We start from the raw sequence: 71187 nt of genomic DNA, 5'->3' as shown, positions 1-71187 counted from the left end.
ATAACTAATAAACTAAAATCTTGGCTCGGCTCGGCTTGTTATGATAACGTGATGAGCCGACCATGAGCCGAGCCAACCACTAGCCAAGCGAGCTAACGAGCTTCGAATATTTCATCCATGTTACACAGGAAGCAATCAATGTCATGTTAGCATTTAGAAGTGTATAATACATGACAAGGTGTAATCCTGTGGATACTCCAATGGAGCAGAGAGTGAAGCTTGCTACTGCAAAACCTGGTACTGAACTTGATGCTACCAGATACAGAAGTATCATTGAGAGTTTGAGGTACTTGATGATTACAGGACCTGACAAGCTTATGCAGTTGGTATTGCTAGCAGATTCATGGAAGCACCAGCCAAGGAACATTGGGCTGTAGTCAAAAGAATTGCAGGTACATTGCTGGCACACTTAGACTATGGTTGCAAGTTTTAGAGAGAAGGAATAGGTCTCAACCTGTTGGGGTTGGGGGTATACTGACAGTGATTGCTCAGATGACTTGGTTCACAGAAAGAGCACTTCTGGGATAATCTTCTATCTTGGTTCTAATCTGGTGACATGGGCTTCACAGAAACAACGGGTGGTTGCATTATCATCTTGTGAAGTTGAGTATATTGCTGCAGCTTTGGGAGCATGTCGATCAGAGGGTGTGGCTAAGTCGGCTGATAGTAGAGCTTGTTGGAGGTGAAGTTCAGAAATTCAGACTTATAGTTGATAACCAGTCGGCTATTGAGTTGGCCAAAAATCCTGTGTTTCATGAGATCTCTAGTGTGTGGCCCTGTCGCGACATTGCCCAGTGCATGTCCCATGGTGTTCCGGAAAATAAGGACTATCGTGGAGGCGGGGTGGAACACTTAAAGCTTATGTAAACCGAACAATAATCCCAGAAAAGTTGCGCCAAGTTGGGCAGGAAACCTCACGTGTTTGTTGCGTTCTTTCTTTCTGGTTCGTTGGGCGTGGTCACCACTCTAGGGCTGTGCTGCCGCCGGTGATTCGATCGGGGACGCCGAGCGATCCTAAGCTCGGTTTCCAACAGTTCAGAGCTGTTGTTGCCGCAGCTGCTAGAGCCGAGGTGGAGGTGCAGGGAAAGTTATTTTTGCCCTCAAGGGGCATATGCTCCCACTCTCTCTACCACTGGATTTGCATTGAGAAGTGTGTAAACACACATCTTAATGCGAATCCGCATGGTGCAGCCACCGCCGAGGCAGCCGAGGCTGCGTGGGGACGGGTGGTGGTAGATGGAGATGGGGGTGGGTGAATGGTGATGTGTGCGGCGACGAACGGGAAGAGGGAGAGAAGGTGGTGGTGAGCTTCGAGGTGCTGGGGTGGTACCCGAAGCGCGGCCTCATCTCATCGAGGCCATCGAGTTCAAGCCTCTTCGCTACTAGATATTCTGATCCGTTCCTATATATGCAGAAGCATGCATGTTTTTGGTGTGCTGCTTCATCAATCGGTTCTTCTTGTTCATAGATAGGTATCGTCTTAGACGCCATCCTTAATGACCATGGCCTTGCTCGGTTGCCATCCGTTTCTGCTTTGTTTCCCAAGCTTCTTCTCCAAAAAGTCTAGGCATATATAATCACTGGCATGGACGGCACGAGGTTTTTGGGAGCACCCAACCAGATGGGTGCTCGCAAAAATATCTATGAGATTGTTACTATTCACTGATTTATTGTGAGAGAAAAATAGTGTTAAATGACTGATAGATTTGGTATATAAGCTCAAGCGAACGGACCATTAATTAACGTGCTGCACTCGACGTTGGCATTGCTGGCCATATACTGTCATCTCATATATATATGCTCTGAGCATGAACGGCTGCCATTTCTCGAGCAAAATCATCTGCACCGCACTAGGGAGCAACCCAAGAAGGCGGCTGAGAAGGCACATACGCATGAGTCAATCAAAATGAAAAATTTACTGATCCATGTGTGGTCGGATCAGAGGATGAGATCCAAAGCAATTGGTGGGCTTGGTCTGGGTCAGGGTAGGATTTAGCTAGATAATACCTAGCTCGAAATTAATTAAACTAATATATTGGATGCTTTAAGATTTGTGCAGTTTTCATGTATAGGACCATCGGAGCAAAATTCCATAGTTTTTTTTTAGAGAAACCATCTGGATCTGGCACACTTTATTGATTTGAGGATAGTGTTACATCGTTCACCAGGGCTTCAAGAATAATACCATTAGATAACAGAGCACTTATTAGTCCGAATTCCCAACAAAGTGCTTGCTGCAATACGCTGCGCAGTCCTGATATTTCCTGAACTGCATTTTTCCGCACAACCACCATCCATTATGTGTCTCAACGCATGTACCTCTCAATGGATGTTCGCCACTACCAATTATGGAGCTTGCTGACCTTGTCATCATCGTCACACTCCTGGTGTTGATGTCCTCTTTGGTTTGCCCTAAAAAATCGAGAGTTACATATAATTTTGTCAGAATCATCACTGTACGTAGATGTATTTGTGTCAAAAAAAGGAATGGGTACAATTCATTAGTAACCATTTATTGTGCGTGCATAAACAACTGAGGATGCCAGAAGAACCATGGAAAGAAGCCAAAGTGCTTGGATGCTCACGTGCTTCTGACACTTCGCCATGGGTGATAGGTTTTAGAGCTAATGCCAACAATATGATTGTTTGAGTGCCGTGTGTCTCGTATCAACCAATGAATCGTATGGACAATATATATATACTCCACAGTAAAAAAATAAATATGTATATCTATCTATCTATCTATCTATCTATCTATCTACTCCCTCCGTTCATGAAAAAAACAATTCCTATAATCAATGTCAGACAAACTTTTTTAACTTTGACTAACTTTATAGAAAAGAATAATAATATTTATAACATAAAATACACATCTTATAAAATATTTTATGATAAATTTAATGATACTAATTTTAGAATCTTTTTCTAGAAATTTAATTAAAGTTAAAAGTTTAATTTATGATAACTCTAAGAATTGATTCTTTCATAGACGTAGTGAGTATCTATCTATCTATCTATCTATCTATCTATCTATTTATCTTATCTATTCTATCTACCTATCTAACTATCTATATTTGTCTATCTATCTACCTACCTATCTATCTGGCTATCTATCACAAAGTCTCGAGAATGCCAACATTATTTAAAGAAAAAATAAATTATTAAAACCATCAATTCAATGTAACACCATGTGCTAGGATTAAAAAAAATACTCCAGCCAAGAATATACTCCCTCGTTCCAAATTATAAGACATTTTAGCTTTTCTAAATTTATAGTTTTTATTTGCTATGTGCTTAGATATAAACATAATGTCTAGGTATATAGCAAAAACAATGTATCTACAAAAGCAAAAATGACTTATAATTTGGAATGGAGGCAGTAGCAATTTATATCTTTTATTTAGAAAATTTTGCCTAAATATAGTCTTTTTAAGTTCTGATGGTATATATGGGTCGTCTCTAAAAAATGCCTCTTGCTGTAAAAAAATATCCCCTATACAAACAAAAATATATAACCGCCAAACAAATATATTGCTTTTCTTTTTAGATTGGCGCCGCAAACAAATAATATGGCAAGGAGTGTTGTTCATCTGATGGTCTCATGTAGATGGGCACCAAACAGTAGAATTATGTATTAAAAATTGAATTTTTTTAAACTATCTTATATGAAGAAATGACCAAAACAAAAGTTATGGATCTCAAAAAGTTATACGACTTTCTAATTGATAACTTTTTTATTTGAAATCATCTATACATGGAAAATACATTTGTACTTTTCACATTTGAAATTTGAATTTGGCAAACGGCCTCAGATGGATAAATGACCAAAACAGAAGTTGTAGATCTCAAATATGCAACTTTGTAATTGACAATATTTTTATTTGAAATCACCTATTCATGGAAAATTGCATTTAAAGTTCTCACATTTGAAATTCAAATTTTGCAAACAACCTTGGATGGACAAATGACTAAAATGGAAGTTGTAGTTCTCAAAATATTATGCATTGTTGTAGTTGATAACTTTTTTATTTGAAATCATCTATCCATAAAAAATTATGTTTGAAGTTCTTACATTTGAAATTCAAAATTCTCAAATGATCTCAAAAGAAGAAACAATCGAAATAAAAGTTGTACATCTCAAAAGTTGATAACTTTTTTGTTTGAATTTATTTAGGGTTCTAAATACTTAGTTTAAAATTAGATCAAGATAAAATGAGGCAAATGAATATCCCAAATGGACAAAAGTCTTTTATGGGTGGAGTAATTAGGAGAGGAGTGCTCTATTTATGGGTGGTGTGGTTAGGAAAGGAATGCCTGAGGGGCGAGGTTGTGGGGTTCGAGTCCCCTGATGCTTGTGCAATGCGTGCTTTGGCATCCTTTGGCAGGGCTTCTTCAGCGGCTTCAGGAGCCATTTTCTGCCAAACAGGGTAAAATAAAATGGCTTCACCAATGAAGCCCCTAAAAACGTACTCTCACAGAGCTTTAGGTTGCGAAGGAGCAAAAAATAGTGGCTTCTCCCGGCATCACCTCATCCTACGTGGCAATCTGTGAGAGCACATTCTAAGGAAGGAGCTATTTTGCCAAATGATTTACCAAAATGGCTCCAGCTCCTCTGATAGAGGTGTTCATGGAGCTGAAGCCTAAAAAACAGCTTCACTGGTGAAGTGGAGCCGTGCCAAACAGGGCCTTTGACTAGAAAATCACGCGACGGGAGGCCTGGTGTGATGCATGTCTGACTGGCTAGTGGGGTTTGTTCAGGTTAAGATTCTTTTTTTTGCAATTTTTTGGTCCAAATCTATAACTTCTGAAAATGGTTTATTGGGACGGCATATTTTTTAGCCGCCCCTATAAATACCTAACCCCTCTAAAAAATCATTTTTTGGGGGCGACTCCTAACGACGAATGAGTAGGAGGAGCTAGCCCAACTGCCCATAGAGCAACTCCAATGGGTTGGATAAAATTAGTTGTCAAATTTCATTGTTTAGTCATTTTATAAAATAAAAACTTCTTAAAAAGAAGAGATCTACAGTAGTCTTATTATTTTACAAAGTCATATAGCCAGCACCTGTGGTTGGTTATATATAGCCACCGAAAATCAAGGAAAAGCCAATTTTCTACTTTACAAAATTAGATAGCATATATGTTGGAGTCTAATTTTTGTTATACATATTCTAAAATAACCTCCACAAAAAGAATAGCCAAGCTATTGGAGTTACTCTTACAAACGGTAAGGAGCCGACCTAAAAAGGCTCTCTCGCATAGTGCTCATTAATCTATCTAAAAAATCTAAAGCTAACTATATTATAGAACAGAGCAACCTTAATCTATGACAAAAAAAAGTCTAACACTAACTATATTCTAGCTCTAGGACGTACTACGGGGGAGTATGGGCTTGTATGGTAAAGCTCTAGCTTTGAAAAATAGCTCTGGAGTCGATGCTCCACCATGGAGCAACTCTGGAGCTGACTTCTCATAAAAATGTTTGGTAAAGCTTCAACTCTAACATAGACTCATACATGATTATTGAAACATAAGCAAGGGCTAAACTGAAAAACAATCATTCTTCTTCCTTCTATTGTTTCCTCCTGCGTGGCACAAGCTGGGCATCCTAGGTAGATACATGCAGCGCAAGTGGCCCACGGCCGATGCCTAGGATGGGGCAAGCGGGGTGGGGCCAGGTGGACGATGCTTGCATTGGGACGGATGGGCGGGATAGGGCCGGGTGGCCAGTGCCGAGGACGAGGCTGGGTTATGCGGCCTGGTCATGAACCAGTGAGGTCGGACGACAGCGGGGTTAGGTGAACTCTCCCTCACTAGAGCTACCTCTGGGGAGGAGCTCCCGTGGACGGGGAAGGCTCGCCATGGCCCGGGAAGGCTCGTCGTGGCCTTGGGAGGGGCTGTCGTGGCTGGGGAGGAGCTCGACGCGGCACGGCCATGGCTTGGGGAGGAGCTTGCCATAGCCGGGGAAGGCATGCCACTACCTGACATGGCTTGTGTGCCAGTTGGGGCGGTACGGCCATGGCCGTGGTAGGACAGCACCGGAAGGAACACTCGGCGGCAGAAAGAGTCGTGAGGAAGAAGGAAAGAAATGAAATGAACCATTCATGTTCCACTAATTAATGGCATGGTGGATAATTTTTATCCATTCCATGAAATTAGATTTGTTAGAGCACCCCTTGAGGTGCTGCATGGATTTGGTGGATCTGGGAGCTAGATCTATGTTTTTTTTGTAGATCTAGAGTTCACTGAGCTAGAGCATTTGGCTGAAAAAATTAGGAATAGAGTTGTTTTTTAGAGATTCGTGGAGCTCTGCCAAAGAGGCTTTTTAGAGATGCGTGGAGATCTACCAAACAGACCCTATATATTAGTTTGGAGTTTGGACCAATAAAAGACACTTTGAGTACAATAATTCAAGACATGTATGACTACTCCCTCCGATCCTAGTCATATATCTCTCTCTATTATCATCTCTATGTATACATTTACCTTCACCTTTATATCTCTATCTTGGTTTTTGTATCTCTATCTAATATTAAAAAGACTAATGATTCTTTTGTATGCCATCCCATCTAATGACAAGTGGGTCCAAGCCACTCGTGCCTCTCCCATATTTAGCCAAGATTTCGCCAACACTGTTAGATTTTATAATCATGTAGTAGCCTAGATTAATTCAAAGAGCATAAAAATATGACAATGCATGATTGACAACTCCTTTTGTAGATCGCTAAGTGTAACAACCTAGAATTTGAAATTCCTGAAAATAGGTTTAATTTCATTTAATTATGCTCTTTTGTGTGCATCAAAATATAAAAATATAAACGTTTATAACATTAGAATCAAAAAAGTATAAGTTTTAGACATTGTTTGATGTATTCATGTGGCTGCACATATTTTATGATGCTTGTGTTTGGTTTGAAAATCAAAACCATGCTCAGTTTTGATTTGTTTTGGCTTTGAAATAAAAAAGAAAAGCTATTTTCTGGTTTCCTCCCACTCTCTTATATCTTTTGGCCCGAGTGGTAGCCCAGCCGGCGTGCGCACTGTTCTCAATAACCCACTGCCTCTCCCTTCTCTGGCCCACACCCACAGTCATCGCCGGCCCATCGACCCAGCCATGTTCTTCTCTCCCTCGTGCACAGCCCCAGCCGGCTAGCTTCTTCCCGTGGCCTAGCTACTTTGCCTAGGTTTCGTGAAGGAAAAATTTCGCGACACTGTAGCACTTTCGTTTGTTTGTGGTAATTATTGTCCAATTATGGACTAACTAGGCTCAAAAAATTCGTCTCGTCAATTCCGACCAAACTGTGCAATTATTTTTTACTAGCTAGTATATTGCCCGTGCTAACACTACGGTGACATTTAAATATAAATATAAATCAAACAACCAATAATGCAGTAAACTAAAAGTTTATGTTCAAAAAACACCACTTTCATTGTGGCTAACTAATTTTGGCAAATCTTAATTTGAGGCTCATCTGGACTTTCATAACAATTTGGCATGTTCCACTACCTTGTATTTGGATGAGTGCCAGACGCGTGCTCAACCAAGCCTTATGCAACCCAGCATGACGTGTCTTTCTCGACAATTATGAGGTGGTGGCCATTTTCCTGCACGAAATAGTATATACTTTTCAGTGCAAATTATATTGTATATTAGCAAAGTAAACCTAATAGTGACCAAACATTTATAGAAAAATGGCCAAGAAATGCCAGGTAACATGAGTTCTTGATGAACTTGATCACTTGGAGACGGTTGCACCCTACATATCAATGTCAACTCTCTAGACAACAAAAATTAATTTGAGGCCCTTAAAGGCCTCCAATCAAAGGTTTAGTACAAACTGTCAGAAATGTAACAGTAAAATTCAGTGAACACAACTTGCTAAAAACTGGAAGGAGGGGAAACCCCTAGTCCTTCACTGATGTAGGCTATGGTACAACCAACACAGAACCTATTAGGATGAGTTTAAGAGCATTTCATCGAATGGCTTACCTATAGACTGTGTGTTGAGCAGACTAGTGCATATATAACCCATCTGTAATCAGCTCCATTCCAGCAAATACAAATTCATGTAAAATCCAACACACCTAGCTAGCTACTCGAACAATTAATCAAGAAACAAGCACCACCATCCTCTCTCGAAGCAGCAACCTGTCTGCGAGCAATTTCTTAGTGCAAGTTCCTTATTGCAGTCCCACATAAATACAAGCAACACTGCATCTCAATGGTTTGCTTACACATTTCATTAGAGCAAACATTTTGTTACACCAGCTATTCAGTTTGCTACCAAACAATAAAGTGGTAAAGCAATTATTTCTTAAGTACCAGATTTAGTATTATATATCGATGATAATATGATGCACCGGACAAGTGTTACTACTAAAGACCTCTATTTCTCATGAAAAAAACAAGTGAAGCCTACTTCTCAATCGGGGCTAGCAGCAATCAGATACATGGGACTGCAATAGAGCAGTTTTTTCTTTTGCTACCTGAAACTCATTTCATAAAAAGAAGTGAAGCCTACTTCTCTCAACAGGATAGCTGATGCATTGATATTTAAATACTACATGTTAATTGGTAACTGTATTTCAGTTCCTTCTTTGGCTACCTGAAACTCGTTTTATGAAAACCTGGAAATACATTCCAACTCACCTTGGTTGTGTCGGCAAGAAGAGAGGAGCAACAGCAGTGTGGCAACACACAGAGAGGAGCACCACGCCACTACCCTTGAGTCTCCTCTTGTTTTCATGTATGATCATATCCATGCAATTGAAACTATATCCATAAAAAATGTTTCTTCTTAACTTCAAAAACCAACAATGCATTATTAAAATAATGTGAATCCCATAAAAGGCTGGTCTGATAACAAGTATTGAACACAAAAGGTACAGTCAACTAACAGAGAACAATTGCCCAATCAAGAAAAAAAATAAGCCATGTTTCAACTAAAAAACAATGGATCGATGACCATTTCGAGTATAAGCAACATGAAAAGACTACATTCTAGTAAGCACAATTTTCTTCGCAAAATTCACATCTAGCTGTACACTTCAGGTTAAAAATTTTCTTCTCAATAAGTAAAATAGTCATGTGCCATAATCAATATTTATTAGGAAGCTAGTGTACTGGAGACATAGGTTGTAATTACCTAGATATTTTTAAGCATTGTGGTTATTTTAATTTGCAACCACTACGCATAAAATTGGACACCTAGGGATAGTTTCCCTGTTGTTCATCCGAAAGAAAAAAATAAAGCATTGCATAGGAAATTGTTTATCTGGAAATGAGATGTACACTGATCGGTATCGCTACACGGATGAACGGATTTGAACAACTCAGATCAGATCGCGCGAGCAGCAGCAGTGTAGCACGCTAGCAGCAGGGTGGGTGCTCAGCCTCGTTGAGGAAAGTGGTGGGGTGGCTCGGCGCGTCGTCGTCGGAGGGGTCGTCGTCGGCGAGGAGCGACATCGTCACGCTGGGACCGGCACAGTGCGGATGCACCGAGGGACGTGGCCGAGCCGGTTCAGGATCGCGGCATGCCCTATAAGTTGCGGCAGCAGCGACGGCAAGATCGATCAACGGGTGCTCGTGCCCTGATGGTGCGTCACCGACCATGATGCTCACAGAGGCGGGAGAGCACCTCACGGCGCTGCGGAGGCACGACGTTGGGTGCCACAGCCGGACCCTTGGTGCCGTCAACTTACCCCTCGACGGCGTCGGGCGGTTTATTTCCTTTTTTCTGTGATCGGCGGCGGCGGGTGGCGGGCGATGGTTGGGCAGCGCGCGGCGAGGACGGGCGGGTGAGCGGACTGGCGCAGCTCCGGCGGGCGGCGCAACACCGGGGCGGGCAGCGGCGGCCACGCTCGCGGCGGGCGACGGAGCCGCACGCGTGGTGGAGGTTTTCTGCGATACGGAGTTTTCACGGAGAATAGAGATGACGCGAGGCTGAGGGTGTGTAAGATCGTGATCATACTTCTAATCTGGGCCGTCTAATCTATAGGATATGTGCTGTGAGTCGTTGATCTTGTAGGTGGGATTTGCCTGGAGAAGATTTCAATTATAGTAGAGATTTTTATCTATATTTAATACTCCATACATGCGTCATACATGCGTCTAAAAATTCGATGTGACGGAGAATCTTAGAAAAATTTGGGTTTTTTGGTGAAAGTAAACAAGGCCTTGCTTGTAGTCCTGGTTTCTTGCCAAGTCCAGTTCCAGGCACACAAAAATAGTCGCCTGGCTCACATCACAGGCAACACTGCCAGATGCCAGGCTTATAATTCAAACTGAACAAAGATATTGGTGATATAGCCTGAGAAAGCAAATATATTGAGTTAACAGGCAACATCTAGGTGATCGTTTTTCCGAGGCAAATGACCCCTGGGCACCAAGCCGTGGAGACGGTTTCTATAGGTTTGTGAAGCAGGTATGTATCGTCTATGTCCAAATGGCATGAAATTTTTTTCTGCAAGCATGTACATCCAAATGTTTTTTAGATGAAAGAAAAATTATATTAGATTATAGCTGGATATACATATGATCATGTTACAAGAACTCTTGAATACATTACATATATCCAGAAACTGATTTTCATCTAAATTGTAACCACATGCATGGTACATGCATCATTAGATAACAGACCACTTATTAGTTGTCCTTTCCATCAAAGTGCTTCCTGCAATACGATGAGCAGTCCAGATATGTCCTAAAGCGGACGTTTCCGCACCACCACCCTCCATCTTCTCTCTGAACGCATACACCTGTCAATGGATGTTCACCACTACCAATTTTGTAGCTTGCTGAACTCGTCGTGGTCATCATCACACTCCTGGTGTTGATGTCCTCTTTGGTTTGCCCTAAAAAAGGTCAATTGAGTTACATGCAATTTTGTCAGAATCAACACCATATATGTATATGTATTTGCGTCAAAAGCCAATGGGTATAATTCATTAATTACCATTTATTATGCATGCACAAACAGTTGAGGATGCCAGAAGAACCATGGAAAGCAGCAAGAGTCCTTGGATGCTCACGAGCTCCTGGCACTTCGCCATCAGTGATAGGTTAGAGCCAATGCCAATAATATGATTGTTTGAGTGTAGTGTGTCTCGTATCAACCATCATATGGACAATATATATACACTCCTTAGTAAAAAAAAAAGATATATACCTATCTATCTAATCTATCTATCTATCTAAATCTATCAATTTTATTTATCTATCTATCTATCTATCTATCTGTTTGTCTGTGTGTCTACCTACCTACCTATTCTATCTATCTACATATCTATCTATTTATCTATCTATCAGTCATCTATCTGGCTGTCTATCACAAAGTCTCGAGAATTCCAAAGTTATTTAAAGAAAAATAAACTATTAACTATCAATTCAATGTAACTCTGCCAGGATTCAAAAATATATATACTCCAACCAAGAATATACTCCCTCATGCCAAACTACAAGACATTTTAGCTTTTCTAATACATAGTTTTTATTACACGCTTATAGATATACTTAACGTCTAGCTACATAGCAAAAAGAATGTATCTATAGAAAAACAAAAATATCTTTTAATTTGGAACGGAGGTCGTACCAACTTATATCTTTTATTTAGATAATTTTGCCTCAAAATATAGTCTTTTTTAAGTTCTGATGGTTTATAAGTGTCGTTACTCAAAAATGCCCCTTGCTGTAAAAAATATATCCCCTCACATACAAGCACAAATATATTGATTTTCTTTTTAGATTTGGGGCAGCAAATAAATATGGCAAGGAGTGTTGCTCAGCTGGTTGTCTCATGTACACTGCAGTTTGACCAAGGTAATAAAGGCCAACTTAGATTTTAATTGCCCTCCTTCTACTACAAAATACATTTGTAGCAAGGCCTCTTTTTCTTTGTAGGACTGTTTAAGCTAAAACCACCTCTAGAAATGCAACCACCCTACAAATGGGCACCGAAAAGAAGAATTATATATTAACAATTGATTTTTTTTTCAAACTACCTCATATTAAAAATGACCAAAATAAACATTATAGATCTCAAAAAGTTATAGATCTCAAAAATGATTAAAAATGACCAACATTGTTTTTTGTTGAAATCATCTACCCATGGAAAATTATATTAGTAGTTTTAACATTTAAAATTTGAATTTGGCAAATAACCTCGGAAGGACAACTGACCAAAATAAAAGTTGTAGATCTTGAAACGTTATGCAACTTTGTAATTGACAAAATTTTTATTTGAAATCATCTAGTGGAAGGTTACGTTCACTACTACAGAATGAGGCATTGGTTGATGCCTAAAATGGCCAAAAACCTCGGCCATTTTGCGGCCCGGGGTTAAAGACCCCTTTAACACCGGTTCGTAACACGAACCGGTGCTAAAGGGTCCTGCCCAACGAGCCCCGGGCCGAGGCAAACCCTTTAGCACCGGTTTGTGTTACAAACCGGTGCTAAAAGGTAACCCTTTAGCACCGGTTGTTGCTCTGAACCGGTGCTAAAGGTCCGGTTTATAGGCCGGCTCCCTCCTCCCCTCTGCCCATTTGAAACCGAGAGCACCATTGTTGTTCTTGGAGCTTCTTCTTGCTTGTTCTTCATTTGTTCTTCATCTCCAACGCCCATCGTTGATCTTCTTCGACTCCGTCATCGTCTCTTCGCGCTTAGAGGTGACTAACTTCAGCCTTTCTTATCTTTTTCATGTTGTTTTTGGCTTGTGATGTTCCCATCATTTTTTAGCTCAAATCCACTTTGTTATTTTGAATCATTCACATGAATTAGTATCCATATATATATATCATATTTCATGGTTGACCTAGTTTTAATATATTTTGCAAGAATGAATTATAGTATATTTTTATGATCATAGAAAGTAGGATAGTTCAAATTAATTGGTTTGTTAATATCACTTGATTTATTTTTATTACTACATATAATGTCCATTGTATCATACATGTTTACTAGTAAATGTGGAATTTATAATTGTTTTAAAATTGAGTATGGATAGTAGATGGCAACCGTGACCGGGTCTTCCGTCTCTCAACGGGTTCAAAAGCGATACCGTCCGGAACTCCCTCTCATTACTTGTGGCAAGTGTGGGCAGAAGATTTTGATGGAGTACAAAGTGTCGAAAGAGGGAGTAAACAAGGGTCGTATATTCTACAAGTGTCCAGATCGTAATGTGAGTTATTTCCAGACATTTGCTTATATATGTGCATATTTTTTTAAATGATATTAATTAAACTTTTGATTCTCTCTTTTAATTTCAGTGGGACGGTACCGGCGGATGTACAGGTTGGTACTGGGAGGAAGAATACATTGAACACATTAAGAAATCTTTTGCACAGGTGGTTGAGGCTGAAGGTGGTGAGGCAGTGAGCCGACGAAAGAAGTTCAATGAAGTTGATCAAGCGAATGATCTATCTATTATAGTTGGGATCGGACGCGAACTAATTATATTGCTTAAGTGCATTTTAGTTTTATTTTTTTTAATGCTAGTTGCGATTGTATTTGTTGTAGCCAAGCTTTTCTAAATTAATCAACTATGTATCTTAGACATGTTGTGCAATAAGATGAGAAACTATATGTGTGCATGGTTTTCATAATATATATGTTATCTTTAATGCAGATGGTAACACGTAATTGGATGTATAATGCCGATCGGCGCTCCGAAGAGTTCATTAATGGCGTGCACTATTTCTTAAGTGTGGCCGAGTCAAATAAGAGGGACGGTTTCATGTGCTGTCCATGTGCCGTGTGCAAGAATTTGACGGAATATTCTAACTCAAGAACTCTTCATTCACACTTATTAAAGTCTGGTTTCGTACCAAACTATATTTGTTGGACCAAACATGGAGAAAGCGGGATTATAATGGATGAAGGTGAAGAAGAAGAAGAATTGGACCATGCCAATATTATTGCTCAGTACGGTGGCTTCAATGATGTTGCAATGGGGGGAGATAATGAAGAAGAGGTGGCGGCAGAAGATGATCGGGGCGATGATGCTTTTGGTGATGCCATCCGTGATGCACAAAGAGAATGTGAAAGTGATAAAGAGAAAGCCAAGTTCGAGCGCATGCTAGAGGACCACAGGAAATCGCTATATCCCACCGCTGAAGAGGGGCAAAAAAAGCTGGGTACCACACTAGAATTGCTGCAATGGAAGGCAAAGAATGGTACATCTGACAAGGCATTTGGGCAGTTATTGAAGATCATAAAAAAGATGCTTCCGAAAGGCAACGAATTGCCCACCACTACGTATGAAGCAAAACAGGTTGTCTGCCCTTTGGGATTAGAAATCCAGAAGATACACGCATGTCCTAATGACTGCATCCTCTACCGTGGGGAGGAATACGAGAATTTGGATGCATGTCCAGTATGTAAGGCATCACGGTATAAGATTAGACGAGATGATCCTGGCGATGTTGAGGGTGAAGAACGTCATAGGAAGAAAATTCCAGCCAAGGTTATGTGGTATGCTCCTATAATACCACGATTAAAACGTCTGTTCAGAAATAAGGACAATGCAAAGTTGTTGCGGTGGCATAAAGAAGACCGTAAGATAGACAATATGCTGAGACACCCTGCCGATGGATCCCAGTGGAGAGCGATAGACAGAGAATTCTCAGATTTTGCAAATGATGCTAGAAACTTGCGGTTCGCCTTAAGTACAGATGGTATGAATCCTTTCGGTGAGCAGAGCAGTAGTCACAGCACTTGGCCAGTTACTCTATGTATCTACAACCTTCCTCCATGGCTATGCATGAAGCGGAAGTTTATTATGATGCCGGTGCTTATCCAAGGACCGAAGCAACCTGGCAATGACATAGATGTCTACCTTAGGCCATTAGTTGAGGAACTTCAACTTTTATGGAGCAAACCAGGAGTTCGCGTGTGGGATGAGTACAAACAAGAGCACTTTGACCTACGAGCATTGCTGTTTGTAACAATCAATGATTGGCCAGCTCTGAGTAATCTTTCAGGCCAGTCAAACAAGGGATATAATGCATGCACACATTGTTATGAAGACCTTGACTGTGTATTTTTGAAAAAATGTCGAAAGGTCGTGTACCTTGGCCACCGTCGGTTTCTTCCTGTGAACCACCCAGTACGAAAGAAAGGCAAGCATTTTAAAGGCAAGGCAGACCACCGGACCAAACCTCTCAATCGAACCGGGGATGATGTACTCGAAATGGTCAAGGATATAAAAGTGGTATTTGGAAAGGGACGAGGCAGCGAACCTATTCCCAAGGATGCTAAGGGACACGTACCCATGTGGAAGAAGAAATGCATATTTTGGGAGCTACCTTACTGGAATGTCCTAGAGGTCCGCAACGCGATCGACGTGATGCACCTGACAAAGAATCTTTGTGTGAACTTGCTCGGATTCATGGGTGTCTACGGGAAGTCTAAGGATTCACTTGAAGCACGACAAGACTTGCAGCGCATGAAAGAACGAGACAACCTGCATCCAGAAAAGACAGATGATGGACGTCATTACTTAAGCCCTGCTAGCTACACTCTGAGCAAAGAAGAGAAGGAAAGCATGTTTGAATGTCTTAGCAGCATCAAGGTCCCATCTGGATTCTCCTCCAATATCAAGGGAATAATTAATGTGCCAGAAAAGAAATTCCTGAACTTGAAGTCCCATGACTGTCACGTTCTAATGACGCAATTGTTGCCGGTCGTTTTAAGAGGAATTCTACCTCCACACGTACGTCTAGCCACCGTAAAGCTATGTGCATTCCTCAATGCAATTTCTCAGAAGGCAATCAATCCAGAGCAACTAGCTACTCTGCAGAATGATGTCGTTCAATGTCTCGTCAGCTTTGAGTTGGTGTTCCCTCCATCCTTCTTCGATATCATGACACACCTCCTAGTTCATCTGGTCAAAGAGATTCGTATTCTCGGTCCTGTGTTCCTACACAACATGTTCCCCTTCGAGAGATTCATGGGTGTCCTAAAGAAATATGTCCATAGTCGTTCCCGGCCAGAAGGAAGCATTGCCAAGGGCTACGGAACAGAGGAGGTCATAGAGTTCTGTGTTGACTTTATTCCAGACCTTGACCCAATTGGCATTCCTGAATCTCGACACGAGGGCAGACTCAGCGGAAAGGGAACACTTGGGAAGAAAACATATATTGGTACGGGAAACGATTACTTCAATAAAGCACACTACACAGTTCTCCAGAACTCCTCATTGGTGGAACCATATGTTGAGGTACACAAAGATTACCTACGGTCCCAGTGGCCCGGGAAGAATGAAGCTTGGATAATGCGTCAGCACATGGAAACTTTTGGCGATTGGTTGCGCAAAAAATGTCAAGGTGATGAAAACATTGATGAGCAGCTTTATTTGTTGGCCAGGCAACCATCATGGCATGTCCTCACATACAAAGGGTACGAGATAAATGGTAACACATTTTACACAGTTGGCCAAGATAAAAGGAGCACCAACCAAAATAGTGGTGTACGCGTGGATGCCACGGATCCAAATGGGAACAGGCAAACATATTATGGACGCATAGAAGACATATGGGAACTAGTCTATGCAGCTAATTTTAAAGTTCCTTTGTTCCGGTGCCAATGGGTGAAGATGACCGGAGGTGGGGTAACAGTCGACAAGGAGTATGGGATGACAACCGTGGACCTTAACAATAGTGGGTTCAAAGACGAACCATTCGTCCTTGCTGCAGACGTGAGTCAGGTGTTCTATGTCAAAGATATGTCTACGAAACCAAAGAGAGGAAAAAATGATGACCACTCAATCATCAATGAGCCAAAGCGCCACATTGTCCTTTCTGGGAAAAGAAACATTGTCGGAATTGAGGACAAGTCAGACATGTCAGGCGATTACGAAAGGGATGATCGAATTCCACCCTTCATAGTCAACAAAGACCCAAGCATTCTGTTAAACAATGAGGATACTCCATGGTTACGGCAGGATCATAACCAAGGGTCATACGTCAAGAAGAAGTTCACTGTTGTGTCGGCTTGACTGTTCCATTTGAGACAATCTAGGGTTCGGTCAAAGGGTGTGTTTGTAAAAACCAATGCTTTGACTTTGGTCAAACTTGGTCAAATAGCCCATTTGATGACTTGAAATGAAAAAAGTTTGAATACAAAGTTGTTAGAGATCATCAAAATCTATATTTTATATATTGTCCATTTTTCCATTTGGATAATTTTGAGCCAATTCTAGTTACATTTCTATAAAATCCAAGACGGGTTTCGGTCAAACTTGGTCAAATGACAAACTAAATTACTTCAAATGAAAATATTTTGAATACCAAGTTGTTAGATATCTTCAAGATCTAAACTTTTTATATACACAACTTTTCCATTTGAGAAAATCTAAGTTAACAATACCCACCAATTCTAAGTTCTCACACAAACTATATGAAACTATATGTGTCAATTGTGGATTTTCAACTACACCTTCCCAAAACTTTGTCAAATGCAAAAATGGTCTATATATGAAATGTAGATTTTGATGAGTGGAACAATATTGGTATTCATGACTTTTCCATTCGAGACCATCTAGGGTTCCGAAACCGCTGCGTGGCTATGAGTTCTATGAAAATTCAAAATTTAGTGGTCCAAACTTTTCCAAATGAAAAGTTGACCATTAGACAAAATGTAGAACTTGATGAGTGTAGCAAACTTTGTATTCATGACTTTTCCATTTGGGACAATCTAGGGTTCGGTCAAAGGGTGTGTTTGTAAAAACCAATGCTTTGACTTTGGTCAAACTTGGTCAAATAACCCATTTGATGACTTGAAATGAAAAAAGTTTGAATACAAAGTTGTTAGAGATCATCAAGATCTATATTTTATATATTGTCCATTTTTCCATTTGGATAATTTTGAGCCAATCCTAATTACATTTCTATAAAATCCAAGACGGGTTTTGGTCAAATTTGGTCAAATGACAAACTAAATTACTTCAAATGAAAATATTTTGAATACCAAGTTGTTAGATATCTTCAAGATCTAAACTTTTTATATACACAACTTTTCCATTTGAGAAAGTCTAAGTTAACAATACCCACCAATTCTTGAATCTCACACAAACTATATGAAACTATATGTGTCAATTGTGGATTTTCAACTACACCTTCCCAAAACTTTGTCAAATGCAAAAATGGTCTGTATATGAAATGTAGATTTTGATGAGTGGAACAATATTGGTATTCATGACTTTTCCATTCGAGACCATCTAGGGTTCCGAAACCGCTGCGTGGCTATGAGTTCTATGAAAATTCAAAATTCAGTGGTTCAAACTTTTCCAAATGAAAAGTTGACCATTAGACAAAATGTAGAACTTGATGAGTGTAGCAAACTTTGTATTCATGACTTTTCCATTTGGGACAATCTAGGGTTCGGTCAAAGGGTGTGTTCATCAAGATATATATTTTTATATTTTTTATTTGATGAAAATTATACCCAACTAGCATTCCTAGTAATAAATAACAAAAATAAAAAGTTTTACGTCAATATGATGTGAAAATAAATTTCCAGTTCATTGGATATAGTTTTTGTAAATTTATTGGAATAATATATTTTTGCATTAACAAAATACTAAATAATTCTTACAAAATCATTGCAAATTATAAAAATACAATAAGATATTTAAGTTTAAAAGTTTTCATGTGTATATTAAAACAAATTACAATATATGTCACTGTTTAAAAAACATTATGCAAAATATTTAATTTACTATACAATTTATAATATAAACTGTATATATAAAACAATTAAAAAACCCTAAACTAAAAAAATGGGCCTTTAGCACCGGCCCATAGTGGGAACCGGTGCTAAAGGGTCCTGAAAATTTCAGGAGCCCGCCCTAGCGCGCGCTGGACCCTTTAGCACCGGTCCGTGGCTGAAACCGGTGCTAAAGGGTCCGCCCCTATATAAGCAGCCGGCTCCCTGGATCCGGCAGTTCTTTCGTCTTCGTCTTCGTTCCAGCGCCGCCGCGGTCGTTTCGTTCTCGCCGCCGTCGTTTCGTTCTCGACTCCCTCGCCGCCGCGACCACCGTCTCCACCAGCGCCGCCGCGGCTCTCCACCAGCGCCGCCGCGGCCCTCCTCCAACGCCGCCGCCGCGGGCCACGGCCAGATCGAGCGCGCGGGCCACACATCATCCAGGCCACGTCGATCTTCCCTGATCTCTAGCTCCGGCTGGCCTTGCTAAGTATAGATCGAGAACGCCATTGATTAATTATGTATTTATATAGACTAGCTAGACCAGAAATATATATACAAAAAATATTACATATATATACATAAATTAATACTACAAATCAAAACACCATATACATATATATATATGTATATATGGTGTTTTGATTTGTAGTATTATTTTTTTATATATTTTTATGTATATATGGTGTTTTGATTTGTTGTATTATTTTTTGTATATATTTTTATGTATATATATATATGTAATATTTTTTGTATGTATGTATATTTTTTTTGTACATATATACACATATATATAGTTTGTATGTATGAATTATAATTGTTTGTATGTATGTATTATTTTTTTAATATATTATTCTAGTATATATATATAGTATGTATGTATGTTTTATTTTTTGTATATATGTATTATTTTTTGTATGTATGTATATTATTTTTTGTACATATATATACACACACATATATATAGTTTGTATGTATGAATTATAATTGTTTGTATGTATGTATGTATGTATGTATTATTTTTTTAATATATTATTTGTAGTATATATATAGTATGTATGTATGTTTTATTTTTTGTATATATGTATTAATTTTTGTACATATATACACACACATATATATAGTTTGTATGTATGAATGTATTATTTTTTTAATATATTATTTGTAGTAGTTTTTTTAGTATATATTTGTTGTATATTATTCTTGTATCATATTTTATTTTCTAGTATTTTGTAAATATTATTGTTTGTACTATATTATTCTAGTATTGTTTTTATTCTAGTGTATTACTTGGCTTAAAAGATTCTAGTATTATTTTTAGAGCACTCCAACACTTTAATTTGTAGTAGTACTAGTAGTAGTATATAAGTCTCTAATATATGTTCTAGTAGTGTTTAGCCACTAAATTTATTCTAGTAGGGTTTTGTATATATTTTTGTTTGTACTATATATTATTCTACTTTTTTTTATTAATGTATTACTTGGCTTAAAAGATCCTAGTATTATTTTTAGAGCACTCCAACACTTTCATTTGTAGTAGTATTAGTGTATTTCTTATCTTATATAGAATATATATATATGTATGGTTGCAGACATAGAAATGGCTGACCATCCTCATGATGATCCTGATTATATGGAAGCTGCCATTCAAAATATAATCGACGACGGTAGTCAGTACTTCGTTGATTACCACGACATCATGCAAGGCAATCGTACTGAGCAACAAGAGGGCAATGCCCCTGAGCAACAAGAGGGCAATGCCCCTGAGCAACAACTTGTCGTGCAACAAGAAGAAAATACTGGCGAGGTATGTAAATGTAAACATATATAAATAATGCATCTCTTACATTAGGTTTTAGACTTATTACTTGGTTATTAATTTAGTATTTTTGTTTCTATATGTACGTGTAGCCTTCTGGATCGACCTCTACGGGGAGAAGCGTACCTCCACGAGGACCAAAGAAGCCGTTGGAGGGCCGCTATGTAATCTCTGAGTTTGAGATAGCTACAGGCAGACCACTTGGTGAGCATGCAAATAAATATGTTAATCACTGTGGATATCTTGTGAGAGATCAAATACCGATCAGTTGTCGTGAATGGAGAGAGAAGCGAGGTGCTCCTGAGATCAGTTTTGTCTCTGATCGTGACAAGGAGTTAGTTTGGAAAGCCGTCACAGACGTTTTCACCTTCGACACCAACGATGAAGAGTTGAAGGTGCGAATTTATGACTGGACTATGAAGAAGATGGCAGTACTCTTCCAGAATTGGAAGAAGTCTTTGTACAATAAATATGTCAAGAAAAACGAGACTCCAGATTTCAACCTCAAGCAATATGTAAAGCTGAGGGCCTTCTGGGATGACTTTGTGCAGTACAAAACATCAGAAGAGGGCGAGGAACGAGCCAATAGAAACAAAGAGAATGCCAGTAAAAAGGCATACCACCATCATATGGGATCAGGTGGTTATAAGAGTGCTGCTCCCAAGTGGGACCGAATGGAACAGGAGATGCTTGCTAGGGGGGTCACACCCGAGACAATAGCAAAGAATTGGAGCGAGCGCTCCAAGCATTGGTTCTACGGTCATGGGGGAAGCGTGGACCCAGACACCGGGGCGCTAGTTTGGGGCCAAGAAATCTCAAGAGCAGCAGAGAGACTAGTCCGTGCACGTGAGGCGGTTCAGTCTGGTGAGTTCAGGCCTAACAGGGAGAAGGATGAACTCACCTATGCGCTTGAAAATCCTGAGCACGGTGGGCGTACGAGAGGCTATGGGGCAGTTCCGTGGCTGCAATCATTCCAAGCCGATCAAGATACCTACAGAAGCCGCCAGAGAAAGAAGGATGAGGAGGCAGAGCGGATCCGCCGCCTGGAAGCTTTTGTTCTGCAGTCACAAGAGCGCGAGAAAGCTCGTGAAGAATGGATGCAGGCAGAGATTCAAAGGCAAGTGCAAGCAGCACTTAGTCAAATGACGAAAGGGCAAGGTACATCACAGCCTGAGGTCAATGTTAGCCCCCCAGGCCAGTTGAAAAGCAGCTGCGCATCCACGGAAGTACCAACCATTCAGGATGACACGAAGCTACACTTCCCCGTGGATGATGTCACAGAGGCTTTTACTACCTGTGAGCTGCATGTACCAGATGGGAATGCCACCAAAAAGGTGGCTATCGCTGTTGTCAACCCTATCGACCGAACGGGCACTCCAAGAATCCATAATCGACCAGTACCTGGTGGATATGCTAGCGTCTCGGTTGATAGGGTTGAGAAAGGTTGTGGCAATGTGCCACTAGACATAGAAGGGGGAGACGGAGAGAAGACCTTAGGTGAAGCTGAGAAGACATTTATTTGTTGGCGCAAGCGCTTCATAATTATTCCTCAGCATAGGTTTGTGTGTGATTTTACTTCTTATATTATTTATTATGTATTGAAATTTAAAAAAAGTTTACTCACAAAACTTGTAATTGTTTTCTTTGCAGGGACTCCTCCAACCTAAGTCCAGTTCTCTCCCCAGCGCATCATAGTGCTGCGGGCGGTGACAATGCTGGATCTCCTCCAACACCTGCGGCGGCCACACCGACCCCGCCACCGCCTCCACCACGGTCTCCACCTCCTCCACCGAGGTCTCCAACTCCTCCACCGCGTTCTCCAACTCCTCCGCCTGCACCGCCCTCTCCAAAGAGTGCACGGTCGGTCCCCTCGCCTCCAAAGCGAGGTAGTAAGAAGCGGTCCGTCCAAGAAGGACCGAAGTCATCGGTCCCACCTCCAAAGAAGGCTGCCTCAGCAAAGAGAGCTAAGACGCCAGAAAAATTACCTTACGAAAAGAGTGAAGAGGAGGTAATTGCTACATCTAAAGCTGAGGTCCAACAATTTTTTGATAAAATAAAGGAGGAAAGGAAAAAACGGCTTAACCCAGAAAAGCCGTACTTTTATGTGAAGCCATCGGAACTGAGGCAGAAGGTGGCGGACCATCAAAAGAAGCAACGCGAAGCTCAGAAAAAGCCAGCACTTTCGGACTATGAGCGGTCTCTGGTCAAGTCTTCACAGCCTACTAAGAAGAGAGTAGGAAAGGGGGTCCCACAGCTCGGAGAAGTATCAAAACCGGTGCCCCCTTTGATTGTGCCAAATCAATACGGCTCAAATGAAGACTTGATGCCAAAGAAATCCTTAGCGTTGTCTGAGCTAGACTCGCTTGAGAGTTACTTTGGACAGAGCGGTTTAAATATAGAAGAAATTACCGCCATTCTTGGATGTCATACATTTGAAAAAGCCGAGGTAGTTGATCAATGGAGGGCAAGATATGAACCGGGCAGGAGTCTATTCGACCCTAAGCGTTTACACGAGCTCGGCACACAAATGTTTGCAATAAACAAATGGTGCATTGAGGCGTCTAAAAGGGGAGAGAATTGGATTTCTGTTCGTATTAGACAACATCACTACTTCCGTGGAGATGACCTCATATACGTGCAGTTCGAAGAATTGCACCAATTATGCCACCTCGACGCTCTTGACAAATCTCTTGTCAGCTGCTTTTGTCTGTAAGTATTTTTCCTTTTTATTATACTTCTAACTTCTTTAATTACATGTATATAATCCTTACACACATAGGATTTGTATGTATATATGCAGGCACCAAATGAGAGAGCTCAGAATGAGAAATGACAATAGTATTGGGTTCGTTGACCCTTATATTGTTTTCAAGGCTCCGCAGGCAGTGTGGACAGCAGATTATGAGACAGAAATCTGCACCAATCTTATGAGGTTCTTTGTAAACCAAAAAGAAAAACAAAAAATACTCTTCCCCTTCAACTTCGAGTGAGTTATATAGTTATTAAGTGCATGCATATTTTATTTTACATTATAGGACTGACCCTATATATGTGTGTGTAAACAGCTTTCACTGGATACTCATGGTCATTGAAATTCCCAAGAACCGATTGATAATCTTTGACTCAATGAGAAAACCACAAGAAAATTATCAACAAATGGTAAACATTATTCAAAGGTACGTAATGTCGATCTCAGCTACAAAAATATCATAATATGACTCTGTAATTATTAGTTCACGATCCACAATGGCTGTGTATAGGGTTTGGGAAAGATTCATTGACCGTGAACATCTCAGTGGATGTAAAGCGCCGCTTAACATAATACATCCACAAGTAAGTTCTACTAGCTAACAAACTTTCGCTAACTTTTAGCCTTCTTATTGTCGTGGTTATGAATATTTTTATATATATATACATCGTACAGTGGTGTTTAAGACAAGAAGGAGGGAACAATCTATGTGCATATTACGTGTGCAAATTCATGATGGCACAAGTCAATCAAACACCCACAGAGACGCTCAGAGTACGTTACATGTCTCTTTTCATTATCTCCTGAATTATATTGAATAACTTAGATAACTAATACCTTTTTTATTTATTTCAAATTAAAGACGGAATGGCTGAGGGAAAAGGTCCTACAACAAGACCGAATCAAAGCTATCCAAGAGACGATAGCAGGATTTCTCCGCGACCAAGTGATCAATCCAAACGGCGAGTTTCACTTCAACGACAACGAAACTCTTATACCAAACAACGATGATCATTTGTATCGTTTGTAGACATTGGGAGAACAAACTCTATGTATATATGTGTTACGAATTTTGTACATATAAAACTATATATATATAAAGCTTTTTACATATCTATTTAATTTTTGATGTGGTCTATTCATTTTATTATAGGCAAAGCTTAACTATTAAGCTTAGCCTATAATTTTCATTTATATATGCTTAATATGCGTGTAATATAAATATATTATTGTATCAGCAAAACATGTATTGAAAAACCTATTATTATATATTATATATAAACAATAAACAGAACCGAAGAAGTGAACTAAAAAAAAGAAAAAGAAACCCTTTAACACCGGTTGGCCGAACCGGGACTAAAGGGTGGGCCTTTAGTCCCGGAAGGGCAGCACCGGCTCGGGAACCGGGGCAACAGGCCCTTCCCGACCGGTGCTAATGCCCGATCATGCAGCAGTGGTTTGAAGTTCTCACATTTTAAATTTGAATTTTGCAAACAACCTCGGATGGAGAAACGACTAAAACAGAAGTTGTAGTTCTCGAAAAATCATGCAACTTTATAGTTGATAATTTTTTTTATTTGACTCAGCTATCTATAGAATATTTTGTTTGAAGTTCTCACATATAAAATTCAAATTTTTCAAATGACCTCGAATAGAGAAACAGCCAAAATAAAAGTTTCATATCTCAAAAAATTATACAACTTTGTCATTGATTCATTTAGGGTCCCAACGCGTAGGTCGTCCAGCAGCTGCCGTTGAGGAAGGAGACCAGCAACTAGAAGAAGGGGATGTACTCAACGCTCTTGGTCTTGATCACTGTGCCCTGCAAAATCGCTAACAGATCCACCCGTGCAAATCCTTGTTGAAGAAGAGAGGTGAGCAAGAGTGAAGAGTAAAGCGCGCATGGGAAGTGTGGTCGCTATGAACGAAGTGGGATTAGATATGGATCTTCGAAATAAGAGTCTTTCTACTTTCTATAATGGATCAAAATAAAATAAGGCGGATGAATATTTCAAATGGACATAAGTCTCTTATGGCTAGAGTGGTTAGGAGAGGAATGTTGGAATGCTTAGGAGAGGAATGCCCGATGCATGAGGTTGTGGGGTTTGAGTCCCTACGCAACGTGTACTTTTGCCTAGGAAAATCACACGATAGGAGGCCTAGCGCGATGCATGTCTGAGTGGCTAGTGGGGTTTCTTCAGGTTAAGAAATTTGTTTTGCTAGTTTCGGGTCCAAATTTATGATTTCTAGAAAACAATTTATTGGGGCGGCTTATTTTTTTTAGTCGCCCCTATAAATACCTAACCACCTCTAAAAAGTCATTTTTAGAGTGGCTTCTAGAGACGAATGAGTTGGGGTAGCTGACCCAACCGCCCTTATAAACGGTATGGAGTCACCCCTGAAAAGGCTCTCTGACGTAGGTGCTTATATATTAATCTATCAGAAAAAATCTAAAGCTAGCTATATTATAGGGCGGAGGGACCTTAACCTATCTAAAAATGTCTAACACAAACTCTATTCTAGGATGTGGGAGTATATATTGGTTTGGAGCCTTGGAGGAGTCCAAGATATGTACGACTCCCTCCGATACCTCTCTATATATTATCATTACTATGTATATCTTCACCTTCATCTTTATATCTCTATCTTGATTTTTGTATTTGTATCTAATATTAAAAAGAATAATGATTCTTTTGTACGTCATCCCATCTAATGACAAGTGGGTCCAAGTCGCTCATGTGCCTCTCTGATAGTTAGCCAAGATTCTGCCAACACTGTTAGATTTTATAATAATCTAGTAGCCTAGATTAATTCCAACAGCATAAAAAATTAAGACAACGATTGGCAATTGCTTGTGTAGATCGCTAAGTGTAACATCCTAAGATTTGAAACATCTAGAAATAGATTTAATTTGATTTAATTATGCTGTTTGGTGTGCATAAAAATATAGAAAACAATAAAATTTATAATATTAAAATCAAATATCGGGTTTCAACACTTGTAGATGCATTCATGCCACTGCACATATTTCATGAACGATGCTTGTGTTTGGTTTAGACACCTCGGTGCCATCGAGGGCTTGTTGCCTAGCTTCTTTAGGGCTTGTTTGTTTTCCCTAAAACTATTTTAGCTAGAATGATATAGGCTTATTTTTGTGAATTACACAAGTACATACATACGCAGACGTTCAACATGTATGCACACTCACACCCCTATAAACACACATACGCAAACCATAACACTATAAGCATCTTCGAAAGACTTATGTCGGTACATCTTGATATTGACAAAGTTACCATATGTGTCTCGCTATCGATGGAGACAATTATATCTTTACCCTCATCTTTATATTGGTTTGGAGTTTGGACCAGTAAAAGAAGACTGAGTATACAAAAATATGATCCAAGACATGCATGGCTCCCTCCGATCCTAGGTCCTATCTCTCTGTATTATCATCTTTATTTTATGATTTTTTTTCTGTTGAACAAGCATTGGTTAAGGCCCGCTGCAGAGCCCACCACAGAAGGCATCGAACCAGTTGTGCATGGGCCATTGAAAACAAAATGCATTCGGCCTGCCGGGCCGTGGCCCACGAAACATACAGACCTATGTCTAAGGGAAGAGAACAGCCGTCGCACGAACGGCCCATCATCTGCTCTGTAAGTTTCATTATATAGATCGAGGTTAATTGGTCAAACCCCTGTACTCTAGTAGCAGAATTACTGCATTAGCAAAGTAGTATTGTGCTTAGTTAAGTACCCTGGTCTTTACATCGAATTTCCATTGGAAACCTGATGCCGTGATCTCAATATTTGAGGTGGGCAGCGTTGCTCTTTAGAACCTTTGGAGGAACACTGCTCGCTTGCTTGTTCTCCAGAATTCATAGATACGTACGTACAGTGAATCTGAAGCTCTTGTGAAAACTCTGCAGGTAGTTACGACATTCAACATGAGGCATATTTGTGTAGCTGGTATGCAAACAAACCAGGTAGTAGTCTGCTGCATAGCAAAAACACATTATACTTGACCCTTCCATGTTGTTTTAATTTGTAGCACAATATACCATTGGAATTTGGACTTGGGCAAGTGAGGTAAGCAAAAAGGGGGGGGGGGGGGGGAAATCTTCTATATAGGAAACAAATGAGATCAGCTAAGAGCTGAAGAATGACACGTATATGTACATTTCAATTTCAAGTAAAGAAAAAAGGAGGGAAATTGAGAACTCTACATTTAGGGAACCAAAATGGTTAAAATCAATATTGTAACATGCATCTACACTTTCCAATTGACCATGAAGTCTGAAGAATTCTGATGTATTTACACTGTTCTTGTAGTATCAGCTCACTCTGAGGGTCTCGTGTTGCCTGCAGAAGAAGCATGAAGTTCCTTAGAACTATACGGCAGATAAGAGTATTGTTATGTTCAGATACAGATTTCTGAATTTTCCCTACCTTTTTTTGGTAACTACAGCTTAATTGCAACATAGGCTCCAGTTCCAGCTATAGCGCCCAGCGGCGTTGCCACCATGTAGATCCAAATCTGAGTGTATCTACAGGTAGCAATTGCTGGTCCAAGTGTGCGTGCAGGATTCATTGATGCTTCTGTTGATGGTCTGCTCACACACATCAACAAGCAAAGTTAAGAGTATATTTTTGGGGAATTTCAAGTACACAAGAAATCTCCAAATGGAAAGTACTTCTGAACAATTCCAAATGCACATACCCTGCGACAAGAGCATTCATCATTATTGTTGCCCCAACTGCCACTGCTATCAACTCTTTCACCTGAAGATTTATGAGAAGAACATTATTAGCTTCATACAATGGGAAGAAGAGAAAACAAGATTGCACGGTCAAAAGCAACATAAAACTTACTGCATGGGGATCAGTGGCCAGAGCGGTGATGATGAACAGAAGCACGAATGTCGTGATGAACTCAAGGAAGAAAGCTTCAGTAGTGCCAACCTTTGGTATGGTGGCGATCCCAGGGTTCACTGGATGGTAGATGCCCTTGACAGTGAAGGAGGCAGCAATGGAGCCCAGAATTTGTGCAGCCACGTAAGGCAGGATGTGAGCAAGTGGGAGGTGGCCAAATACAGCCATGGCGATGCTGACTGCTGGGTTCAGGTGGCAGCCAGATATGTGGATGAGGGACAGAACAAGAACAGTGACGGCTAAACCTGCAGAGGTCGCAATGCCGAGCAGGCTCTCGACGCCATCATGCTGTTCATTCATGATGATGGTGGAAGACACGGTGAAGATCAGTATGAATGTGCCAAGGAATTCTGCGCCCACCTGCAATGCAATGACCACTCTTTCAGGTCAACATTTCATTTCTACAAAACTCAATGACAAATTTCAGTCAGTTAACTTAAACTTATAACTTTACCTTCTTGATCAGAGGAACTGCATTGATCTTTGGTAAGCCTTGATTCCATCGGTGATGGTGAGTTGCATGAGCACCAGAGGATTCAGCAACATCAGCATGTGGTCGTGAGCTGACGCTGCCGGCATGGATCAGCTCAAATGGCATAATCTTGGAGGTTGCAGCCCTTGGGGAGATGATGATGGAAATCTTGTTGCTCTCGCTTGTCTGCATGGGAGGGACTGCAACTGCAGTCACATCACCCATACTGCGCTTTTGCTCTTCCATGCTATTCCCCTCGAAGCCGAGCAACTAGACCTCACTGAGACTGAGTAATGGATTAAACTGGATGGTGATGATCTGAACTCTTCGAGTTATCTTTCTAGAACCAAAGGAATTCTGTTGTCTGATGCTTGGGACTTGTGTGTGATATGGAGCATGGCAGTGAAGTGGAGGGGTATTTATAGGCGTCTGATTTCATTTGCACAATATGCCTTGCAGCTTCTGTTGTCAAAACCAGCAGCCTCCAAATTTGCAGCGGCGGAGGTGCCCAGTTCATGGAATTCAGAAAGGCGGTAGCAGAATAGGTAGGTACTAGCCCAAGTACAATGCTCGTGTGTTACATGATATTATATCCAACAGAACGCCATGGGGAAGGAAGTTGCTTTGGTAGAGCAATGTTAACTATAATAAAAATGTCAACGGCTCCCTTCTGAAGTAGTGTTCAACTACCAAATGAGAGAGCTTAACAGCTGTGTTTATTCAATTATATTTGTTGCCATCATCTCTGATCTCTGGTTTATAGTAGAATATTTAGACCGTAACTCAGTTATCCTCTTTTTAGCTGTACATATCGGCAACGTGTGCAAATTCTGTCCTGAGATTTTATTCTAGTTCGAAGTATTTCTATTGGACGAGATGACCATACATGATGTTATTTAGATACTTATCATATTCTGGATTACCAAAACAGGAGCAGAGAGGCCTTGTTTAGTTGTGGAAAAATTTTGACTTTGGCTACTATAACACTTTCGTTTGTATTTGGCAATTATTGTCCAATCATAAAGAGGCTCAAAAGATTCATCTCGCAAATTATCAGGTAAGTTGTGCAATTAGTTTTTGTTTTTATCTATATTTAATGCTCCATGCATACGTCTAAAGATTTGATGTGACGGGGAATCTTAACAATTTTTGAAAACTAAACAAGGCCAGAGATGATGATGTCGTCGTCTTCTTCCCGTACGCGTACTCTGTGTCGGAGGGAGGACGTCCCGCCATGGCCTCATCCTCCGTGGCTGACCACACGTCCCCAGGTTTGCGCCGGGTCCACAAGCCAGAGGTGGGCGCCTCCCCCACCGGTCAGAGGCGGGGTGGGTAGGAAGCTGGAGTGTGGAGATGTGGTGAAGGCGAAGGACCTAGAGAATATCCGATGTGAGGAAGTCATCGAGGAGTTCTTCGGCCAGTTGTGGGCGATTGACTCGCCGCCGCCACGAAACCCTAGGGTTCCACACTCCAATCCCACCCAATCTACTGCATCCAACCATGGCGTGGGGCTCTTCTGGATCCGGCGGGATCTGGTAGAGTCGAAGCACATCTCTGTAGAAGACTGTTTCCCTGCATCTCGCTCGGACAGGATCGTCGAGCCCGCAGTGAAGCTGAGTTTTGCGAGGGACTTCTAGGGTAAGAGGGGAGAGAAGGAAACTTTCGCGGAGATCCTCAAGCGCTCAATGGCGGAAGGTGGAAGATGGGTGTGGCAGGAGCCCCCGCATCTGCAAGGTCCGCGCCCTCCTCCCCCTCGTTCGTCGGGGCCTCAACAGAGGTTTCCACAGCCCCAGGTGCAGGGATGGAGAGATCAGGGGCGGGTTCAGCAAGAGCAACAACAGAGGCAACCCCGACTTGCTCCGCCACCATCTCGGCAGCAACCTCTTCAGCGCCAGCAACCTCTTCAGCGCCAGCAACAAGCCCCTAGGCAGCGCCAGCAACAGCCGCCGCCTAGGCGGGCAGCGGCGCAGAGTTATGACCATGCTGCCCAGCACCAGGGTGAGGCCCCGTTCATCGATCCAAGGTATCGTAAAATGACCTGCTACAACTGTGGGGAACCTGGTCACTTTGTTGGGAATTGCTTGAGACCAAAAATTTGTTTCATCTGTGGGGTAGCGGGTCATCACATGAATATTTGTCCTGCTTGGAAAGCTGACCATCCGATTGCTGCATATGTGGGGAGTTCTAGTCAGGGTTTGGGTTTTTATCATGTGGAGATCCCTACAGTGGAGTCTACTCAGTGGTTAAATCTGACAAATTGTGGTGTGGTGAGAGTAAAGTCTGGGCAAATTTCTTTGGTTGAGCTAGAGGCTGAACTTTCTGAAATTTACTGCAAAGAATGGCCATGGCAGATTAGAGAGCTTGAACCAGGCAAGTTTTTGGTGAGGTTTCCTTCTCACAAGAAAGTTTCAGACATAAAAAATTATCCATCCTTTAATCTAAGAAAAGATGGGGTTCAAGTGGAGGTTCTTGAATGGATAGGGGATTTGGAACCTTTTGCTGCTCTTCAAGAGGTGTGGGTGCAGATTTTGGGAATACCTCCTAGGTGGTGCCACTGGAAGGTTTTTGCTCAAATTGCATCTGGTTTTGGGCTGATGGTGGAGGTAGACTGGACTACTATCTTTAAGACTTTTTATGAGGTGGTGAGAGTCAAGGTGGCTTGTAGAGATATCAGTAAGATTCCTACAAACAGATTGTATGAGATGAACAAGGATTTGTTTGTGGTTTCCTTTGAGGTGGAAGGTTTGAAAGCTGTTGATCCTAGACCACCAGGCAATGATGATGGGGGTGGTAATGATGATGATAAGAAAAATGATAAGGGTACAGAGGATGAGGATGATGATTTGCTGGATGATGAGAGTGTTTTTGACAAGGATAAGGGGCTGCAAGATAAGGGGAAAACACCTACTGACAAAAATGGAAAAGGGTCTGTCTCAGGTTCAGGACAGTCAACATTGGGATTGATCAATATGATTTGTGGGGTCAAGAAAAGCAATTAATTGCTAGCATGAATGTGGTGGATGATAAGCTGTTGATGGCTAGTGGACTGAATCAGATAGATCTACAATCTACCATTGATGGTGAGATTGGGGATGATGAGGAAAAACAGAAAGGAAAAAATACCATGAGTATCATTGATGATATTCATCCAATAGATGCTATGGGTAGTCTACAGGGTGGCTTAAGCCAGGAAAGAATTACTATGGGGTCTGAGAAATTATCATCTGATATGGAAAAAGCTGAAGGGCAGTTTCTAACTCCTGAAGCATCCAAGAGCAAGGATTCAGACTGTCGAATTGTGGGCAACAAGTTTTTTCAACTCCTAAGTGAAGAGTCCCACCACTCAAAATGGGAAGAGTTTAGAAGGAGGGCCCAGGATGAAAGTATGAAAGATGACTGTGCTAATCTTTTGAGAAGAATGGAACTGGATGAATCAGATTCTGAGGAGGAAATCTGTGCATCTAAAATGGTGGTGGATGAAGGAATGTGTTCTTTGGGGGAGCTGATTAATGTTCAAGAGTTTGTTGGAGTTGAAATGAACCCAGTAAGGGAGGACATACAAAATGAGCAAGTTCAGAAAGAAGTAATGCAAGGAGATATTCAGGCTAAAAAGAGGCAGAAGAGACAATGGGGACCTTCCTTGAGAGTCGATCGCCCGAGGAGAGTTCCAGAGGATGGGAGAACAATTATGCAAAGAGCTCAAGACCTGAAGGAGGCTAAGAACACAATGAAAGGTATGACCAAAAAAACTTCCTTTGCTTTTGAAAGCAATGAAGTCCTATTAGAAAAAGCTAAAAGTGTCAATATTTCCTTTGGATCTGATGCCATAATTATGCATGAAATAGTTAATAAACTGAAAAATAAGGAACATGATGAAAGGGAATCTTTTGAGACCAATAATCCGGAGGTTAACCTCCCTAATAATTTAGATATTGTTCAGTTAGCAGATGATTTTCCTCAAATAAGTGAGGTGGGTGCTGATATTATAGTGGGACCTGATAACAGGAATCCTGAATCATGGGCCAAGATAGCTTCTAAGAGCTGTGATAATATTTCTGATATAGATATAAATGATAGGCGCATTCTAGAATGTGAGAGGCCTTAATAAAGAAGGTCGTCTTCAGTGCTTAGCGGATTTTGTGAAAGATAACAGTTTAGATTTTGTGGGTCTCCAAGAAACTAAAAAGGAGAGTTTTACCAAGTCCTTTCTTTCTTATATACATAAGGATTTTTGTTGGCATGTGTTGCCAGCAAAAGGGACTGCTGGGGGGATTTTGGTTGGTTTGAATGAAAGAAAGTTTGAAGTATTAGCCTATATGAATGGGGAATTTTGTGTTTCTATCATGGTTAAAAACTGTTATGATAAATTTGTTTGGAGGTTAATTGTTGTGTATGGATCTCCTTATGAAGAAGGGAAACTCAGATTCATTCAAGAACTAGAGTCCTTCATGGATAATTGGGAGGGACCTACGGTCATTGGAGGTGATTTTAACCTGATTTCTAGCTGTAAGGAAAAGAATAATGGTATTGTGAATATTAAGTGGGTGGACCTTTTTAAAGACTGGATTAACAAGTATGGCCTTGTTGAGCTCAAGGCACCTAATAGAATTTACACGTGGACAAATAATCAAGAGCATCCAATTATGGCTGCTATTGATAAAATTTTTTGTTCTAATACTTTTGAGCAGAAGTTCCCCCTAGCTTTTGTTTCTACAAAAGCTAGGGCTCATAGCGATCATGTTCCTTTGATTTTGAATCTAAACTGCAATGAAAGGAAGAAGCCTAGTATTTTTCGCTTCGAGAAGTGGTGGCTTGAGCAATCTGACTTTAAAGATTTAGTCTGTAAGGTGTGGAACACTCCTTGTGCTTTTACTGACCCGTTGGATATTTGGCAATTTAAGATTAGATTACTTAGGAAAAAAGTTAAGGGTTGGTCTTGGAATAGGAATGCTGAGATTAGAAAACTCAAGCAACAACTCCTTAAGGAGTTTGAAGAGTTAGATATCAAGCAGGAGAAAAGCGTTTTAAGCCAGCAAGAGAGAGTTAGAATGGATATTATTAATAATGATTTAGAAGCTTTATGGAAGCTGGAAGAAATAAAAGTTCGGCAACGCTCGAGGGATAGAATGATTAAGGAGGGTGATAGAAATACAGCATACTTTCAAACTGTAGCTAATCAACGAAACAGGAAAAAAAGGATTCAGGGTTTAGAAAGTCCAGAGGGGTGGATTGAGGAAAATGATGAAATGCTTAAGCATGCGGTTTCTTTTTATAGAAACTTGTTTGGACAGGAGGAGGATGGGGGAGTGAGTTTAGGTGTGGATTTTTGTGAAGATCATGAGAAGGTTTCGGGAGAAGAGAATGCTGTGTTAGAGGCTCCTTTTTTAGAGGCCGAGGTGAAGGAAGCAGTCTTTAGTTCTTATGCTGAAGGGGCCCCAGGGCCAGATGGTTTGTCTTTTCTTTTCTACCAAGCTTTCTGGGATGTTATTAAGGGTGATTTGATGGCCTTAGTTAATTGCTTTGAAAATAATATGCTGAATCTTGATAGGTTGAATTTTGCGATGATTACTCTTCTTCCTAAAGAGCCTGATGCCAGGACACTTAAGAAGTATAGACCTATTAGTCTTCTTAATTGTAGTTTTAAAATTTTTGGTAAATTGTTGAATAATAGGCTGATCAAAGTGGCCAATAGATTGATTGCGTTGAATCAAACAGCCTTTATTAAGGGCAGATATATTTTAGAAAGTGTGGTTGCGGCCCATGAGATTGTTCATGAGGTGCATAGGAAGAAAGAGTCAGGGATTATTCTCAAACTCGATTATGAGAAGGCTTATGATCGGGTTAGTTGGAAGTTCCTGGAGGAGATGTTAATGACTAGAGGCTTTGGTGCTAAATGGAGAGGGTGGATTTCTAAGGTAGTGCAAGGTGGTTCTCTTTGTATTAGAATGAATGATGAGAACAGTACTTTCTTTAAACCAGGGAAGGGGCTTAGACAAGGTGATCCCCTGTCTCCCCTTTTGTTCAACCTAGTGGCGGATGTGTTTAGTAGGATGCTCATGAGGGCTGCCAAAGTTAATTTGATAACCGGTTTGTTACCACATTCTGAACCTGGGGGCATTATTAGTTGGGGCATTATTAGTTTACAGTATGCTGATGATACTCTCCTTTTTCTTGAAAACAATTTAGACAAGGCGGTTAATCTAAAGTGGATTTTAGTGTGTTTTGAGCAGTTGTCTGGTATGAAGATTAATTATGACAAGAGTGATCTTTTAGTTTTGGGTATGGATGATGAGAGGGCAAATGATTTTGCTAAAATCTTCTGTTGTAAGAGAAGTGATTTCCCTATTAAATACTTAGGAGTACCCTTACATTTTTCAAAACTGAGGAGGGAGGATCTACAGCCGGTGATTGACAAAATAGTGAAAAGGATTGCTGGTTGGAAGGGCAGGCTCCTGTCATATGCAGGAAGACTTACTCTACTTAAGTCTTGTCTAGCCAGCATTCCGATTTACTTACTTTCTGTTATTAAGTTTCCAAGGTGGGCCATTGACTTGATCAACACGCATATGGGGCATTTTCTTTGGAATAACACTAATGAGAAGCTAACTGGCAGCTTGTTTCTCAGAAAAAGGAAATGGGGGGTTTGGGAATCCCTGATCTAAGAAGCTTGAACCTGGCTTTGTTAAGTTCCTGGATTTTTAGATATCATTTAAATTCTTCTGCCATTTGGACAAAAATTATTGATTTTAAGTATAAAACTAAGCAACCAAATATCTTCTGTTGTTCAGCGGTTGGTGCCTCTCCTTTTTGGAAAGGAGTCATTTGGGCAATGCAAGCTGCCCATATGGGCATCAAATGGGTAGTAGGGAATGGTGAAAAAGTGAGGTTCTGGGAAGATCAATGGTTAGGTAATACTAGTTTAGCTATTCTTTTTTGGCCTCTGTATGTGATCAATGAACAGCAGGGTAAGACGGTCAGTGAGGTTTGGGATGGTGAGGATCTTAAGCTCTCCTTTCGGAGGCATGTTTCTGTGGGGCTGATGGGTTTATGGGAAGAGCTAAAGGTTGCTGTAGAGAATATTATCCTGAATAATGAGGAGGATCAAATTTTGTGGTCCTACAACTCTACTGGGAGGTACTCGGTGCAGTCCTTGTATGCTATTATCAACCACAGGGGTGTGGTTCCAGTGTTTCTTCCAGCTGTTTGGAAGCTTAATATTCCACCTAGGGTGCAATTTTTTCTCTGGCTGCTTTCTAATAATAGAGTGCTGACGAGAGATAATTTAGCTAAAAGAAGGGAAGTCGAAGACTCGACCTGCTTGTTTTGTGGGGAAAATGAAACAATTCTGCATTTATTCTTTCAGTGTTGTGTGGTTAGGAATGTCTGGGAGTTTATATCTCTTTGGCTTAACAAATCCATGGGTGATGATTTCATTTCCGTTGCTTCTTTGTGGATCTCAAACAAAAAGTTCATGGTGTGCAATATAGTTTCTTCAGCGGTCTTGTGGGTGATCTGGAAATTACGCAATGCTCTTTGCTTTCAGGGTGTACCATGGATGGGGATGAAGAGGGTGTTTGCTATGTTGGGAAGGATGCTGAGAAACTGGATGCCAATGTTCACGTCGGAGGTCCAGAAGAGTGTGGAGCAGATAGTCTGTCTAGTGGAAGCCGAAGCAAGATCAGCACCGCAGATCACGTGGAGAATGGAGTTATCAGGGTTGGCTCAATCAACTGCTCAGCCTTCGGAGGGCTCAGGAAGTGCGATGTCCGGTCAATGTAATAGGGCCTAGATGAGGGCGTGAGCTAGAGTGTGGTTTTCTTCCTAGCCTAAACGTTTTGGCTGTTTGGCTTTTTTGTTTGGCCATGTGGCCCTGCCTTTTGCTGGCATTTAAATTCTGAACTTGAACTGCTTACTGTTAGCTTTATGGTAATAAAGCTGGGGAAACCTTTTCTTCAAAAACAAGGCCAGAGATGACTCAGACAAAACCATCTCTAAAAACTGGCAGTTGGAGGACAGGAACAACTTGTGTGCAAAATTGAGATGGAGGCGTTGACCTTGGCATTCCTGCCCTCATTTGAAAACCAGGGCGCTGATCCGGCATACACCTCTGCCGCTGCAAATCTGTAGTTGATACTGGCAAAACCACATGCCATGGCGGAACACGAGAACCGAGATAATTCAAATGACGACCAATCTGTTGATCCAACTCATACACAGATTCCTATGAGATTCGAAGGAACAAGGATGGGACAGTTACTCCTCTCATATGCACTATTATTGCAGAAAATGTTATATAACTCTGAACTCGCATGCAGTCTGTCAAATTGAGTTTGGAATTTCTGGTTTTACTACCGATATGCTATGTTTTTTTTTTAAAAAAAAAGAACAGGACGAAGGGCCTTGTCCCTTACTGGATATTTATTAGGGAAAAAAAACAAAGTACAGAATAATCAGAGTGTAACTCCTTCAAGAGACAAAGAAGGAGAAGGGAAAAAATCAGTACAACTAGAATAGAAGTCAAAACTAAATCAGGTTTGGTAGCCATTCTTGAATATGGGGAAGTATCTTTTCTTAGCGAGCCAAAGGAAGTAAATTCTGAACAGAAGAAAGACTTGCAGCCTTGAACTGAAGCTGGGATGCTTTTGGAGATTTGATATTTCTAGTCATCCAGATGCTCAGACACATTAAGATGATGACTTCCATGAAGAACTCTTAAGCTGCATCTTAAAATTGATCAGGTTAGCAAATGGGTCAGCCTGTGCAGAGCTGTGAAGGTTCAGTAAACTCCAGCAAGCCGAAGCAAATGGGCAGCTGATGAAGAGGTGTTCAAGTGATTCATCCGAGTTGGAGTTGCACAGCACACAATAGTAGTTTTGAAGCTCCATGCTTTTCTCCTAAGAAACTTTTTTTTTGAACTTAATGGCAGGAGCTCTGCCTTTCAATTAAGAAGGGAAAAGAGGTTTATGTACAGATCAAAAGGGCCAAAACTCCCAAAAGGATTACACGATGCCCCCTGCAATATTGGTCCCTTCCCAAGCTAAAGCCCTTTTTCTTTGCTCGATCTCCTCCTTTACCCTTAGTGCCACTTGCATTGCTGACTCCTGGATGTTGTTAAAAATTCTCTTATTCATTTCTTTCCATATGTTCCATAGTACTTATTCTGTTTTTGAGAAGTAGCCAGAAGAAAACTTGATGTTTGTTTCGACAGGAACTCCTCTAAAGCCATTTGAAAACTGGATGAATAATTGGTCAAGTTCAAGAGAAAAAACTGGATGAATAATTAAATGAGCACTTAACTGCCTGTATGCTTGTTCGGAAGAAAATACAGTGGACCCCAAATGAACTGCCATCGGAAGATGTTTCTTTGTGATTATTCCATTAGTTTTTGAAAGATACGGATTTCTTCTGTTTAAATCTTACATGTGTTTCCTTGTTTCGCCAATAGTTTATTACTGAAGTATTCATGTTAAAACCATATTTTATCATACAATGCTATTATGAAGAAAAGCATATTTAGTTTGGAAACATGTATGCTACATACGTATAGATTTCTTGTGGATATCAGAGTTATCCGGTGAGTGGAGTCTGGGACAGAAGAGAAGAAGGTGCACAACATACTTCTGACGTGTGCGTTGAAGATTACATCAAAGTTATGTAATAAAGCTAATGCATGGGTGGCTTCGAAGAGACGATTACCAGAGTTCTCTAGTGATGGCACTAGAGTTAGCACCGGAGTTATGAGATGCATTCAATATAACACCCATTGCTCTGGACTAAGCCAGTCATTGCACCGGATAAACCACCATAGTTATGATCCAACAGTCTACAATGGCTAGTTGGTGCAACAAAGGGCACTAGAATTCTCTAGTGTGGTTACTGGAAAGCTCCAATGCACCCTATCGAGGCAACTGTAACTCCCAACGGCTAGTTGGTGCTTGTGGAGCTATATATAACTCCATACCGAACCATTTGGAGTGTATTATAGTGCGTTGAAATTGTAATTGAGTTAAGGCTCATTTCATAGTGCTCTAGTAATCAGATGTACTTTAAAAAAGATTAGGTGATTAGCAAAAGTATTAGGATTAGTGATTAGGCTTGTTAGAGGCCACTTTAGTGGTTGTTTTAGGTTTAGGACTAGTGTTTAGGCTTTGTTTGGATGTAGTTGGATTTGCATCAATCTACATGTATAGGGTTATCCAACATATGTGGATTGAGGCGAATTCGACAACATCCAAATAAGGCTAAGGTTTGCATAAACCGTGCATAGATGGTTTGAACAAAATTATTGGTCATCTGCACATGTGAGCTCACTCTCTCAAACCCCCCCCCCCCTCCTCCCAGAAGGCCTCAAGCTATACAACATAACAACCATACCGCCCTAGGTCCTCACAGGGCTAGTTGTGTCCATGGCCATGCCAAGCCCCTAGGTGGCGAGTGTCGCCATGGCCACAATAACCCTAGTTGTGTCACCGCTAGCCCCTAGTCATGCCTCCCAAGCCATGCCACCCTGACTCGTGAGCTCACGAGAGAAGGGAGAGAGGAGGGATGAGGGAGAAGGCGTGAGATGGAGTTAACATGGGAGCCACATATATCAGCTAGCATACATACCCAATTAGCTAGTCTGGCTATGAAACTCCAAACATTGATTGATGGTCTAAATATTTGCGAGTTGAGGGAAGGATGACACAGTTGATTAAGTTTAAGGACATAAACGAGCAATAATTTGCATGTTTAAGGACCGAGATAATATGATACAATAAAATAAGTTTGAGGACTTAAATGGCAATTTGTGAGTTTAAGGATTGAGAGGATAGAACCAAACAATTTTAGGACTACTAATGCACTTTACTCTTTAGAAAATTGGTGGTTTTTTACCTGTTTTGTAATGACCATTGTTGCCCTTAGCGTCTTCAGCTCTCAAAGGGGGCTTCGTTACAGTTGTGTCAATTAATATACTATATAACACTGGATGTTGTCTTCTCTTATATATCTCTGGTTCTGTGGTTCGGGAGGGTTCATGATCGAATATCATTACCTCCGTTGGATGTTATAGTCGGCAATACGTGTTTTTTTTTCTGTTTTTTCTATTCTAGACAATATTGGTCCTTGCCGTCTCGTAAGGTGTTTTTCTCGGAGGGAGGGCTGGATTGGAGATCGCTGCCGTCCCGGAATTTGACTTGGTCTCTGGTCTTCCTTTCCCAGCCCAAGCCTCTACATTTTATTCAGATAGAACAATTGATTACTGAAAGGAATCACCTTTATATTTACAAGAGGACGAACGATGATGATTGAATATGATGTTGAACTGATCTAACTCTATGCCTAAACTGCATGGATCCTGGCCGGCCGAGACTGATGATGATGATGTGATAACTGTAGTAATCTGAGCTACCTTCCATGCACTGGCAAACATATCATCCAGTCAGTGCGTTATATTAGCTCCAAGACACCAGCTTTTTATTTTTATTTTCTCGAACGTGCTTAGCATGTATTCTCCAAGACACCAGTTGATTACACGCTACTAGTAGTAGAGTCTACAAATTAAGCAATCAACCGGTCTCCGCCTCCGGACAATACATGTTTCAGCGATGGAGACGACGTACGGCATCAAGCAGTAATAAACACCACCAAGATTCTCATGGAATTAGAAACAAGTATTTGTTTCCGTTCTCATGGTTTGAACAAGTAAAATGCATGCTGGTAGTTTGGAGCATGCATCTCGTGGTGCCATTTGGCTGTTTTTCTGAATAATGTATTGCCCCGTGATGATGACTGATGGGTTCATAACTTCATATCCATTCTCTCAGCTGATTTGTTTTTTTTTGGGTCGGCCCTTGCATCACATCCATGCTTGCCAGCCGAAAAGCAATCAAACAATATTGGGCTCTCCATGTGTGTATATATATACCCACTGCCATTCTCCCTCATCCTGAGTTCATCTATCATCATTGACACATACAACTGAGCTAGCAACTGAGTTATTAGCGAGCAGTCGTAGAGTAGAATAATACTACTGCTAATGGACGGCCGTCGCAGGAGTGTCTCCTCCGTGGACGTCTCACTGAGCATCCCTTCAGCACCAGCGGCTTCCATGCTGGTGGACAAGGACAACATGAGCGATGACAAGATATCAATCTTCATCCCCCAAAGGTCTCCCTCCAACAAGATCCGGCCACTAGGGTTTCAACAAAACGAGGCATCCAATGATCCACCTCCACTCTCCGCCAAGAGCATGACACTTGCACTCATCAAGAAGGTAATTAATGACAAACCCTGCCTGAGCTCATCGTCACTAAGTCACTAGTCACTACCACAATCAGTATTTCAAATACTTACAATCCAAAATAATGATTCTAATGATCCAGGTGGTAGCAGAGTTCCTGGGGACATTCCTGCTCATCTTCACCGTGGTATCAGCGCTCATAATGAACGAGACGCACAACGGTGCGCTGGGCCTGCTCGGCGTGGCGGCGACCGCAGGTATGGCGGTGGTCGTCATCGTCTCCTCCATCTTCCACGTGTCTGGAGGCCAGCTCAACCCGGCGGTCAGCGTCACCATGGTCGTGTTTGGCCACCTCCCACCAGCTCACCTCGTGCCCTACATTGTCGCTCAACTCCTCGGATCCACGGCAGCCTCATTCGTGGCCAAGGCGCTCTATGATCCGGTGAACCTAGGCGCTATTGTCGCCACCGTGCCTAGGATCGGCGCCTTTGAGGCATTCTGGGTTGAGTTCATCACCACCTTTATCCTCCTCTTCGTCATCACTGCTCTTGCCACCGATACCAGAGCAGTAAGTAAATTCACAAATGCAACGGTCTAAGACATACAATATTTTCTAGATTTATGAGCTAGAAACCACGGTGAACTGTTTCAAACAAACATCTTGCTACGTTCCATTTCAAACTTTGACACTGTATAATCTTTGATGCATGCAGGTAAAAGAACTGGTGGCAGTGGGAGCTGGGGCGGCAGTGATGATGAGCGCTCTCATCTCCGGGTACGCGCAACTGATAAATCCTTGATCCAACATTGCTTTGTTATTTCTCAATTGAGTGATTAGTAAGGTTCCAGTGAATTGAAATGTTTAAACTATGTATGTATTGGCTCAATATGAGCAGAGAATCGACCGGAGCATCGATGAATCCGGCTAGAACGCTAGGAACAGCGATCGCCACGGGAATATACACCAAGATCTGGATCTACGTAGTTGCTCCTCCGCTAGGCGCCATTGCTGGATGTGGAGCTTACCATGCGCTCAAGTGATGTATCATCCATGTAATGCAATGGATTAGTGCAGGATATCGGAATACAAGTTGATGTTCTCAATCAAATGTGCCATCAACGGTTTATCCTGTAATACCAGTTGTGTTTTGTACTTGTCAGGTCACTGTACTTGCTAGGTCAAAGTTAGGCTTTGGAGACCATATCATTGTCCTAAACGACTTTTTTTATGGGTATGGATGGGGTATTAAATAATACCTAGGTACATAAATACGTTACAAGCACTCTAGATTATACAAATAGCTAGAAAAAACATCTAAATTATACACAAAGTATGAATAGTTCTAGATCTCAAAACCAAATCTGTATGACACTTTGCAATATGGATGACTGCACAGGCAAACACTGCACTTAGTAAAAGCCCTGAGAATAAATGTCCAATGAACGATGACCAACATTTATATATGCGGAGTTGAGAAACTCTGATGTCTTCTTTCTTCTTTCTGCCACCGAAAAATAAGAAAGACTGGTATGAAACTTATTCTCTATAGTCCTTCATCGTGATCAGATCTAACCACAATAAAACGGAGAAGAGAGCGAAGAAAATTATTTTATGGTGGCGACACCATCTCCGTCTTGATGTCATCGTCCGGAAATAAAAGTTTTCATGTCATCAAAACGATGAGGCTGCTGACGCTGTAGTTGTTACCCGCATCTTCAACGGAGCCGCCATGGAGAAAACAGTTTCACCTACCATCTTACCGTCGCCGAAGAAGAGAAGGAGGAAATAAATCCCCAAAACCAAAAAACTTGACACTTGACATGGAGAGACCCTAACCCTAAAGATTCGATCTAGTGAAAAACTTATTAAAGATGATAGATCTCCACTCTCATCAGCCTCTGATGATTATCACCAGAGGGGAGAGGAAGGATGACCAACGATGATGGAGGTAGGAGCGGCCACGGCAGCGGCGGGATACACCCTAGCTGCTTTTCCATCAATTTCCCTAGATCTGAGATGTCTTTTTTGTACTAGTAAGTGAGCCGACGTGACCCAATAAGGTCTTCTTTAGTTTCCAAAAAATTTTAAGGTTCTCCGTCACATCAAAAAATTGGACTCTAAACATAGATTAAAAAAATAACTAATTGCATAATTTATCTGTCCATTATTGAACAATAATTACTAAATATAAACGAAGGTGCTATAGTAGCCAAAATCAAAAAAAAATTCTCCAACTAAGGCCTTGTTTAGATCCAAAAAAGTTTATAGATTTTGACACTGTAGCATTTTTGTTTTTATTTGACAAACATTATTCAATCATGGAGTAACTAGGCTTAAAAAAATTGTCTCGTGATTTACTGTTGTACAATTAGTTATTCTTTTTATTTAGATTTAATACTTCATATATGTGCTATAAGATTCGATATGATTAAAAATTTTGTAAACTTTTGAGTTTTTGATTGCATCTAAACAGGCCCTAAACGAGGCCTAAGTTGACCCAACCCATTCTCATCTAGATTATCTTTGTGGTTCTCATCAAAAATAAAGCGGACGAAAAATCGAACGCAATCGCCATTTTTTGAAAACAAAAAACGGCCCACGATGATATTGGGCCTCGCTGACGCGGCCCGGTTCCCCAGCAAAACCCTGGCTGCCGTCGCGGCACCCCGAAGCCGCCGCTATCCCATTGTCACACGCACACCCACCCGCCGCCGCCGCCATCCCCTCGTCGCCGTCGTCTCCTGGCACGACCTCGTCGAATCCTTTGCTCCTCTGCCCCCGCCGCTGCTGCTGCCATGGACTCCACGCCGGCACCCGAGGCGGCTCCCGGCGCCTCCTCTTCCTCTGCAGCTGCCGCCGAGGATCTGGCGGGGGCCGTGGCGGCGATGAGCCTGGACGAGCGGTTCGATCTGCTGCGGGGGATTGGGGAGGAGTGCATCCAGGAGGACGAGCTCAGGAACCTGCTTCAGAAGAAGCCCGTCCCCATCTGCTACGACGGCTTCGAGCCCTCTGGACGCATGCACATCGCTCAGGTTCGACCTTTCTGTCTTCTGCTCCCGCTTCCAGGGCCTCATTTAGTAGAAAAAATGTTAAGTTTGCACGATTCAGGCAAAGACAGACTTGGTAGACTTGGTTCTGAGTTGTGACATACGCTGTCTTGTATTCCCAGGGCATTGTGAAAACCATCAACGTGAACAAGATGATCAGGGCCGGGTGCAGGGTGAAAATTTGGATCGCCGACTGGTTTGCGCAGCTCAACAACAAGATGGGAGGTGACCTGAAGAAAATCCAGACGGTGGGGCGCTACATGATCGAGATATGGAAAGCGGCTGGGATGAACCTCGACGGGGTCGAGTTCCTGTGGTCCTCCGAGGAGATCAACAGCCGCGCGCATGAGTACTGGCCAATTGTGATGGACATTGCCCGGAAAAATAACGTCAAGAGGATAACGAGGTAGTACATGCTTGTTTATGTTGTGTTTCCATTAAAAGCTTTCTTCAGTTCGAAAGCTTGAGCTTGAACATCAGAACATGGTTGGTTATTTCCCCTTTATGTGCTTATACTGTGAAGTGTATGTAAGTAATTCTATTTTTCCTTTACTTGCAGATGCTGCCAAATTATGGGCAGAAGTGAGTCAGACGACTTGACTGCTGCCCAGATTTTCTACCCTTGCATGCAATGTGCAGATATATTTTTCTTGAAGGCGAGTATTTATCGCGCTATGGCATTCCATGGTATCTGGAAATAAGTTTTATTGAATTCTCTTTGGGTTATGATAGGCTTTTGATATTTCCATTCTGACTGTATTTACTCATAATAATGATGACTGAAAGGCTTTTGATATTTCAATGTGTACACCTTCAATCTAGAGCAATCTAGAAAAAATTTTCTGTATACAAGTCGCTTTCCTTATCATTTTCCTTTTGTAGGCTGACATATGCCAGTTGGGGATGGACCAACGGAAGGTCAATATGCTAGCTAGGGAGTACTGCGATGACATCAAAAGGAAGAACAAACCGATTATTCTTTCACATCGTATCCTGATTAGTGATTTTGATTGTGTTATCTTTTTTTTTTCCTTTAAATAAATTTTTGGGACATATGTGTTCATCATGGTCATGTGTCTACGGTGATGGAGTTCATAACAAGTGATTGTTCATTGTTGGTTTGTGGAGCATGTGTTTTTTGCTTAACCTGAAATGCAGATATGCTCCCTGGTTTTAAAGAAGGCCAGGAGAAAATGTCAAAGAGTGATCCATCCTCGGCTATCTTTATGGAAGATGATGAGGTAAATATTTCTCATGAAATATTTTTCTTCCTCAACATTCTTTTGTTGCTCTTGGCTCTTGTGACACCTAATGATGCAGTCTAATACTAAAATATCATCTTTATCATTTGATTTAGGTTACTAGAAAATATTAATGAGATAAACGCAAAATTGCTTTGTGCATCAATTATTGCATAACAGTGGTTCAACTCTATTTTGCTTGGGTCAGTGGAGATGGTAACATGGTGAAGGATACTGTCTGGCTAGAATGTTGTACAGTTGTTGTATATGTTTGTCAATTGTCATCTCCTTGCTAGAAAATAAAGCTGTATGACTATACTAAAAATCTGGTGTTCGTGACTTTTGTTAGCTGGATGCACCGTTTACATTAATATATGAAAAGTTTCTGTAACTGATTAGCCATAGTCTTACATGCTAATTAGTTGTGTGTTTTATTTTCTTATTCTAGTTAATGAATTGAATTACCATTTCTCTTTATATATCTGTAGTTTGCTTGGATTATGTCCTTTGTTGCTCATGAATAGTCATATAGAATATAGATGGAGTACATACATCAGTCATCAATTGTTTATAAGCTAATAATAACTTCCAGTCTAAATTTTGTCTTATGGATTTAGTTTTAACTCTCTGTTTTGTCTATATTACCTGACCATTTAAACGTTTGATCTTGAATAGTAGCTAAGTAGCATCATGCATGTGTTGTACCCTTCTTTCTTTCTAGGATAATATAGTTTCATAAGCTTCGCTGTTGTTGCAGGCCCAGGTTAATGTGAAGATAAAGCAAGCTTTTTGCCCTCCCAAAATTGTTGAGGGGAATCCTTGTTTGGAGTACATTAAATACATTGTTTTCCCTTGGTTTGGAAGGTTTGAGGTCGTCCGTAAGGAAATCAATGGTGGTAACAAGTAATTTTTTATCTCATCTGCTAAAATTATTTGTTTCCGTCAATAATGGGGCGGAACCAGTGAGATATATAGTTCCATGCCACCATTATTTATATTTGGCTGACTCCTGTGGTCATGCAATTAATTATGCAACAATTAGGTTATTGAATTTCCAACATGACATTATTTATTCTCTCTGATGGACTTCTAAAGTGGTTGCTTTCAAACAGGACATTTACAAGCATGGGTGAACTAATTTCTGATTATGAGACGGGTGCTTTGCATCCTGCCGATGTCAAACCTGCACTAGCAAAAGCAATAAATGAAATTTTGCAGGTAAAATTTTCACTTCACTCGACCTTACTTTTTTTTCTCTATGTAATAGTATTGTAGTCTTTGTCTGGTCAGAAACTTGTATATTATCAATCTTTGCCAATTTCGTGTCTTGCACTGTGATGCCTTTGAAGTTGCAACAGCTGCTATCCTGACAAAATGAATTGGTGGGCTGTTTTTATTGCTGAATCATCCGTCTTGCTTCTTGCTAGTGTAGTTTTGGATGAACTTGTCCATCTTGTTTATTGCTGGATCTTCCTTTGTCTAGGTAGAAGCTATTATTTCACAATCTTTTCTGTCCTGGTTCAAACTAGGTTTAACTCACTAATTTCACTTTTCCAGCCTGTTCGTGATCACTTCAACAACAACAACGAAGCCAAAGTTCTACTTAACACTGTCAAGGTACATTGTCTCAAAACACATTCACATGTTAGACACAATAATAACGTGAACCAACAGGCATGGCCTTGTTTAGTTCCAAAAAATTTTGCAAAATAGGAATAGTAACACTTTCGTTTGTATTTGACAAATATTGTCCAATCATGAACTAACTAGGCTCAAAAGATTCGTCTCGTCAATTCCGACCAAACTGTGCAATTAGTTTTTATTCTCGTCTATATTTAATACTTCATACATGCGTTTAAAGATTTGATGTGACGGGGAATCTAAAAAAATTTGCAAATTTTTTTGGTAACTAAACAAGGCCCAAATTCCATCAGATTGGGAGATGAACTTATTCAACTTGACTTGCATTTTTTTGTAGCAGCTCTCCATAGGACTCATCTGTTGATTCTTACTGTCAACATTATCCGTCTAATGAAATTAATTGGATCATTTGCTTCTGCAGAAGTACAGAGTAACCAATTGAGGAGCGGAATGTGTGTCTTTAGGGTGAACTAGAAAATCAAGCCATTGCTAGAGCAGCAAGCTGACCAGGACAATGAAATGATTAAAATTTTGAACTCTCTTTTGATGTGGCTTGGAGATTGAACTGGCCTCAAGGACATAAGTTCACTGGACTCAAGGATATAAGCTCGAATGTTTTTGACATATAGGAGCGGTAGTGATGTGCTAAAATATACAACAGCAATTGTGATATTTTAGTTTTTTATTCCCTTTTGGAGTGGAATCACCAGTTCACCTTGAAGTTATTATTATTTATATATTCAGTGTTATTTTCTTGTTTGGAGTGAAATTACCAGTTCAACTTGAAACGTCAATGTGAAAAATGAAAGCAAAAATGTACATATCTATAATATATAAGTTAATATTGACAATAATATGATAATATCTGGTAAAGTTCGTATTGAATTAAATTAACATTAAACCTTATAGAATTTTTTTCTTCTGTTATAACTTACAAGGCACACGCTTATTATGAAAGATACAGTTACTCCAATTCTTTAGATTTCAAAAATAAAAAGCTACTGTAGAAGAGAAGAGATGACCCAACAGGCTGACAGGCGAGCTAACGGTGTCAAATCTTACCAGTGTGAAGCGCCACATGTACAAATCCATCTAGCAAAACTGCCTAGTGGTTAACTGACTGATTTCGCAAACTTTAATGTGTTTAATACCTAGTTTTATACTTTGAGGGGTTAAGTAGACACCTCTCCAAACCTCAGGGGGTGGTGTAGACTTTTTCTCACTTTTTAATGTATTCAATACCTAGTTTTATACTTTTTATTTTATACTTAAAACCAAAGGCCCGTTTGGATCTTTGGAAATGAATCCATCCTAATAATTATAATTTAGGTACAAATTAATCAAGCTAATATAGTTATATATGGAATATATTTGTCTATTATTGTCAGTCATATAAGGAAGATATTTATACGTTGTATTTGTACCGTAGAAAAGTGAGTTAAAGACCATGGTACTATAAATAAAGAAAAAGTAACATAGCGTGATGATTCATAGCATCTCCCACCCTATGAATTTGAGAGCCTTATATGTCAATTTTTTAAAAAAAGTTACGGAATATTAAATTCTAAGTCAAATAATCTAATCCATTAAGTAGATTTTAATTCCTCCAAAATAAAAGGATCCAAACGCTGAGAAAAATAAGGAACGTCCATATAGGACTCTTAACGTCCACAGTCCCGAACTTCCCATGGTGGTCAGCTTTTCAAAAAAAAGAAAGAAAAAATGCCCGTGCCAACCTAAATGCAAACGGTAGTAAGGCCTTGTCTAGTTCAGCGAAAGGGAAGGAAACGCTAATGGAGATCGTTGCAACCTGTACGGCTGTACCTGTACAGAGCAATCGATTACACCATCTATTTTGGTTATGATGTTGGGCAGCACAAAACGCACACGAATTACTCATAAATAACGTTTTCTTGAGAAGAAGCTACACAAACTGACAGGAAAACATGATTAAAATAAAAAGGCACACAAACTGAATAGAAAAACATGGTTAAAATAAGGCTAGTCTAACCCAGTTTCTCTGTCCTAGAACAAACAGAGGCTATTGGAGCAACGTGACCAGAAAAAAGCTAAAACATATTATTTGGCTTTTAATGTTAGATTATTTTAGCTATAAACAACTTATAAGCTGAACTAAACAGCCCCCGGTGTCTTCATTTTTTGCAGACGTGGGAGAATAGATGTGTAGTGTAGGAGAGGAGCAGTGAGACTGTCTGAAGTGAGCATGGGCTTGGTTAGCATGGACCACTAATAAATAAAAGAGTGTTTGGATTGTGGAATAAAGTAATCCATATCATTTGACTCCTTAATTTTTTTTGTTCGGTTTGTGGGATGGAATGAGTTGTAATATTTAGTATTAGTACGAAGAATGAAATCATTCCATTACATTTAAGGGATGAACTCATGACGCAAATAATATACAATACATTTCTTTCTGATGTAAATAGGGAAACTAACTGTCTAAGCATTTGGTAGGAGTTTTCTTGGTCAACTTTTACAGGTAACTTCGTGTTACAGGATGCCATGCGATCTAGTATTTTTAAGAGAGATACTCCTACGCTTATATATATCACATATAATAAAGGGTAGGATGTAAAGGGAAGAGACAAGAGAGTAGGAGAGATAAGAGAAGTGACCTATACATTTACATCATGCACAAGAAGCAAGAAAATTTATAAGAGTAAAAACTGGATCAAAGATGAACCAACTACTATATAAATGGACTGATAGGTAGAATGTAAATGTACATACAACTAAGAGAGAGCACTATTATTAGTCTTGTTTTTAGGCCTATAGAGTTTCATGACATTAAACTTATCATATATATCATGGAATAGATAAAAAAAGAGATAACGAAGTTTCATGTGATAGAAAAAAATTCATAGGGATAAAACTTATCTCGAAAGATGGAACATGAAACCTAAACTGAACTTATTTATCGTGTTAGCATTATCCGTTTCCGTTGCTGCATCTCATTTAGTGACTTCAAACCATGGCTATATTTGTAGTTTATTAAAAATCCAATTATAAAACATATAAAAAATATTTTTATGACATCAAGTTGTGTGACTATTTTTGCAAGTTTCCGACTTTTTATTTGGTAATATATAATGTATGCAAATTTGACGCGCAAGATATGAGCCCTGTAAGTTTTGTCCATTTGTATTTATCTTCGAGAAGAAAAAAGGTGCCTTTCATCAGATCAATCAAACATATATATAAAATATAAATTAATAATACAAATCCAACTGGAACCAAGATCAAAGAAAAAACTCGTGAACACAACAAAGTTTAGTTATTCTTTTTAATTTTTTTAATTAATTAACACCGAAACTTCCTCTCCCGTCACCGAGCCTGAATTTGGAATACCGTATCATTTTCTTTTGTATTCGATAAATATTATTCAATTATAGACCAACTAGACTCAAAAGATTCATCTTGTAAATTACAGATGAACTGTGTAATTATCTTTTATTTTCGTCTATATTTAATGCTCCATGTATATGTCTAAAAATTTGATGTAACATAGAATATAAATTTTTTTGCAAATTTCTTAACTAAACAAGACCTAAGCCCAATATCTCCTGCCTGACTCCCAAGACTAAAGAAAGCCCACGCAACTCCGGCCCAATTTACACTATTACCATCCTAAGCGGTGTCGATTTTAGGGCAATTGTGACTTTTGAGAAATTCGTCGGGAAGGGAAACAAAAACAAAAACCTCTCCGGCGAATTCCCTCCTGCAGATCCTAACCTCTCCGGCGAACCCCCCCTCGAATGCCGCTGGCGATGGACGGCGGCGGCGGGGGCGGCGGACGAGCCCTCGATTGCCGCAGCTTCTGGAAGGCCGGCGCGTACGAGGCCCCCACTGCGCCGACCAGGGAGTTCCAAGGTCCCTCACCTCACCTCCTCGAACTCTCCGCCCTCCTCTCGCGTCGCCACCGCTCGCTGATGGTGCTATGTTTCGTGGCTGCAGATGCGCTGGAGACGGGGGACTTCGACCGCGCGCGCGTGCACCCCAAGTTCCTCCACACCAACGCCACCTCCCACAAGTGGGCCTTCGGAGGTTGGTGATGCCTGCCGATGGTTCAATCTTATTGCTGTTACCCTGTTAGGGCAAGGAAGGGAAAGCGATGTCCTCTAGTTGCACAAAATAAAAAAATCCATCCTCTGATTGATGTAAATATAAATGCATTCTATGCACTGTTGCTGCTGCACTTCTAACTGGTAACAGTATTTGATAAGTGGTGGAAGAAAAAAAATAGCTGATTATCTAGCTGTGATATTCAGCAGTCTGATGTGTCTGTTATGTTGGATGAGATAAAACCAAGTTTGTTAGGGCAAAGAAAAAAAATCATATAGTAATTGAAAGAGTAGTCCCTTGATTTATGTGAATGGGTTACGCTTACACGGCAGAGGTTCCTTTTAGTTTCATTGTTTTTGACTAAGTTATATGGATATGAAAGAAACTTTTTGTTCGACTTCTCCTGAGCGTGGAACTTTTTCATAGTTCTGTGTGTATTGATTGTGCTGGAAATGATAGACGATGCCAATCGGTCTCTCTCTGATGAGCAGCTTGTTGTTTATTAATTAGAGCACATAATCCCTGTTGAAATCATTGTTTGTACTTCCACTCGGTTCTGGCAATTTAGCAACATCCAAATAGTGATTTATTGCAACATAGTTATGACGAGGTGATTGATAATTATGATTGGAATGACATCTGTTCTTCATCTTTTATGTTCAAGATATCTGTATGTCTGGTCAATATTCCCTTACAATTTGTTCCTTCTTTTTGTTGCAGCTATAGCTGAACTTCTTGACAATGCGGTGGATGAGGTCTGTAGTATTCATCTAAACCTTTCATGCATTTCTCTTAAAATTAGCTGAATTTTCTAAGTTTATTTTTGGTATATGTTGCAAATAGCTGTAATTGTCTTCTGATATTGTCTCAGAGAAGCAATGGTGCCACGTTCATAAAAGTGGATAAAAGCATCAATTTGAAAGACAATAGCTCAATGATAGTTTTCCAAGGTATAGAACACGAGGTTGGAATATAATTAGTTGAACAGATTGGGGGTAGATCAGAGTTTGTCCTATATTGACTTCCGTTAACATGGATTTTCACAGATGATGGAGGCGGCATGGATCCTGAAGGTGTCCGTCGATGCATGAGTTTAGGATTCTCAACCAAGAAATCTAAGACCACTATTGGCCAGTGTATGTATTATTTTGTTTGAACTGGATGGTTTTATGACCTTGACTAACATGATTGAACTTTCAAATGATTTAATCTTGATGAGGCTTGTGCACTCAAATTTCTGGAGGAATACTGCTAAATGAGGATTTGACATAAAAAAGGGACTGGGGAGTTTTTCATACATAGAGTCACAGCATAATAAGGTTTTAAGAATATATTTAGTTATAATCCTTTTAGGATGACCCCCTCTCCCTGCGGTTTATTTAGTGTTGTAGTGTTGTATATACTATATAATGTATTCTTCTACTTGAAGTAACATGCCAAAGGGCCTCTAGTAGTCTACTCCAGCTGGTCAGAGTACCCCGGCGGCACTCCTCAGGTCCTGGGTTTGACTCCCTGCCGGAGCGAATTTCAGGCTGAGGTTAAAAAATTCCCCTGTCCCATATCCAAAGCACTGGGGGCCACCGGCCCAATTCTCACTTGGGCGACGGAAAACCACCGTGTAAGGTGGAATGCTGTGGGGGCAGTCTTAACCCCTTCAGATTGAGTTTTTTTTACTTGAAGTAACATGATTGACTTGAACTGGATATTTATTGAACCAATTCAGACTTCATTTTTATTGCTTATATTGATGAGTGGGTAGCATTAAAGTAGTTATTTTTTTGGTCGAGTCTGAGTTGCAATTGGAAAATAGTCCATATGGTCCTAGTTGGATGCATTGATAGCATGCAAAGGAAGGCCAGAATCGCGGCTTGGAGTAAGCGGGGATAATGTCAGAAGCTGCCTGGATGAGAGAACTTATATTAACTTTAGATGGAGAGAATTTCTTTCTTGGTTCCTTTGGTTTATTGCATATATAACCGTTAACAATCGAAACTTAAGTTCTGATTGTTGATGTTTTATTTGAAAGGCTCAGACTCTATAGTAATAGATGTTTGGGTCCTCCTAGTACTAGAACCTGGACCTTAATTTGGACTGTTTCATTTTTCCTAACTTTTACTCAACTGAACGTAATTGGGAAATTCCTCTTTCATAACGTACTGACTGTCTCTCCTAATGTGGGCTACTCTTTTTCTAATCTAGGTGGATCTCCCCAGTTCTCACTTGTGCCAAATAGAGTCTAACAGGATAGGATAGTCGATATTTGGAATTTTTGCTACCAATATAATCCAAGTTTGAACTAAAAAAACTCGATGGAAGGAGCAGACCGCACCCCCATTTTTTAATTAAGAAGATGCAAGGTTCGAACCTGGGTCTCCGGATTGAGAGCGAGCATCCAAGTTTGAACTAATAATAATATTTCCTAGAGCAATCACCATCATACAAGCACACCTAAATTTTATATATGTTTGTTGAGTTGTCGGTGGATTTTGTAGGCCTTCAAATGGCACTGTACTACAGTTGATAAGCTCGGTTTCTCACAAAAAACATATTTATATTTACTTGTATGTCCATTACGGGATTGGTTCTTCCATTTGAGTTGCAATGCTGTTGCCATTATGAATTATCAAATCTCAAATAGATCTGATTGTTTACTGTAACTTGTACATCCTACATTCAAAGAAAAGGCTGCTTTGTCCTAGCTCATCATGATATTTTTGTTCACAAACTTGTATAATTTTTTTTATTTAGTATCTTGCTGCTTTATAGTTTCATATATAAAACTCTTGCTATTGCTGTCTCTTGTTACTTTCTTATCTTCTTCTACTGGACAGATGGAAATGGCTTTAAGACAAGCACAATGAGACTTGGTGCAGATGCAATTGTTTTTACTCGTGCAATCCGTGGAAGGTAAATGTTCTGAATGGAATTTAGATTTGATTAATTTTGAAAGAATTCATGGTACTTACTGAATCTTATTCTGTAATTAGCAATGATTTTCATATAGTTCATTCTCTTGCAGTAATGTTACATTGAGTATAGGTTTGCTCTCCTACACTTTTTTGAGAAAGACAATGAAGGATGACATAGTCGTCCCAATGGTATGTAAATTTTACGAGCTGTTTGTGTTTGAGGCAATGTTTTGTCTGTCTAGATCTTACACTTTGCATTACTATTGCAGCTTGATTTTAAGATCCAAGATGGGGACATTGTACCGTTGGTGTATGGTTCACAGGGTGATTGGGATAGTAGTCTGAAGATAATACTTGATTGGTCCCCTTTTTCTTCGAAGGAAGAACTTCTGCAGCAGGTGAGGCACATTCATTCCAGGCAATATTTAGTCCATTTTCCAGTCATTCTGAATCCAGTACAGATTTTTTTTTTCACAAATGAGTTTATTGTGTTTCTGTACAAGATGCTAGCCCATATATTTGGGATGGAGCTCTATTTTCACAAGGTAGAAAAAAATCCAATTATTGTCAAGTACTTGGGCTATGCGACTCTTCAGGACCCTGTCTAGTTGATCCTGCTTGACTGCTTCTGGTCCCAGCAGTATAGGATACACACCATAATTTTAGTAGATTACCTTGAGTTATATGGTTGAAACTAACATTGTCTACTGTTCTAGACAACTTTACCCTTTTTGGTGGTCATAATCCTATTGGTTCTTTGTTGTGAATGAAATTATTTGTTTTTCATAAATCAATCTCCTTGGACTAGAATTAGCTATATAATATATTATCCATTAGTTAAGAGTATTGTATTAAATTAAATCTTACCATTAATGGTTAACCAGGCTTATTGTAGTGGTAGGTATTCCTTATCCTCGAACCTCCTGTTGCGAAACTGAGGGAATATATGCATATCAAATCTAGAACCAAAGTAACCTTCAATGAATGCATATACTACTGGATGATACATCCAGGGTTAGAATTGTACATACATACATACATTGAGAAATACAGCATGCCTTTATTCCATGACCAAGAAGTGGGTAGAAGTATGTTTGTTGTTATCTTTTTGTTGTGCCCTTAATCCCTTACCCATAATTTCTTGTCCTCTCCTAAAGTGGCATCCATATATATTTTTTATCAAGTACTATTTCCTATGCATTGAGGCATGTATGCTTTTTACGTGGATGTAATTCTTTTATGACAAGCTAAACTGATTATCTTATTTTTCTGAAGCTATTCAATAAGCAAGTCGGTACTCATAATTTCTTTTGTCCTCTCCTAAAGTGGCATCCATATATTTTTTATCAAGTACTATTTCCTATGCATCGAGGCATGCATGCTTTTTACATGGCGATAATCCTTTTATGACAAGCTAAACTGATTATCTTATTTTTCTGAAGCTATTCAATAAGCAAGTCGGTCGGTTATGTCCCTGCTGATGAGCAACTGATTTTTCAGTTTACTTTTATACTGATAGTGTTCATATTCATTCAGTTTCAGGATGTTGGTAGTCATGGAACTAAAGTGATAGTGTACAATTTGTGGATGAACGATGATGGCCTTTTGGAACTTGACTTTGAGGATGATGATGAGGTGAGTGTTCATATAATTTTCATTGCAAGACCTCTGCATGTTCTCCATTTTGTTTGGTTCCATTTATCCTATCAGAATTCACATAATGTAAGAAATGTTATATATGTATGCAGACTGTAAAGAGTGACTTTCCTTGTCTGATGAAAATGCCTTTAAGGCTGCAACAACCACAATACATATTAGTGTATTCTTTCTTATGTTTTTTTTCCTTCAAAGGGATCCCATGAATTCAAACCAATATCTAGAAAGTGCTTCTCGTTTTATTATTATATTACTTTCCATTTCGTCTTAATTCCTGGGAACCAAGCAAATTATTTGCAAATAGGACTAACAGAGATTAGGCAGATTAGATATGTTAAAGATGATTATGAAACTTGCTAGAGAAGTTATGGAGTTTTGCTTTATATCATTCTAATGGTAATTCCTCTGAAAAAAAATCTGACTGATTTGTTCTATTTGGCTTTTCTCAAGGAAAAGAGTAAGTATAATTGTCCTAGCGTTAATATGTATACTTGGTGAACTATGTTCTCCCATGGCATTAATGCTCTGTCGGAATCTGGAATTGAATACCAAGATACACACATTTAGTTTAGCTTTGTGAACTATTGGAAACAGAGGTCCCTATGTTGTATTTTGCTGCAGAGCAGGATATTTGCGATTTTTTTTAAATGTCACACATGAGAATTAAGAAACTGAATGATGTTTGACACTGATTCCAGACTTCTTCAGTTCTTGCATTGCACATCCTCATTCAATTCTTTACTGTTGTTATTATCCACCATGCGTGCGCTTGTTTTTAACACTGGACTATTCATGTCCTTATCTTCTGATGCTCATTTTTCAGGACATATTACTTAGAGATCAAGGTAGTGCAAGTGGGGGGTTCTCAAAGAGTCAAAAAGAAATTGTTATGCAACACATATCCCACAGACTCAGATTTTCATTGCGAGTAGGTTTTAGTCTTTATATTCTTGATTTTCTTGTCCTTCCTAATCCTTTATCTGGTTGGTAACATGTGTTTCTCTTTACCCAGGCTTATACCTCCATCCTTTACCTCAGGAAGTTCGATAATTTCCAAATTATATTAAGAGGAAAACCTGTTGAGCAGTTATTTATCACTGAAGAACTAAAGTTTAAGAAAGTCGTTACTTACAAACCTCAAGCTGCACATGATTCCCAAGTGGTAAGTAAAGTTGTGTAATTTCCACCCCCTATTTCTTGTTTCTTAGTTCTCTAGTCTCTACAACTGGTAATAATGCGCATTGAACTTTATCGATGGTTCCTGTTTGGCTGAATGAGTTTGTCAGAAGCTACAAAAGCAGTCACTTTTTCAGTTTTTGATTAGCCATTCTATAACTTTTCTTTTGTCATGGAATGGTTCCTTCAGTTTTTCTTTACAGCTACATTTCTTTTGTTTATGATATTATCTGTTTATGTTTGTTTACTACTATGTTCTGATTTATCTATATAGGCCCCGGTAAAAATTGATGTTGGTTTTGCAAAGGAGGCCCCTATTTTGGGCATTTTTGGGATGAATGTGTACCACAAAGATCGTCTTATAATGGTAACATCTATCCTCCTTTCGCTAAAAAAACATCTATTCCCACCTGCCAGCAAACATCTGGTTAGAGCAGTTTCTGTTTTCATTATGCACCATGTCGTTTAGCTTCATTTTAAACCAACATTTCTCCTATCAGCCAACAGTACACATTTATGGGTAGGTGGGATTTGGGATAATTGACATAATTGATGTACAATGTACTGCAGAAGCATGCCTATACACTGCATATATGTACCAGAAGTAATACCTGTAGCTGTAATCCATATTTCAAAAAGCATTAGGTGCTAGGTTGCTGGGCAGGCTTTACCTAGCAACTAGTGTGGCTAGGCGTTTGTACCTTCTGTAGGCGGTTAAAGTAATGCCATGTTAAACAAAGAAAATTTGGCATATATTAAAAGAAAAGGTTGATATTATCATGCATCCTTGAGTAATATGTCCATAGTTCATCTCATCTCTAATTTATCTGATTTTCGTAGATAAATCAAGTCCAAAATTGTGCTAAGTGGAGAAAATGCCTAGGTGCTAGATTAGGAAGTGCTGCTCTAGCTAGCGCCTAGGCGCTGCCTTTCTAAACAGAGCTTGTGAGAGGACTATTGTTAGCTATTGATAGGCAGTAGAGACTTCTATTGGTTACTACTTTCCAACTAGCCTTCTGCAGTTTCCTGATAATTGAACTTGTGGAATAAAACTACAGTAGGGATAATGGGATAAAAATACCCATTTGTTTTATAATTATTTTAAATTATCTCTTTGCAATAATTATAGTTGGCATGTGCTTGTGTCTGTGATCGTGGTTGATGTCTTCTTACTGGTGTATAAATGCACTTTTTTTAAGCAGCTCTAGATATTCAAATATTATATCTATTTTTTGTTGTTGGAACTGAGTTTCTGCTACCTTCCCCCCTTTATAGCCTTTCTGGAAGGTCCTTCAAGAAGGATCTAGCAGAGGGAGAAGTGTGGTTGGTGAGTTTCATATGTTCAGTACTGCAGTTATTGTTATTCATGCTATTTTTCCCTGTAATGACGTGTCACAATTCAGGTGTACTTGAAGCAAATTTTATTGAACCAGCACATGACAAACAAGATTTTGAGAGGACACCATTGTTTATTCGGCTAGAAGCAAGACTTAGACAAATTATTATTGATTTTTGGTAAGCGCTTCGTTCAGATCTATCCTTGTGCACCCCAATCCTCTAGGAAAATAGACAGTTGTTCCTATATTAGAGTCATCACTGTGTATACCTATACCACATTGAATACATAGCAAAAGGAATAGCATTGTAACCACACATGTTATTCTGGCATTAACTATCTGCAACACTACTGGTGACTGAGCACTATATTGTATTTGGTGTTTGCAACCTGTACTACGTCGTACTAAGGATAAAAATGTTGCAGTGCTTGCAGAAATGAAACATGTTTGCTAATGTCTTGTTGATCAAATTTGAGTGGAATCTATGTCTTTGCAGGAAAGAACGGTGCCATTTGATTGGTTACCAGCCATTAGATCCACAGTTAAGATCCCAGTATAAGGCCACCCTCAAAGATTCCGGTGGTCCTGGAACTCAAGTTCACCATAAAGCTTCCAGTGCCCGAAGGACTGGGGGGCTTTCGTCAAATTTGCTACCCGATACATACGATGACATAACAACTGTTGGGTTAGCAAATAATGGTGCTCAATACTACCCTGTTCTTTGTTTGTACTAGTATTTTACTATTTTGTGATTTGTGATGGTTTAGTTTTTATAAATAGAATATTTTTCAATGCTTTATAAATGTGTGTAGCTGAGTCTGCAAAAATTCTATGTCGAGAAATGATGTGATATTTTTCCCCTCAAACACGCTGGTGATCTGCCTGTCATTGCATTAAGAGATATGTGATGCTTACATGTGGCTATTTTGGTGCTCTTCAGTTGAAGCTCATTATCTGACTAAATAGTGGAGTAAATACTGAAAACACAAATGTAACGATGCACTGCAAGCTTGAATATCCACTGGTCCCAGCTTGTCATAATAAACAGCAAGGTCAAAGGCATACATTTTTCTCTGATTAATCTCAAATTCATCTATATGAAAAGTTCTATTGAACCTTGGCAATATGCTTGGCCTTAGGGTGCTTCATCTACTAGTTTTCAAATTGATAATGCTTGGAACAAAGCACATTTATGGAGGAAATTCCGCGCCCTAGGGGCATAGGAAAATTTATTATAGCTGCTGTAGCATGAGATACTGTTGGTGACATCCATTCTTTGCTTTGTTGATCTAAATTCTTGCACTTGGAATGGTGGGTTTTATTTGTTATAGACAGGTGATTTGGATCCTGATTTCCTTGTATTTTAAGCATCTTTCTACATAAGAATCTATGATAGCTTATAAGTTATGTTATCTAATTAATGTTCTTGCTTTGTTCTGTTTTGGCCAGGTTCTCATTCGCAATCGTCTGGCCAAGCACAAGAGAACAATATGGAGTCAGAAGGCTTGGATGAGGTTTGCTCTTTTTAGGCTTTCAATTTCAATTATGTTTTATTTCTAGTTAGGCGTTTTTATCCTCCCATTTCCCCATCATAGCTCATTTGAAAAAAAACACTGTTAGCTACCACTAATGTTGCTAATGAATGTTTGTTACTTGTTTATTCTTTAGCCCTTCCAAGCACACCTTAGGTTACATGTCTGTTGCTTCCTTTCTTGATTTTGCAGTAACACAGAAGCTAATTATACAGTTTGGGCTTAGACGTCCAATTCGTCAGTGCAGGAATAATATCTTTCTGCCACTCCATAATTTTGTGAAAGTTGCTCAGTTTATTATTGCTGTCTCCACCACCTATCATTTAGGAATCCCAGTTACCCTGGTTCATAGCGACTGGCCAGTGTTGTGACAACCTTTACTACTATGTTATTTTTATTTTGTAATACAACCTATGTGAATCAATCATAGCATTCCACCAAGTAAAATTGCTATCTGCACCTAACATTTTTTTTTGCCTCATTCAGGATCTGGTGGAGATTGGCTCCTCTGGTGTTCTAGATCCTAATTTTATTGAGAAGCTGAGTGAAGAAAACATTGCTCTGTTTTCAAGGTAAAATTGCTTTTACTATTGCTTTCATGTTGTATCTTGGGGAGTTTTGGAAAGATAGTCCTTATGCATGGTTACTGCAGTCGTTGAAGAGTTTCTGCATGGATTTTAAATTACTGATCTTGTTAATTAAAAGTTTGAGCGTGGTTTTGTTAATAAATGCATTGCAGCATTATGTCCTGTCCATTTTATATATACTACCTCCATTTTATTTGTGCATCATGTTTCTTATCGATAATCATCCCTATAAAATCCTCGATAACATTTATAAACGCCATGGACAGAGTATGTGCTGCTTTATATTACATGTATTGATGTATGACTGGCATGCTATACATAAATTAGGGCGTGTAGGGTTCACGCTTAACCCTAAACTTCACCATAACTGTAGCAAGCTATACCTTTGTTAGTGCCTAACCCAGAAATCATAACTTAGCCTTTTTATCAACACTGCGACAATTCATTTGGCAAGCCACACTTTACTTAACCTAATTGCAGTGAAGTTATTCGACAACTAAAGGTGCCCTTAGCAAAAGAAGGGCAAACAATGGAGTACTGTTTACTTTTTTTTTCCGAACAACGCATAAGAACTACGTGTCTTTTCATTAAGAGAAAGCGACCGTTGAAAATGTATGGAAAAAACAGGCAAGGAGTCGAGAGGTCTCCCCCTACAAAAACCCAAAAACACCCTGCCTTACTAGCCCTTGAACAAGGGAGACGACTGTGACCTTCACGACCCTACCTAGACCCTAAACGTCACTGTAGAGCGACCTATGAGGAGCTCCCGAACGACTGTAGCACCAGCCAGACACCACAAATTGCCCTCCACAGCCACATTGTATAAAAGGATCTGAACATCTGGGTGGACTCCCACAAAAGCACAAGCGATAGCGTTCCTTCTCTTCCAGGGCTCCCAAGCAACAAGGATGATCAGGGAAATCAAGTCCTTTGCACATCTCCTTTGGAACACTTCATAAAGTATGATACCACCAGCCATATAAGCAACTAGTAGATTCCGTTGCCCTTTGCTGCATAAAGTTTAAATTTCTGGAAAATCAAGGTCCAGACCTACCTTGCAAACACGCATGAGGTGAGGATGTATTTACTTGGTTTGGCCACTATTAACTCAAAATATTCATTCCACTTTCAAGGACATTATAAACTTCTGTGTGATATTTGCTGCATAGTAACTTCAAGCTAGCTAATCAGACGTGTAGAAGTTTAGTTGTCTGATCTTGGTAAAGAAAGTTATATGATACATATGTGCTCATAAACACCCTTCTGCTAAACAACATTTTCAGTTCATGGGGTTGGGTTCTGTGAGGTATTGTTAAACTCATTCTGCCGGTTCATTGCAATCTGAATATTTTTACACAGGCGTGAAGAGCTTCGACAACGAGATACACAGTTGAAGCAGACGGTATGCAAATCATGCTGAGCCATTAAAAAGCGAAGTGGAGATATCATCTATCTGTTCAGAGCTGAATGCTGCTTCTTTGTAGATTGGAGGCCTGGAGCATGAACTGGAGGAAACAAAAAAGAAGTGTGGTCAGCTTGCTGCTCAGCTCAAGGCATGGAAGAACCAGCAGCATCTCCCCTAAATGTGAAGGTTAGTTTGGTTACCTCTGGCAACATGTTTGCCCTAAGTGCTAGGGATTCAGTTTCTGTCACCTTTCTAGCTCTTTAACCTTGCAACTGTCTTTCTAAAAAAAAAGGAAAAGGAAAGGAAAAAGGGGAATGTGTGTGTGAATGTGAAGTCCTTGAAAAAGGCGAAGCAAGTATGATTTATTCTGCAATTGCTGCAGGGCATGATTAAGATCGAGGAATCAGGGGTACACGACAACGACCGATACTGACAGCAAACTGAATGTGACAAGGAAGGGCTGATGCATATAATTTTTGGCTGCTAACTCATGGTTGAGTTGTAAAAAAGTCTAGGATGTAAATCTTAGGTGTGTGCTACTGACAGAATGGTTGTGTGCAAGGAAGATGATTGATTCCAACTGTTAATTTTCTCTGCGCAATATATGTGCGGCAGGGCGCATGCAGCCACGTTGGCTAACACGACTACTTTGAAAATTTATCCAGGGCAGGGGATCAACACCCACTATGATCCTAACGATGCTCCACTGATGATCAACATTTACTAATTATAATATATAACGAGGGCGGCTTCTATCAAATAAGGACCAAATGACACTTTAAAGCTAGGCACCATAAGATGGAGCATGGTTTTAGAAATTTATGAAACTAGTTGCATATATTTTTAGGTTAAATAATTTTTAATGGATTTACTAAGATTAAATCAAATTTTAGAATTTTTAATTCATTATTTTTTCTTGTAAAAATATTTCAATGGAATTTTGAAAAATTTATTTTCATGTGTTTTTGGATATTTTTTTAAAGCCCGAGTCTATTTATATTTCCATAAATGTTTAACTTAGTCTGGTTTATTAGGCCTTCCGCAGTGTGTTCCTGGAGTGAAGCTAAAATTTTCTCTATCAACTTGAGGCACCAAAGTTTTCTCTTTCCACTTGGCACCACTGCACACATTGTGAGCTGATGTCAACACTGATGCCTGAAATGAAAGATTCTAGGCAGTTATGGCGGTTTGATCAATTGCTTTAGGTCTTGTTTAGTTCACCACAAAATCTAAAAACTTTTTAAAATTCTTCGTTACATTGAATCTTGCGGAACATGCATAGAATATTAAATATAGATTAAAAAATAACTAACTGCACAGCTTTCAGGTTCTTCCAAAGATGTGGTGTCAAAGTTAAAAGGTGATACATGTAAATATAAAAGTAACATAATTAAGGTCATTTGGTTGAGGACCTACCGGGCAGTTGCGTCTAATCATCATCTTAGGATTGAGAAGAAAAAGTTATTGGGGTCCTTGGTTAACAAAGCTAAGAAAGCATACGAAGCAAAACAAGCGAAAGTATGTGAGAAGGGTAAGTTGCAGGGAGAGTCAGAACAAATTCCGCAAGAGCATGTGATCTTGGTCTTGGCTAATCGCTGCAGTTGTGGTTTGCCCTCAAGGCCACCACGTTGCCTACCACACCTTAAGTGTCTAGGCCTTGTTTAGATCCAAAAATTTTTTAGATTTTGAAACTACAACATTTTCGTTTTTATTTGACGAATATTGTTCAATTATAGAGTAACTAGGCTTAAAAGATTCGTCTCGTGATTTACACACAAACTGTGTAATTAATTTTTGTTTTCATCTATATTTAATGCTCCATGTATGTGCCGCAAGATTTGATATGACGAAAATCTTGAAAAGTTTTTTTATTTTTGGGGTGAAAGGCCCTAATCATCCCTCTACTTGTGTGGCTGGTGATCCTCCGTATGTTTGTCTTGTCAGGGTACTCCCGGTAAGAAATACTGGTGATCCTCCATATATTTTATAAGTATGGCGGCACACCTGGGCCTATTGCAATGGACAATAGAAATGCTGGGTAGTCCGGTGAAGGGCCCACCTCTATACAAGACGAAGCCCAATGATGAGCATCACCCAATTTTCTTCAGAAGATTTGGAGAAAATTTGATTGCTCTAGCTATCCTTGATTTTACAGATAGGAAACACAGAGTCATGTTCAGAAATTGAATGTCTGAATTTACAGATAGGAACAAAGAAGATGAAATGCACATTTCAGGATTAAGTTTATATATATAGCCTCCTTGATTTTGTCACAGTTATTTTTTTTTCATTAGTTGCTTGCTTCAGCGCTTACAGTGAGGGTGGATGAGACCGTGTTTTGGCGTGAATCGGGCCTTGTTTATAGCAGTGAGGGGATTAAAGATTCTAAATGGATATCAGTGAAGGAAGTTTGTGATTTTGAATGGCAATGAAGAGATTATGTGTAGGTTTTAATGGCAATGAGCACATAGTAGTAGGTACTCCCTCCGTCTAGGAAATACTCGCTTTTCGAGGAGTCTAACAATTTAAACTTTGACTAAATTTTTATATATAAATATTATCACTCTTAATATAAAATAAGTACTTTTAGATTAATTAAATTAATTGTAGAATATATTTTTATAATAAACAACTTCAAATAAAAAACTTATCGATACAAAACATGTAGATTTGGTTGGTCACTACTTCTTTGGTATTAACTATATGATCATTCGAGGTCATTTAGGAATTCTAAATTTTGAATTCAAAATCTAAGGAGACATAGTTAGGACTCTAAATAACTTCAAGTAAAAAAATATCAACTATAAAGTCGTAGACTATACTGAGTACTATAACTCTCCTATAGATTATGTTAATATCCGAGATTATTTGATAATTTTATATTATAAATTTTGTGAAGGTACAACAATTTTTTGAGACCTAAATAGTTTCAAATAAAAAATCAACTAAAAAGTTGTGAGTCAAGTCAAACACTAAAATTTTGATATAAAGTCTGTTTTTATCCAAATTCATATGAAAAATTATGAAATATTTTTTATGTAACTATTTATAGAGACAGATATATCTTAGGACGCTTAGCTCCGTAAATCGATGATTTTAGACCTGCCTCTAAAAATAATTTGATATTGTCTTCTAATATCATTTTTGTAATAGTGATTGCAGTGATGGAACAAGGCTTCCTGTGAGAGCTTAAAAAACCTAGTGATTCCGTAATAATGCCAATGTTGAGCAACCTTGCAAATGTTAAGTCCAACGATCCAAAAAGTTTAAATACGTGCCAATAGGATTGCTTGAAACATTGTCAAGACAACATTCTAATGCGTGGTCAATATTATCTATACTGTACACATACACTATATTCTTCAGCACTACTTTAGCAATATTATTCTTTAGTGAATGAACAACTTTTTTCTCTCACTACAAATCAGCATAAGCATCAACATAAGCTAGTTTTGAAAAGCTTCCCATCAGTCCTTGTGTAACGGATTAAAAATTATATATTTTGAGATGAGAAACGTCCACAAGGGAAATTGATTAAAGTACAATAATATGAGGGAGATTGAAATGAACTTTTTTTTTGAAACAGCTGAAATGAATTTTTTTTTAATAAACTGGGAAGGAAAAACCCAAATATCAAGGACCATTGTGCTAAAATAAAAGACAACAGTGGAGAAAAGAAAACCGTGTCTTGATAAATAAAAAGCGCTGTCCTTTGTTCAGCCCCTCCGACGCCTCCCAATAAAAACGCCACCCCGCCCCCCACTCGCCGGAGCCCGGCCGCCGGGATGCCTCGAGATTCGCGCCCACTCGGGATGCGCCTCTTCGGCGTCACCATCGCGCCGGCGCCGGCGCCGGAGGCGGATCCGCCGGAACGGGATCCGAGTCCCAACCCGCCCGTGGCGGCCAGGGAGGACGTGATGCGCAAGTGCAAGAGCATGGGCAACCTCGCCGCTCTTGGCGCTGGCGCGGACGGTGGAGGAGGTGGCGCGGACGGCGGAGGCGCCGGCGACGGGTACCTCTCCGATGGCGGGCTGATGCAGTCGTCCGGGAAGCGGCGGAGGGCGCAGGAGAGGAAGAAAGGTGCCGTCTTTTGCTCCTTGTTTTGCGTTGGAAATCTTTGTTTTCGATGCAGAAATGCATAGGAATACGCAAAGATCTGGCGACCAATAGTCCCATTTCTATGACAGGAATGTTTTTAGTTTGATACTTTTGTCCTTGGATGTAGAAAGATACGGCATTTCTGTTTTTTTTTTTAAATGCAGAAATGCTATTACTATGTATCTGTGCATGTTTTATAGGGTTAGCAAAAATAAACAATTGTGATGAATAGATATGATTGGCCTGCTGGTTGATGTGTTGAATGCATAAAGTTTGTTTCTCTGCTACAATTAGACCTTAGTTTGTATGTGCATCCATTTGTTGTTTTGGCGTATTGATTCATTTAATATGTAAGCATCCTATGTTTCTTGTTAGTTTGTGACTGTATCTTGTACGTTTATAATAGAGTTTGGGTTGACAGTCACTGGTGGATGATTGGGAGATATACAACTTGCATTTCATACATCTAATGGTATTGTGTGATGTTGACTAGTTCAGTTACATAAATGATTTATGAGTTTGACCTTGTGTTTGTCAAGATGGGAGCTTACAGCTTAGTAAGAGTTAAGGCAGTCACCAGACCTGTCTTTGATGTATGTCATGGTGTGTGGCCATATGGAACCCTGCCACTTGTATACTTTTGTTCGCATCACCACAGACACAGACATAAGAAAGGAAAATTTTTAATGCTTAAGTTCTGGTGACTTGTGTAGTTGGATATTCGATTGATTGTAGTCATCTTGTGCTCGGAAAAGACATGCTCTTTGTCTTCTATCAGGGAAGTCGTGATGTATGATGCCGAATTCTGTTATTTTCCAGTGCTTGGTTGCTCATATACTGTCAACCTGATGGAACAGCTCTAGTTGAAAACTCCTTTTGGCATCACACTGATGCATGCAGCCCTGTTTGATGTCATCATTTGTCCTTGTAGTATGTCGTTTGGGAGCCAGTTTTTCTATTGGCCGAGGCACGATGAAACACTGAAACCCAAGCTGAAAGTTGTTGGCTGCTTGCTGTTGTAATTCTATTTGATGGGTTACTATATTAGTTTGTTAGTCTTGTTTCTCTTAGATATATATCGGGGCTATCCACCTTTTCCCAATGCTTCCTAGGGTACCTACGGTCTTTTTAAATGGATATAAAATCTAAAACATACCATGTCATGTTTACTATTGTAGTATCCACTTTTCACTAATTTATTGTTTCTATCTAGACCTTGGAACAATATCCCATTTGTTTTTGCTAAGCATAGCATATGGCCATGCCTGTTAGTGAAGATGAAGTAACTCATACAAACTTATACTAAACAAGCTAAATGCTAGCATGACTTGTTGAAAAATATAAACGAATTGAGTTGGGCTAAGTCGAGCGAGCTATAGAGTCCTGAGCTTTTTTTTTCCCGGTCCGAACTGAGGAGGACGTAGTGGATTGTCCATATTCTTCTTTTGGTGCCCCTAGAATATGCTGGAAGCGGCGGGGATGCGAGGCTACAGGATGGATATCGTCGGGATGGGGAGAGGGAGGAACAGGCGGGGAGATGAAATGATGCTGTACCGTTAGCGAGCTAGATGCTGAGTTAATGGGCAGTGGGGTCCGTGAGGGGCCTGAGCGGTGGACAGGTGGGCGTGCGGGACAAGAGAGGAACACTGTGGATGAGCATTGATATGTGAGGAGGCAAATAAAGGATCTTTATAGATATACTTGAATAAATAATGAATAACTTATACCAATTTGTCTTTACTTCCCGTATTAGTTTTAAGAAATTATGAGTTAATGGCGACTTCAATTTAGTTGCTTATACTGCTGCCTTAGCCTCTACTATGACACAACTTGTGCCTATTAAAAACCTGAAATTATTAGCAAAACGGCATTGATAATGATTTGATAATATCCTTTGTGTCAGGTAGCAAGTAGGTTGTTATACGGTACGGCTGTTTGAATAGCTTTTAAATTATAGGAAAAAGTAGATTCAGAAATCACTGTTGAACAAGCTTGAGTTAGAAGGTATTGTTTCTTCAAATTTGTAAGTGGTTCTGAAGGTTTTGTCAGATTTTTAGTAAGATGAGTAGAATACACATATTTGAAAAGTGAGGTTTATCCCTACAGTGAGCCCCATTTAGCAGAGTGGTGGTGGTAGCAAACTATTAAAAACTGTAACAATTCAAAACCTGCAATAATGAAAGTTTTTGCCCACTATTTTAGTTAATTTTTATTTGAAAAATTCTTTATTGCATTGGATATTTGTGATGTTTGTTTGGTTCTTGTTTACCCTTTTGTTTAGACAATTACAACTTATATGGAAATCAAGAGAGTCATGTAACAATTTTTACTTTTTTGGACAATTCCATTAGTGAATCTATCCAAGAGCCAACTCAAGAAGTATTACTATGTTGAGTCGAAGAAGAGATATGCATGCCTCTAACTACAATTTGTAATCGCATAACGTCTTTCCATATCTGGTAATACTTATTAAATTGTTTTATTTCTGCTTTGCTTGCAGCTGTTCCTTGGACTGAAGAGGAGCATAGAACATTTCTTGCTGGTCTTGAAAAGCTAGGGAAGGGTGACTGGAGGGGCATAGCGAAAAATTTTGTTACCACCAGAACACCAACTCAAGTTGCAAGTCATGCTCAGAAATATTTTCTTAGACAAACTAATCCAAACAAGAAGAAGCGCAGATCTAGTCTTTTTGACATGATGCCAAGAGAGCTGGTACTTTCTGTCAACCTTTGTAGTATTGCACTAACATCACAAAAATTGTTTCTAACCAATGCTTAACAAACTTGTGAATTGCAGTCATCAACATCACAAAAAATGTTTCTAACCAATGCTTAACAAACTTGTGAATTGCAGTCACCAACACCAAATTGCCCCATATTACCTCCATCAATGGCAAAAGTACATGACGTGGTAGCTATGACGAAACAGCTCCAGAATAGCAACTTGGTATGCTTATGATCCTTATATTGATTTCCGATGCCATACTTTTATTACTGAATTGGAATTGCCAATGTCACTTTTAGGAAGGAGCCTCATCTTCCAACGCCGCTAATGTAGCATCTCAAGTTGGAAGAGATCTCCCCCCAGTTCCATCTTTTAAGGCAACAAATATGGATTCAAGTTTCAGCAAATTTAGCCACATGGTAATGCTACTATATTATCTCTTCTGTCATACGCATTATTATGTGTTAATCCACTCCCAACAGAGTTACCAATAGATGGCTAGGAGAGATTATATGGTTTTCCCTTGATATATACATACATGATATCTTATACTCCATGCAGTCACAAAAGACTATTGTTCTGTACAAAGACGTGATCATTGATACAGTACTTTGACCACTAATTAATAGTATGAAACATATTTAAATATAGCAAGGTTCTAATGAAAACTTGTTCTCAAGGAAAATCTTGCTATACCATTTCTAAAAATTAAATTGATTTGTTACAAAATATATTGACGTTCAAAGCTGAAACATGTTGACTGCATGCAACAAAAACAGCCATCTTTTGTGACTAGAGAGATTAGTATGTTCATGTCCGTGATGAGTTTGGATATTTATGGTCTTATGGAGTCCAAAACTTTTGTAGTGTTGGTCCACTTGTATGATTAACTGCTTTTTATTCACACCCATGATGAGGGTTTTTAACTTACACGACATTGGCATAATTATCTTACTATCGTGGCACAGATCACCATTATCACTAACTAGATGAGCCTTAGGTATTGGAGGACACTAGTACACTAGTGCTCTCTCAATAAGTAAAATGGAAAACCAAAAGCCTATTCATATTTACCTAGAGGACATTATGAGGAAAGTGAAGTTCCGTTTGGTGGTTTGCTAGGTTTTCCCAGTCTCTCGCCATTTAATGATCATCTGAATCATCACTAAAAAAATGAATTGGAAATGTAGGTACAAAATCATCTATCATCCTACAAAATTGAAGTTTTGAAGTAGACAGGAAGGGAAGGTATTGAGCTGCAAAAAATATTTAGTAAATAGAATCGAAGAAAACCTGTTCCTCTTGGTGAACTTTGTCTTCTCTGTTTCTCATGTGTGAAGACATGCACTGTCATTGAACACTAGGCCACCCTAATACTTGCCTTTAAATTTTGTAGAACCTATTGTGATGATTTGGATGGTCGGCTGTTGGAGACAGTATTGGAGCTTTGAATAGGTGGGCTGCGCTATGTATAGGTGTTGTGTTACACACCTGCTACAGTTTAGTGTAACCTATTATATTAGCCTCAACTCTAAATCCAACAAGTAGCAGCTAAATAACTCCCATTTCCCTAAGACATTTGAAGTTACTCGTTATTATTTTCACGCTGAAATACTCCATCCTAAACATAGTGCATTTTCATTTGTCCTAAGTCAACCTACCTCTTGACTAAAATTATAGGGAAACATTAACTTCTACCACATTAAAAAGGTAAGTTACAAAAGTACATTCCATAATGTTTCTAATGGAGCAACACACTATATTCAGGATGGAGGGAGTATGACATACAAAATATGGAAGTTGTTGACCTTCTAAACTAAAGTTATTTGGCAAGTTAACTGCTACAGGGGGTCTATGTGGTACCAGAAAGTTCTCTTATATTAAGACAATGTGGGAAGATTTCTTCTTTACTGTCTCGTTGTGTTTAAATGTTGATCTTCTTATGAGCTAGATTTAAAGTTTACTATTCATTTCATTGATTATTGCTTAACTAATGCTGTTGTCCTTTGTCAGGAGCGCTACTGGAGAACTCCCTACCCATTCAGACCAATTTCTAGAGCCCCCGAAGGGACGTCTTCATCAACTCCTGTTGCTGCCAATATAGCTGTTCCAGCCTCTCAAGCTAACCTGACTGCATGTACTAGCACATTCTTGAGCCAGCGAGGTGATACTTCATCATTGCCTCCGAAGGGAGATCCTCCATCAGAGGAGGATTTGGAACTGACTGTTGCCCCACCCTCCCAACAAAACATGACCAATATGTCTTCCCAGAATGCGGTAGGCGTGATTCAAGTCATCTAAGCTAATATATTTTTTTTTCTAGAAGTTACTGTGGCTATTGAGAGTTGACCGAATAAATTATTAACATTCTATTAGCAATACATCAATAAGAGCACGAGTTATAAGACGGTCATTGTCTGTAATCTGGCATGCTCCCGCCATCTTGTGCCTACTGCCTCTCTTTAGCTACTGAAGATGTTAAGCGTGTGTTAATGTGGGTTCATCCCCTTTTTAGCTTTTACTTATGTTACTTCCATATGTTTTATTTAGGAATTGGCGCAAGCTTAGCTGATCATTTTCACTGCATTTGTATGCTGGTTGGAACTGAGTGCAGTGCATGTGCATGCGTGGTTCTCTACATTAGGTCCAGACAGAAGGCATCTCACATTATGATGTCAAATATTATCAATGGGAAAAGCGAGGAAATTAAAACAGAATGTTGTCTGGCACTAGCACCATTATTGTTGGCTTTCCACCAGACCTGGTACTTGGCAGTTGGTACTGTGGTAGTACAAGAGTAGCTTGGTGTATTTCTGGTGTAACTGAAAGTGCACCTGAATGTATGTCTCCGTGAAG

General features: G+C 39.7%; 5 protein-coding genes and 1 long non-coding RNA gene across 7 annotated transcripts; 4 read left to right on the top strand and 2 right to left on the bottom strand.

Annotated features, from left to right (window-relative positions):
• On the bottom strand, positions 10487-11108 carry LOC110436780. The gene is made up of 2 exons (XR_002454618.1): positions 10956-11108; positions 10487-10854 (listed from the first exon to the last, which is right to left on the bottom strand). It is a non-coding gene; the product is annotated as an uncharacterized LOC110436780 (long non-coding RNA).
• Positions 27730-28896, bottom strand: LOC8076568 (aquaporin NIP3-2). Its single transcript, XM_002443807.2, has 4 exons — positions 28654-28896; positions 28140-28559; positions 27988-28049; positions 27730-27877 (listed from the first exon to the last, which is right to left on the bottom strand). Exons 1-4 carry the CDS (start codon positions 28894-28896, stop codon positions 27730-27732), a joined length of 873 nt encoding a protein of 290 aa, XP_002443852.2.
• Positions 35501-41935, top strand: LOC8076566 (aquaporin NIP3-2). The gene is made up of 6 exons (XM_002445002.2): positions 35501-35899; positions 36215-36322; positions 40670-40927; positions 41037-41462; positions 41608-41669; positions 41791-41935. The coding sequence occupies exons 1-6, from the start codon at positions 35501-35503 to the stop codon at positions 41933-41935; spliced, it is 1398 nt and encodes a 465-aa protein (XP_002445047.2).
• LOC110437380 (tyrosine--tRNA ligase 1, cytoplasmic) lies at positions 43521-47579 on the top strand. Its single transcript, XM_021465840.1, has 9 exons — positions 43521-43927; positions 44065-44348; positions 44502-44598; positions 44825-44930; positions 45101-45183; positions 45941-46086; positions 46296-46401; positions 46741-46800; positions 47246-47579. The coding sequence occupies exons 1-9, from the start codon at positions 43691-43693 to the stop codon at positions 47264-47266; spliced, it is 1140 nt and encodes a 379-aa protein (XP_021321515.1). The 5' UTR covers positions 43521-43690; the 3' UTR covers positions 47267-47579.
• LOC8076565 (protein MICRORCHIDIA 1) lies at positions 50502-62205 on the top strand. Of its 2 annotated transcripts, none has more exons than XM_021465376.1 (20): positions 50502-50715; positions 50800-50889; positions 51628-51662; positions 51779-51857; positions 51954-52043; positions 53739-53814; positions 53927-54005; positions 54086-54214; positions 55353-55451; positions 56296-56400; positions 56485-56634; positions 56923-57015; positions 57924-57975; positions 58064-58163; positions 58482-58684; positions 59435-59499; positions 60004-60089; positions 61464-61506; positions 61589-61695; positions 61892-62205. In XM_021465376.1, the coding sequence occupies exons 1-19, from the start codon at positions 50601-50603 to the stop codon at positions 61685-61687; spliced, it is 1788 nt and encodes a 595-aa protein (XP_021321051.1). In that variant the 5' UTR covers positions 50502-50600; the 3' UTR covers positions 61688-61695; positions 61892-62205. The 2 variants fall into 2 exon arrangements, with proteins under 2 accessions (XP_021321051.1, XP_002445046.2); XM_002445001.2 differs by having other exon boundaries at positions 58052-58163.
• On the top strand, positions 65198-70906 carry LOC8067829 (transcription factor KUA1). Its single transcript, XM_002445000.2, has 5 exons — positions 65198-65589; positions 68108-68319; positions 68461-68553; positions 68631-68750; positions 70345-70906. The coding sequence occupies exons 1-5, from the start codon at positions 65295-65297 to the stop codon at positions 70630-70632; spliced, it is 1008 nt and encodes a 335-aa protein (XP_002445045.1). The 5' UTR covers positions 65198-65294; the 3' UTR covers positions 70633-70906.

The sequence above is a fragment of the Sorghum bicolor genome, chromosome 7 (genome assembly GCF_000003195.3).
Source record: "Sorghum bicolor cultivar BTx623 chromosome 7, Sorghum_bicolor_NCBIv3, whole genome shotgun sequence".
Taxonomy (NCBI): domain Eukaryota; kingdom Viridiplantae; phylum Streptophyta; class Magnoliopsida; order Poales; family Poaceae; genus Sorghum; species Sorghum bicolor.
This window is presented reverse-complemented; position numbering and strand designations above follow the sequence as displayed.

Coding starts and splice junctions, on each gene's coding strand:
- LOC110437380 (XM_021465840.1), top strand. CDS start 43,691: ATGGACTCCACGCCGGCACCCGAGGCGGCTCCCGGCGCCTCCTCTTCC. Junction 44,931..45,100: donor ACCGATTATTCTTTCACATC/GTATCCTGATTA, acceptor CCTGAAATGCAG/ATATGCTCCCTGGTTTTAAA. Junction 46,087..46,295: donor GAAATCAATGGTGGTAACAA/GTAATTTTTTAT, acceptor GCTTTCAAACAG/GACATTTACAAGCATGGGTG.
- LOC8067829 (XM_002445000.2), top strand. CDS start 65,295: ATGCCTCGAGATTCGCGCCCACTCGGGATGCGCCTCTTCGGCGTCACC. Junction 68,320..68,460: donor ACATGATGCCAAGAGAGCTG/GTACTTTCTGTC, acceptor TGTGAATTGCAG/TCACCAACACCAAATTGCCC. Junction 68,554..68,630: donor AGCTCCAGAATAGCAACTTG/GTATGCTTATGA, acceptor TGTCACTTTTAG/GAAGGAGCCTCATCTTCCAA.
- LOC8076565 (XM_002445001.2), top strand. CDS start 50,601: ATGCCGCTGGCGATGGACGGCGGCGGCGGGGGCGGCGGACGAGCCCTC. Junction 51,663..51,778: donor TTGACAATGCGGTGGATGAG/GTCTGTAGTATT, acceptor ATATTGTCTCAG/AGAAGCAATGGTGCCACGTT. Junction 57,976..58,051: donor CAGAGGGAGAAGTGTGGTTG/GTGAGTTTCATA, acceptor GTCACAATTCAG/GTGTACTTGAAGCAAATTTT.
- LOC8076566 (XM_002445002.2), top strand. CDS start 35,501: ATGCAAGCTGCCCATATGGGCATCAAATGGGTAGTAGGGAATGGTGAA. Junction 40,928..41,036: donor CACTTGCACTCATCAAGAAG/GTAATTAATGAC, acceptor CTAATGATCCAG/GTGGTAGCAGAGTTCCTGGG. Junction 41,463..41,607: donor TTGCCACCGATACCAGAGCA/GTAAGTAAATTC, acceptor TGATGCATGCAG/GTAAAAGAACTGGTGGCAGT.
- LOC8076568 (XM_002443807.2), bottom strand. CDS start 28,896: ATGGGTGATGTGACTGCAGTTGCAGTCCCTCCCATGCAGACAAGCGAG. Junction 28,560..28,653: donor CAGTTCCTCTGATCAAGAAG/GTAAAGTTATAA, acceptor ATTGCATTGCAG/GTGGGCGCAGAATTCCTTGG. Junction 27,878..27,987: donor ATGAATGCTCTTGTCGCAGG/GTATGTGCATTT, acceptor GTGTGTGAGCAG/ACCATCAACAGAAGCATCAA.